We start from the raw sequence: 72089 nt of genomic DNA, 5'->3' as shown, positions 1-72089 counted from the left end.
TCAATTTCTTCTCACTCTGAAAGCAACCACTAAAGCTTGCTTGAAGGGATCTCCTACCACTGGTAACAGCACCAATACATTATCCCTGGGGCAAAAGTTAGAATTTTAGATTTCTTATCTGCTTCTTGCTTCAGTAGGTGCTCTGCCACCTACAAATGTTACCTAGCTAATTCACCCACTGTATTTAATCTTTCTGTCATCTCAGATGCATAATCCAACCGTGAGATGTCTGACTTCGGACCTACCAACCTTTCCTTACTAATTTTAAAGGCCGTTTTACTTTGTGTCCAAATATCAATTTGAATGGAGTAAACTGAGTTGATCATTCAGAGCTGACGTTTCAGGTCTAGACCCTTCATCAGAGAGGGGGATGGGGAGAGGGAACTGGAATAAATAGGGAGAGAGGGGGAGGCGGACCGAAGATGGAGAGTAAAGAAGATAGGTGGAGAGAGTATAGGTGGGGAGGTAGGGAGGGGATAGGTCAGTCCAGGGAAGACGGACAGGTCAAGGAGTTGGGATGAGGTTAGTAGGTAGATGGGGGTGCGGTTTGGGGTGGGAGGAAGGGATGGGTGAGAGGAAGAACCGGTTAGGGAGGCAGAGACAGGTTGGACTGGTTTTGGGATGCAGTGGGTGGGGGGGAAGAGCTGGGCTGGTTGTGTGCTGCAGTGGGGGGAGGGGACAAACTGGGCTGGTTTAGGGATGCAGAGATAATGGGAACTGCAGATGCTGGAGATTCCAAGATAATAAAATGTGAGGCTGGATGAACACAGCAGGCCAAGCAGCATCTCAGGAGCACAAAAGCTGACGTTTCGGGCCTAGACCCTTCATCAGAGAGGGTCTAGGCCCGAAACGTCAGCTTTTGTGCTCCTGAGATGCTGCTTGGCCTGCTGTGTTCATCCAGCCTCACATTTTATTATCTTGGTTTAGGGATGCAGTTGGGGAAGGGGAGATTTTGAAACTGGTGAAGTCCACATTGATACCATTAGGCTGCAGGGTTCCCAGGCGGAATATGAGTTGCTGTTCCTGCAACCTTCGGGTGGCATCATTGTAGCACTGCAGGAGGCCCATGATGGACATGTCATCTAAAGAATGGGAGGGGGAGTGGAAATGGTTTGAGACTGGGAGGTGCAGTTGTTTGTTGTGAACTGAGCGGAGGTGTTCTGCAAAGCGGTCCCCAAGCCTCCGCTTGGTTTCCCCAATGTAGAGGAAGCCACAGCGGGTACAGTGGATGCAGTATACCACATTGGCAGATGTGCATGTGAACCTCTGCTTAATGTGGAAAGTCATCTTGGGGCCTGGGATAGGGGTGAGGGAGGAGGTGTGGGGGCAAGTGTAGCACTTCCTGCGGTTGCAGGGGAAAGTGCCGGGTATGGTGGGGTTGGAGGGAAGTGTGGACCGGACAAGGGAGTCCCGGAGGGAGTGGTCTCTCTGGAACGCAGACTAGGGTGGGGATGGAAAAAAGTCTTTGGTGGTTGGGTCAGATTGCAGATGGCAGAAGTGTCGGAGTATGATGCGTTGCATGCACTATCTCTGATCATAATGGTTAGCAAATGCTGGTTCCCACTTTTAGTTTTATGGAGGGGATTTACATGATCAATTATAACCTGCATGAAAGGTTCTTCCAATGCAGGAAATGGCATCAAAGACACTGTTTTTTCACTGCTTGTGCCTTTCCTACCATCTGACATGTATGAGACGTACGGCAAAATTCAACCACATCTTTATGTAATTCAGGCCAATACAAATACTTCTGCATTTCAGCCCGAGTCTTCTTTGCTCCTAGATGACTCCTATTGGTAATTTGTGTGCCACCTGCAATACTTTCTGTCTTTATCCTACCATTAACACGATTTGTGAACTTCCACCCATTTCTCCTCTGCACTGACTTGTCAAAGCTTCCATTTCAGCCTTAAGATTTTATCCTTAAGGTAATTACATTCTGGAATACATTCTGATTCCTTTTCTGAGTAGGCTTCATGATATAAATTCTTTATCATCTCAACTTCTTGTTGAAACACCATTAATCTTTCAGAACAAAACGCCTCTACTTGATCCTCTACTAGCTTTGGTTTCTCCTTTACTATCTCATTAGAGTGTCAGCTGACTGGACCTCAACTCCTTCATCTTTATCTTTTGTTTTCCCTTCTGGTTTCAACTTATGGCTGCGGGATTTTGTCAACACACAATCCGGAAATCTTTTTTTTCTTTTAACTCCTCAGTTCCCTGATTTTCTTTTGGCTTTTCCACTATAATGGACATCATTCCCATCTGTGATTCAGCTATAAGAGATAATGGGAACTGCAGATGCTGGAGAATCCAAGATACCAAAGTGTGGAGCTGAATGAACGCAGCAGGCCAAGTAGTATCTCAGGAGCACAAAAGCTGATGTTTCAGGCCTAGACCCTTCATCAGAAAAGGGGGATGGGGAGAGGGTTCTGAAATAAATAGGAAGAGAGGGAGAGGAGGATCGAAGGTGGATGGAAGAGAAGATAGATGTAGAGGAGAGTCTAGGTGGGGAGGTAGGGAGCGGATAGGTCAGTCCGGGGAGGACAGACAGGTCAAGGGGGCGGGATGAGGTTAGTAGGTAGGAAATAGAGGTGTGGCTTGACCGATATGTTAGAGGAGGAACAGATTAGGGAGGCAGGGATGGGCTGAGCTGATTTTGGGATGCAGTGGGGGGAGGAGGGATTTTGAAGCTGGTGAAGTCCACATTGATACCATTGGGCTGCAGGGTTCCCAAGCGGAATATGAGTTGCTGTTCCTGCAACCTTCGGGTGGCATCATTGTGGCACTGCAGGAGGCCCAGGATGGACATGTCATCTCAGGAATGAGTGGGTGAGTTGAAATGGTTCACGACTGGGAGGTGCAGTTGTTTGTTGCAAACCGAGCGGAGGTGTTCTGCAAAGTGGCCCCCAAGCCTCTGCTCGGTTTCCCCAATGTCGAGGGAGCCACAACGGGTACAGCTTCCTCTACATTGTGGAAACCAAGCAGAGGCTTGGGGGCCGCTTTTCTATCTTTAATGTTCTCACCCATCTATTGAAGTTGATCTGTTCATTTCTTTAAAACTCAAAGTAAGTCTGACCAAGTTCCTTTCTTGCATTTCTGAACTGAAGTCTATATGCTTCTGGTACCATTTTGTATGCACTCAAAACAGCCTGTTTTACTTCTTCATATTGTCTCGATACCTGCTCTGACAGTGCTGCAAACACCTCACTAGCCCTGACTGCCAACTAGGTCTGAATTAACATTATCCACACAGTATCTGGCCAGTTCATCAGTTTAGTCAATTTCTCAAAGGAAATGAAAAGGCTTCTACATCTTTTTCATCGAATTTTGGTCATGTTTGGGCATATTTGATAACATCCTACCAGGCTGCTGGCTATGATGAAATTTCTCTTCGTCAGCACCAGGGACCTGAGTTCGATTCCACCCTTGGGCAACTGGCTGCGTGGAATTTGCACATTGCTCCTGTGACTGCGAGGGTTTCTGCCAGATGCTCCGGTTTCTTCCCACAGTTCAAAGATGTGCAGATTAGGTAGATTGGCCATGCTAAATTGCCCACAGTGTACAGTGATGTGTTAAGTTAGGTGGATTAGCCATGTGAAATGCAGGGTTACAGGGAGAATTCAGGGGGATGGGTCTGGGTGGGATGCTCTTCAGAGGGACGGTATGGACTTGTTGGGCTGAATGGCCTGTTTCTACACTATAGGGATTCTATGATACTATGATCACTTCTACCTTGTACTTTTACTTCTGTTGTTTGGAGTCTTTTGCCTTTAAGTTCTAACTTCATCTTTTCCAATTCAAACATTCTTTCCTTTGCTTTTGCCATGGCTGTCCACTCAATTCCTTTTTCTTCTGCCAGAGTGGCTTTTTCCTTTTCTTTTTGTTAGCTGGGAACCTTCGTTCCCTTTCTTTGTCCTCTATCTGCAATTTTCTCATTTGCAATTTCATTTCTTCTAACTCCACTGCACTTGTTTATTTCACTGATATATCGAAATGCTTGACTAACTCAGTTACAATTACAATCTTCTTATTATCCTTAGTTAACCACAATTTTAGCCTGACTGCTAATTCTAAAAGTATCATTTTTTTCTGTCTTTCTAAACTTGCTTGGCAAATTTGGGAAGCATCTTCGACCGCCAGAACCTCTTTCACAATGTTAAGAGACATTTCCCCACTTTTGATGTAACCAACAACAAGCAACCGAAATTACACAGATTTTCCACTTCTCACTTAAGTTTTATTCAAAGGTCTAGGACACTAGTCCCCAAGTCTGTTTAAATCTGCTGGGACCTTTCATACCCTAAATCTGTTCAAACCTGTCCAAATCTGGGATAAGCCCCCAATCTGTTATGAAGCAAAGGCTGACTCCGCTCTGAGAACTAAAGCTGAAACACCCAAAGAGGCATAGCTTGCTTTATAATCTGTGAAAGGTGTGTGAGAAGTGGTGTAACCTGTTTTCAGCAACTTCAAATGATTAAATAAAATAAATCCCTGACACACATTTTAAAATCAATAAGTAACAATTTATTTATCTAACTCTAACAGTGAACAAACTGACTTAAACTATTAACTGAATAAATCCCTTCTACGTCTGCTGTATTAGAATTCTCATGTTTGTGAAAACTTCCATGATATCTTCTCTTAGCCTTCTTATCTCCAAGAAAATCAGATTCAACCTCTCAAATTATCCTCACAACTGAAGTTTCTCATCCAAGGAATTATACTCGTAAAATTCTTCTGAATTCTCTCCTGTACCATCACATCTTTCCTTTGGCATGCGGCACCCAGAACTGTACACAGTTCTCTAGCTGAGGTTTAACCAGTGTCCTGCATAAGTTCAGCATTACTTCCTTGGCCTTGTACTATATGTTCCAATAATTAAAGCCAAGTAGTCTAGTAACTGCTCTCTCTGCCTGTGATATATTTATCGAGTCATTGAGTCATACAGCAGGGAAACAAACCCTTTGGTCCAGCTAGTCCATGCCGACCATGTTCCCAAAGTAAACTAGCCCTCTCACCTGTGTTTGACCCATATCCCTCCTAACCTTTCTTATTCATGTACTTGTCCAAATGTCTTTTAAACACTCTAATTGTACCTGCATCCAACACTTCTTTGGTTCATTCCACACACGAACCGCTCTCTGTGTAAAAACATTGCCCCTCATAGTCTGTTCTTACTCTCACCTATCCCTGCTCCCACCTCAAGCCGCATCTCCATTTCCTACCTACTAATCTCATCCCATCTCCTTTCCTGCTCCTAAGATGCTGCTTGGCCTGCTGTGTTCATTCAGCTCCACACCTTGTTATCTCAGCCCCTCATGTCCTTCTTAAATCTTTCTCCTCTCACCTTATAAATATGTCTCCTAGTTTCAAGCCTGTCCAGTTTAGGGAAAAGACCTTTGCTCTTCACCTCATCTGTGCACCTCATGATTTTATAAACTTTTGTAAGATCGCCCCTCAACCTCCTATGCTTCAGTGAAAAAAATCCCAACTTATCCAACCTATTTTTATAACTCAAACCCTCCATTCCCAGCAACATCCTGGTAAACCTTTTCCAATCCCTCTGTAGTTTAATAATTTCCTTCCGATAGCAGATGATCAGACTGCATACCAACGTCCTGTGCAACGTCAACATGATATCCCAATTCCTATACACAAGCTCTGGCATTGCAATAAGAAGTGTACCCTTTACTTTATGTTGTCTGTCCATTTTTTTCTGACCAAAATGCATCATCTCTCACTTTTCCTTATTGAACATTATCTGCCTCCTACATGACAATTTCACCAACTTGTGACTCCTTTATGCAAAAAGAGGGGGAGACAGAATGCAGAAAACCAGAGGTCTGTCATGGGGAGAATGTCTGTCTGAAGCTACTCTTAAAAAAGTTATGGCAGGGTGTTTACATAAGTTTAAAGTAATCAGGCAAAGTCAACATTGTTCTGTGATAGAAAATCATGGTTAATAAACATATTAGAATTTTTTGACAAAGCAACTTGCTTTGTACGAAGGAGAGCCAGAGGTTGTACTGTTCTTTGATCTCTGGAAAGCATTTCACAAGGTGCCCCATCAATATTTATTGCAGAAAATTAAAACTTCTGTGTAGAAGGTATCACATTGGCATGGCTAGATTGACTGGTTAACAAGAGGCAGAGAGTAGTCATAAATCAGCCCTTGTCTGTTTGGCAGAATGAGTGTTGCTGGCACCTCAACTGTGCACATTTAATCTGCTTTTCATAGGTACTGTTCACTTCACACCTCCACTCCACACTCGCCACCAACCCCACCACTCACAGCACCTTTCACTGCAACCACAGGAGGTGCTACTGCTGCCCTAACACCTCCCTGTCTCACCTCCAATCAAGGCCCTAGACAATCTTTTCATATCTGACAGGGATTAACCTGTACATTCTCCAGCCTGGTCAACTACATCCATTGCTCCCTATATGGTCTCCTCTATACCAGTGAAACCAAGTGCAGACTTGTTGACTGATCCGTAGAACATCTGAGCTCTGTACACTATGATCAACAATACCTTCTGTTTTCCAACCTGCTTAACTTCCCCTCCCAGTCCCTGGGTGACATGTCCATCCTGTGCCTCCTCCACTGTCACAATTACACCACATGCCAAACTGGAGGCACAACGCCTCACACCTCATATTCCACCTTGGGAGCCTACAGCCCGATGGCCTCAACATAGAATTTACCAGTTTCAAAATCTCCCCATCCCGGTCTCAGCCCAAATCCAACCCTCCCTCTCAACCCGGCCTCCTTGATCTGATTCTACTTGTCCATCTTCTTTCCCACCTATCCGCATCACCCTGCCCACTGATCAATCTCCATTAACCCCTGGCTGCATCTACCTATCACCATCCCTTCTACCTTACACCTACTTCCCCCAATTATTTCCAAGCTCCTTTCCCTCTCCGCAGTCCTGATGAAGGGTATAAACCTGAAATACTGACTTTCCTGCTCCTCTGATGCTGCCTGACCTGCTACGTTCCTCCAGCTCCACACTATATTGAATCTGACACCAGCATCTGCAGTTCTTGCTACCTCCAATTTTTTATCAATGACTCGGATGAAGGAATGGAAGATATGGTTGCCAAATTTGCTTTATGGTTCAAAAATAGTGAGGAAAATAAATTGGGAAGAGGACATATGGAGACTACAAAAAGATTTTGAGTGAGTGAGCAATGATCTGGAAAATTGTCAGAAGTCACATACAGTCCAACAGGTTTATTTAAAATCAAAAGCTTTCAGAGCACAGCTTCTTCATCGGGTGAAGTGAAAATTGAGTACAATGTGTTGAAAATGTGAAGTTGTCCATTTCAGCAGGATAAATTAAAAAGAAGTATTCTGGGTTGAACTTTTACTTTTTTTCCCTCCCTGTATTTTTGAATAAATAAATTGCAAGATCGTGAAATGGGCATATAAGTGGCAGATAAGTTCAATGAGAAGGAAGAAAATGGACAGATAATACAAAATAAGGGTACAGTTCTTAAGGGGCTGCCAGAGAGCAGTGCTACCCTGGTTCACTTGTGCACAGATCATTGAAAGTGTCAATACAGGTGGAGAAATCAGTTAAAAAAGGTCAGTTACTCCAAATGTAATTTCACCAGTGCTTTGTATAATTAAAGCATAATCTTCTGATTTTTCTATTCCATTACACTCACAATAATCGATAACATTCTCTTAGCTTTCTTATTTACTTTCTCTATCTGCATATTAACATTTTGTGATTCATACACGATGACATCCAGATCCTTCCACATCTCAGGCAACTAGGGTCGGGCAATACATGCTGGCCACTAGTAAATTTTTAAAAGGCAGGGATTACAGGATTACAAACCACATAGAGGAAAATGTCTTTTAGTTTAGAAAGGCATCATGCGCCAGTGCAGTCTCAGTGAGCCAAAAGGTCTGCCTCTGTACTGTACTGTTCTGAACTACAGCACTCATTGCATCTTTCCAACCCAAAAAAGACCCACTTATTCCTTTTCCCTGCTTCCTGTTAGGCATCCAATCTTTTGTTCGTGCCTATGCACTACTTCCAACATCATCAGTTTTTATTTTTTCAATTATCTTTGAAGAGGAACTTCATCATATACCTTCTGGAACCTAAACACAATGTCTTGTATATTTCTGGCTTTGCCTCCTACTCTATGTATCCTCTATTAGTTTTTTTTCTAAGTCTTTGTCAGGAACATAAGAGCAGGAGTAGCCTGTAACACCATTTAGTGCGATCATGACTAAATGAACCTATTTCCTATTACTCACTCCATCCCCATAACCCATAGCCACGAGTAGTCAGAAATATATTAATCTTTATTTTAAACATGTTCAAAAACTGAGCTTACACAACACCCTGAAATAGAGAATTTCAAAGGTTTACACTGCTCTGAGTGAAGCTATTTCTTTTCATCTCGTATTGAAGTCTTACTCCCTTTATTTTAAATAGTGGATCCTGGATCTAAGCGCCCCACAAGAGGGAACCTCATAGGTGCATATACCCCATTTATTCCTTTAAGTATCTTTGCAAGTTTCAAGAGATCAATTCTTATTCTTCAAAAATCTAAAAAATACAGGCTAAGTTTGCCCAATGTCTTTTTACAACCCAGTCCTGTTTTTCCGGGAACATGTATGGTGAATCTTTGTTACATTTTCTCTACTGCAATCATATTTTACCTGAAATATGATACCACTCAAGGATAACAAGGGAACTTGTGCTTGGAGGTAGAGGATGTGGGTGAAATCCTAAATGAAGACTTTGTGTTGCTATTCACCCAGGAGAAGGATATGGAGGATAGTGAGATTAGTGAAACTGCTATACACCTTTTTCATAACAAACATTTCCACAACATTCTTTCCACAGATTTCAAAATATTATATTTTGTCCTTGTGTCCAAATTACTGATGAATGTTGTGAACAGCTCAGGCCCAAATATCATCAATTGCCGCCTTTACACCATAAAGTTGCTGGAAAGGAATGCATTCCAAGGGTCTCTTTTTAGTGCTTCTGCTCATCGAGCCTGCTCTGCCATTCAACGAGATGAATTGAAAATCCTCAACTCCACTTTTCTGCTTTTTTACCTATAATCCTTGACTGTTTTGCACAGAAACATGGAAAATTGGAACAGGAGCAGGTCAGTGTGGATTTGTTGGGCTGAAGGGTCTGTTTCTACACTGTAGGGATTCTATATTAAAAAAAAGTCTGCCTGAGTGAGTAGGCTGCACAGCGTGTGCGCGGGGTTAGTGGTGTTGCAGATTGGGATGGATGCTGTGAGTGAGGGAAGATGTTGCATGCACAGTGTGAATGGTAGAACATGAGCTTTTGTGGGAGATGGGTATAATAGCAGAGACAGAGTGAGTGTGAAGCATCAGAAAGAAGTGGCAGCATGGAGAAGTACATCAGCCTTCTTCCTCAAGATGGCTGAACTGAGGGGCAACCCTGGACCGGGCAGGCATGGCCTGGTGTCACTGCTGATCCTGGGGAAAGACGAAGACCAAACTGTGTACCACCTTGTCTAGCAGGAGTTTCAGGTCCATGTTCACAAAGCAGGCCTCTGATGTCCCCCCGTCTGCCTTGGGAAAATGTCAGGAACTGGGCAGGGCAGCACTAGACTGACAGTGCTTGTCTGGGTACACAACTGTCTTTTATCTTCAGTGAATGGCAAGTTGCTCCAGGAATGACACTTGGTCAGCTGAGGTGGAAGTTGGACATGATATTTCGTGACACTTCCTATATACCCCCAATTTGAATGACTTCCTGCTTCAGTGTTGCCACGGTCAGTTAGTTCATCCCCTTGCAGACCTCAATCTTATCCAAACAAGGTCAAAAAACCTCACATTTGTTGGACAATTGCAAAATTTGAGTCACCTGCACTCATGGCCCCTGAGTTTGTCTTATTTGTCTCACTCATAGTCGCTCTCTCCTGACCCCGAACAGTGGTCAGATCAGAAGATCCTATCCTAAAAGATGTGACTGCCCTAGTACAAAGAATTCAGGAAACTTACCCCCTTTCTGAAACATTGCAGTGTTGGTAGTTCAGTCACCACCTCGTAAAACTTGAGCCTATTCTATTCAAACTTCACTTACTTCAGACATATTTTCTTTGGATTACTTTGGCATCCAGAAGCCCCATGTGCTTCAGTTGTGACATATCACCCATCCTACCATTCTAAATGTGCTCTCATTAATGACTTAATTAATTTATCCAGTTACATATTTACTTATATTTTCATATATCTTAGTAACTAGCAGTTGCTATGCAATGTTGACTCTTAGGAATTGAATGAGCTTTCCTCATTTACCAGATGCTCATGAATAATTAGCTTCTTCCTCTGTAGCAGAGTAAAAACCAATTTCTAGAGGCTGAGAAAGCTTGAAAAATCAGAACAATTGCGTACATTCTTCCCTTCCTTTCCCAATACCCTGAAGTACCCAACTGTAAAGTTCTTGTAATTCACATCCAAGTGCTAAGTCAAACTAAGTTGACTGGTTTATATACTCCTAAAACAACAGGCCTATATAACCACATTACAGAGGAATTAGCTCTTCTAATTGAGTCCTTGTTAAAAAGACAATTAAGGCTGGGAACTTTAGAATTCCAACTGCAGATTTCAACTACAAATTATGCACAAAATTAAGTTTCTACAAAAATATTAGACTTCCATACCTTTCTACAGAAGCATTCAGTCCTAGATGGAACAAAAACTGAAAGGAACTGAGAGTTCTTAGGAAGGGTCACTGGGCCCAAAATGTTAACTCTGATTTTTCTTCATAGATGCTACCCGACCTGCTGAGCTTTTCCAGCTACTTCTGTTTTTGTTCCTGATTTACAACATCTACAGTTCTTTCAGTCCTAGATGGAATGATTTTCCTGGCTGTATTTATAAACTCTGTTAACAAAAGGCCTAGCTGAGCCACTTAAAGAGGAGCTGGTTTGAGCAGCTTCTTTGGTTAATTAAATGAAACTTCTCTTCCAATGGAGTCTTTGTTAAAACCTTGCTGTCAGTTAAATGATAACTGCAAACTACAAAGGAAATTCTTTCTTCCCCACTAAGTGCAAGCATTCATTCCTCTCATTCCTTCCCCTCCCTTCCACAATCACCTTCCATTCCCTATTCATCCTCCATTATTTGAACCAACTCCAGCATCATTTCATAATTGAATATATCTTCCTCTCCCTCATCAAAAGTCTGGTCCACTCCCCCAGCACACCTTTCCCTTCCTTTGACACATTTCCATTCAACAGCGGGAGGTACAACACCTGTCCTTTTAATTCCTCCCTTCAAACAAACCAAGGTCCCAAACAACTGTTGGATGATCAGATAGTTGGGCATGTACATATGGAATTTAGAAGAATGAGAGGAAACACAGAAATAGCTAGAGAAACTCAGCAGGTCTGGCACCATCTGTAGAGTGAAAACAGGTTTAACATTTTGAGTCCAGTGAACCTTCTTCAGAATGAAATCTTACAGGGCTTGACAGGATAGATGTGAGCAGGTTGTTTCCCTTTGTGGGAGAGTCTTGGCTCAAGGGACAAAATCTAAAAATAAGGGGTAGCACATGTCAGACAGGTTAGAAGGAATAACTTCTGTCAGATGGTAGTGAATCTGTAGAATTCTCTACTGCAGAAGGCGTTTGAGGCAGGATCATTAAATATATTCAAGGTCGAGATAGGCAGACAGATTTTTAATCAGAAAGGGAATCAAGGGTTGTGGGGAAAATGTAGGAATCTGGACATGAACATGATCATTATTTGGTACAGCTGACTTGATGGAGTGAATGGCCTACTTCTGTTCCTATGTCTTGCAAGTTTATGGTCCTAACTCTTCCATATGGTACAATGGTTTACTCGTATGGTTTTCAATTTAGTGTACTGTATTTGCTACTGACAATGTGTTCTGCTCCACTCTGAGGAGACTAAATGCAATTTGGGTGACCACTTAGTGAAATGTTTCTGTTCATTTCAAAAGAATGATCTCTCACTTCTAGAAGCCTATCATGTTAACTACCTTTTTGTCAAGTTGACCTCTATGGTCTACATCTCCTGATCTTTTCCAATGAACCTAATCATAAGTTAGAGGAACAGCATAAGAACATAAGACATAGGAACAGGAGTAAAGCATTGGGCTCATCAAGCCCGCTCCCCCATTCAATGCCATCATGGCTGACCTCTGGTTTCCATGTCACGTTCCACTCTTCTTCCCAGTTTCCTTTATTTCTGGAGAGAGCAAAAATCAATCTCCCATGGGTTTAAATATATTCAATGATAGAGCATCCATAGCCCTGAGGGGCAGAGAATTTGAAAGATTTACAAACCTTTGGACAAAAAAAAATTCCCCCTCTGTTAGTCCTAAATGATTGCTCACCTGTCTTGGAAATGTGCGCCCACGTTCTTGGTTCCTCAGCCAGGGATTACAACCTAGTGTATCCACTAAAGTCCCTTTATAATTTTATAGGTTTCAACTATATCACCTGTCAGCCTTCCAAACACATGGAGAACATAGACTCAATTCATTCAGGGATCAATCTAGTTGTACCAGCTCCAAGTTAAATGTATCCTTTCTTAAATATTTATCCAAATTTCTCATAGTGTTATGACTGCTATTCCTCCATATCCTGGTACAATTGTAGCAAGGCTTCTTTAATCTTGTGCTAAAACTCCATTGCAATAAAGGCTAATTGTTTTATGCTCCTCTATGCTTTGTATGTTTTTTTCCACAATTACCCAAATCTTTTCAAACATTAACATTTATAAGATTCCTAAATTTTAAAAAAGTCTGCATATCCATTTTTATGACTGAAATTATTAATCTCACGCCAACCCAAATTATACTCTTATCTTCCATCTTGTTGCTCACTCACCTAACCCATCTGTATTCTTTTATAACTTGTTGCTTCTTCCTCACAGCTTGCATTCGCATCTAGAATCACATAATCAGCAAACGTATATAAATTATTCCTGTCTCTTTGCCTAAGTCATTAATATGCTGTAAATAGCTGAGGCCCCAGCACTGATCATTCTTTGGTCCTACTAGTCACATCTTGCTAACATAAAAATGCCCCTTTTTGCTTCATGCCCATTAACCAACCTTCTATTTATGCTTGGCTATTTCCCAACTCCGAGATCCCATATCTTGTATTTTTATCTTTTGTGCGACACCTTATCAAATGCCTTTTGGAAATCAAAGAATCCAATGCTGACTCATTTGTACTGAAATATTTAAAGATTTTCATGATAACAGATTCCAGCATTTTAATGAAATTAACGGAAGGCTAACTATCCTATAGTATACTGTTTTCACTTTCCCTGTTGTCTTCAATAGTCCTGATATATTTCTGAACTTCCAAACTGCTGGGACCATTCCAGGAGCTAGGGAATTTTTGGAAATCAAGATCAGTGTATTCATTATCACTGCAGCTATCACTTTTAGAACCCAGGATGTTGGTCATTAGGTCCTAGGACTTTGTCAGAATTTAGTCCTATAAGCATCTCCATTATATTTTCTCTTCTGATACTAATTACGCTAATCTCTTTTTAGGTCATAGCTTACCCTCTATTACTAGTATGCAACCTTTGTCTTCTAGTAGTGGTCTAAATACTTGAGGACAGTGGACAAAATCCTCTCCCAAAAGTGGCGAAATTGCCCAGGAAAATGAATCCCAGGCTCAATCAATCAGTAAAAAGTAAATCAACCAGCAGCACATACAGGAGGGAAAGAGCCTGTGATTGGAGGAGTAGCAAGAATGTACTATAACAAATTAACATGGTCAAGGTAAGGAGAAGCGGGTCTGCAGGGCAGGGCTGGGAAATGCAGGCAGGAGGATAATGCTGCAGGATGAGGCTGGTGAGGAAGCAGTGTTTGTTTATGGAGGCCTGCAGAAGTGACCTTTTACCAGGTGATACAAGTGTGTTAAATGCTGTTCTGAGGAAGGGTCACCAGACCAGAGAAGTTAACTCTGATTTTTTTTCTTCACAGATGCTACCAGACCTGCTGAGCTTTTCCAGCAACCTCTGCTTTTGATACAAAAAATGTGCAGTTAGAAAGATCAGAGAGGAGAAGCGTTTGGCTGCAAACAGGTGGAGCAGAAGCCAGGTACTGAAAAGGGTAGGGAATGGGGAATCGCGTGACTACAAAGGAAGGAGTGAGGAGACTGCCTAGTCAAGACTGTAAACAGTAGAATACTGAATTGGGAGACAGGAAACCTTAAAGTGACAGGTAATGAACCCCTTGTAAATTAATGTACATCTTTTATTACGTATCTATCAGATTATCAAAAAATTGCAATCCTATGGTTCTTGTCTTGTGATGTTGTGAAAATCTAAGCTTTTGTGTTGTGGCTTTAAGCAGAAGATATTGACAAATTCTTCTAATTATGTTTCTGTGAGTCCATACTCCAAATGTCAATGCAAACTCAAAAGTATTGACTGCGTTTTACCTAAAGAAGGAGTTAGTGAGGATGAAAAGGTAGCCCCTGAAAATGAAAAAGTAGTCCTGAAATCAAAAACGTAGCTCTAGAAAAGCCTCAGGAAAAGTCCTTGTTAAAAAAATTCTATCTTCTAGTGTGAAGACAGACACAAAGTATTTGTTCAACGTCTGCCATTTCCTCATTCCTCAAGATAATTTCTCCCATCTCTGCCTCTGCGGGATGAATATTTATTTTAGTTACTCTCTTCTGTCCACTAGTAAAAGCTCCTATAATGTGCTTTAATATTCCTTACAAGTTTACTTTTGTATTCTATTTCTTCCCTTTGCTGGTTTCTAAAAGACTCCCAATTTGCAATGTTGCGACCAATCTTTACAATCTCACGAGCCTCTTCTTTAAGTAGCCTCTTCTTTAAGTGAAATACTAATCTTTACCTCCTTAGTAAACACAGATGTATCTTGGTTGCCTAGTATTTTTCTCAATTACACTCACTTTTGTCAAACGTTTTGAAATGTTACTTTTTAAATATTTAACACTGCTTACTTACCACCTTATCTTTCAATTTATTTATGCACTAAACTTTACCCATATCTCCGTCATAGACAGAGTCAATGTAATTGTCTCATTTAAGATTATTATCTGGGACTCAGCTATGCTGCTTTCAAATTTAATTCACTTGTATTATGATCACTCAATCGCAGAGTATCTTTTAAAGATTAGAAATTATACATTCCTCATTACACAAGATTTAATTATACATTCCTTGTTACACAAGATCTAAAATAGCTTCGCCTTTGGTTGATTTCAAAATTTATGGTTCCGAAACATTGACATGAAAACCTTCTACAAAGCATTTCCAAGCCGTCTTTACCAATTTGATCGGTTCAGTCTTTATGAACATTAAAATCAGCCACAATTATTACATTGACTTTGGTATATGCACCAATAAATTCTTGTTGAATGCTTGTTCCAATGGAATAACTATTCTAGAGGGCAGCACAGTGGCTCAGTAGTTAGCACTGTTGCCTCATAGCACCAGGAACCTGGGGTCAATTCCACGCTTGGTGGAAGTGCCTTTGTGAAGTTTGTACATTCTCCTTGTGTCTGTGTGGGTGTGCTCTGATTTCCTCTCACAGTCCAAAGATGTACCGGTTAGGTGAATTGCCCATAGTGTTCAGGGCTTTGCAGGCTTTATGGATTAGCCATGGCAAGTGCACAGTTGGAGGGAGTTGGTTGGATTCCCTTCACAGGGTCAGTGTGGATTCACTAGGCCAAATGGCCTGTTTCTCTACTGTGGGGATTCTATTGTTAGGAGGACTATAAACTACTTAGAGCAACACTTTCTGACTCTTGTTTCTTTTTCAAAGGTATCTGAGCCAAAAATACTTTCTCACTAATGTCCTTATCATTCTTCACTGTAAGCACTATCCCTTCTCTTTTTTACATTCTGCAAAATGCTGAGTGCTCTGGAATATTTAGTTCCAATCCTTGGTCACCTTGTAACCATGTATCTATTATAGTGTTTAGACATAAACTATTCATTTCTATTTGTGTGACTACTTTGTTTACCTTCTTGTGGATGTTTCATACATTCAATTAAAAAATGTCTTCAACTTTATTTTTAACTACTATTTTCTGCCTGGACACTCCCTGCTGATGCAGTAATAATATTAGATTCTGTCCTGGTCTGTGCCACTTAGCATTTTCTTACAATATCAATAGTCAATCCCGTTGCCTTAATGTTTTTCTTTGGATTTCTAATTTGCCCTTTTCCCAAACCCGCCTTACCTCCTTCTACCTCCCAGCATCACCTGTCCTCTAGTCTCCTGCCATCCAACTTAACACAAACCCTCTATACTTTGATAAAACCAAAAGAACTGTGGATGTTGTAAATCATGACAAAAACAAAGTTGCTGGAAACGCTCAGCTGGTCTGGCAGCATCTGTGAAGAAAAAAAATCAGAGGAGTTTATGTTTCAGGTCCGATGGCCCTTCCTCAGACCCGTTCTGAGGAAGGGTCACCGGACCCGAAATATTAACTCTGATATTTTCTTCACAGATGCTGCCAGACCTGCTGAGCTTTTCCAGCAATTCTGTTTTTGTTCCTTGACTTTGTTCATTATTCATCCTTCTCCCTTCACTTGCTTAAATCTTATATTTCTAACGTTTCCCAATTCTGTAGCTAGTAACTCTGCCCGTGGCTTCCCAAAACCTGGCCACATCCACAGGACACAATTTAGGAGGATGATGGCATACTCTCCATTTGCTTAGTGAATGTAGCTCCAACAACACTCAAGAAATTCAACACCCTCAGGAACAAACATCTCACTTGATTGGCACTCCATCCACTACTTTACACATTCACAATCGCCGTTACTAAAGTACCTTGGCAGCAGATGTATGCCATTTACAAGACGTGTCTCTGCAACTCACCAAATTCTTTCAACAGCACCTTCCATATCAGTGGTCTCAAAAGACAGGGGAAGCAGATACAGGTGAGTACCGTCATTTACAATGCCCCTCCAAGTCCTTCTGACTTAGAACTATATTGATGTTTCTTCACTGTCATTGGGTCAAAATCCTGGAACTCTCTTCCTAACAGCTGGTACTTACCATTCCCAAGGTTGCAGTGGTACAATAAGGCAGCACACCACACTTTTTAAAATGCAATTAGGGATGGGCAATAAATACTGGCCTTTGCAGCGATTTCAAAAGAATGATAGAAATAATGATTTATTTTAAAGTCAGCCATGACTTAGTTGGAAGAACTCAAGTCTTGCTCCAGAAAGTCATGTACAGAAAATTGCCCTGGCATATACTAATCCCTCAACCAACACGTTATTAACAGAATCTTAAAACTGATTATTTGGTTGCTATCACATTAGAGTTTATGCAACCTCATTAAGTACAAATTTGTTGTCATATATCCTACATTATAGCAGTGGTTATGTTTCAAAAGTATCTAATTGACTCTAATGTCCTTAGGAACATCCGAACGTCACAGAAGTGCAGGTTCTTCCTTCCTCACAGTGTTGAAGATTTGCTACATCTTTATTTTCCTTTCCATTCGTTTGACAGAGCCTGTACGGAAAGGCTACAACATCTTCCATCCGTTCATTCTGGTGGACCTGCTGCGAGATTTCAATATTTTTAATCTCGAAAAGCCAGTTCCTGATTGACTTCGGATAATTCCCCGTTCTCCTTGCACGTACATTGATTGTCTTCGTTAAATTTTCCCAAACTTGGAAAGTTTATTTGGCAATAGTTGACAGCCTGACAAAAACAATCCCCCCTTCCTGGAGACACTCCACTGCACTACCCGCACCCCCTCACAAAAAAATTTATTAACAGTTGGGTTGGCCCCCCTCTTGAACGTGGTTGCAAACTCTCTAGCAGTTAACGGTCGTTGTGATGCAGAAACCTTTCTTCCCATCCTATTAAAGAAAGAAGCAATGGATTCAATATGTTCAAGATACTTGATAATTTTTTTTCTCTCGTGTGTGCGCGTGTGTCTCTGGTAGCCAGCCTTGTTGCCAAAACGCAAAAGGAAAAGAAAAGCCCTACACATTCAAACATGGGAGGTGTAGGATGGTGGTGAAGGTGGAAGATCATGGACAAGCATTAAAAAGTTTTTAAATATTTGCAGCATTGACAACGCTTGACTCCAGGCTGGCGCATGGCGCCTTGTGCTCCAGCAGCCGGCTCGAGCGCTCGGCCACCCTACCTTAATAGCAAGGCGACGTTAGTCGTCGAGTTTTTTTCGCCCACCCTTGTCATTACTGGCCCCGCCCCCTCATCTCCACCAATCGGTACACGGAACCCCCATACGAGGCCCAATAGCCACCTTGGAAGGACACGATTGGTCGCCGGCCATCAAGCTAGGTTGATTTCCGAGGTTATATAAAGGAGTCGGTGAACCGGCGGGGGGGGGGTGAAAAGAGCTTCAAGAGTTGTTGAGGCCGAGTTGTCTCCGCGGCGTTTGGCCACTGAGGGAGGTATTGAGCATAACATTTCTTTTTAAAAAAAAGGAGTGAGAGAGAAGTGGGAGTGTTTAGGGAGTGACCGGCGACGTGAATAACTCAAGTGGAGAAAGAGAAGAATTTGTTTTTCCCCAAAAAAAGAGGCAAGCCACAAAATTGAAAACAACAGCAACAAAACAAAAAAAAACACACCAAAGAAGGGACGGAATCAACTAATTTATTTATTCTTCAATAAGAAAATAGGGGCCTGGAAAATGGCCGGCGACAGCGGCACATATGAGGTGGTGACCAGCCGGTATTTAAAGGACAGGGATGAGCCGTGTTTCCCCGGCTCGGAGAGAGGCAGCGGCGGCGGTGGGGAGCTGGGCAAAGGCGACGACGATGAGGAGGAGGAGGAGGAAGAAAAAGAGGAAAAAGAACATTCTGGAAGGAAGGTCGCCGGCGCCTACTCGGGCGATCCGACCTGGGCGGCCTCCGGTTACGAGCTGATCGACGGCACCTTGTACCGCAAGAGGCTGGAGAGAGGGGCGACCAGCTACACCGAGGTGCTGGTGGCCCCCGCCGAGGAGCAGCGGCGGGCTGTCATCGCCGCCTTCCACCAGCAGCCGGCCCCCGGGCACCGCCACTGCACCATGGAGGAGACCTACAAAAATGTTTCCGAGAACTACTGGTGGGAAGGTGGGTTCCTCGCCTTGACTCCTGCCTTTACTTCCCGCCGACCACTTTCTCTCTCTCTCTCTCTCTCTCTCTCACCAACGCCCTCCTCTCCCCCCCCCGCTTTCTTTTAAACTCTTGGTGGTTGTGGTGAGGGGGGTGGGTTGAGAGGGAGAGTAGATAGTGTAATGGAGAAAATGCCTGCGCTTAATTTGCAACCCATCATCAATTCGTGCGTCTGTGGTGGAATGCAAAGTCAAAATCTTCAGTTTCCTTTTTTTGTGCAACTTTGCTTTTCAGGAGGATCTACCTACCTCTCTGACTCCTGCACCCTCTGCTCACCAGGGCTTATGTTTATGTCATGTGACAGTTTTGCTCGATTCAATGGTTTTGATGAAGTTTGTTCGGTGTTTGAAGTCTTTCTGGGAGTTGTGGCAACACCCAGGTTTCTTTTACACTCACTCCGAATTTTTTTCCAGCTGGGGATGCGTTCAAGATCCCAAGTCTAGATGTAGCACGGTTTCTAAATGTGTTTTCATAAACTTTAAAATGGCCAGTTGCTGGACTTGTTTAAATCCGCACGGTTAAACCGCTGTCTTCCCCTTTGTTTTTCCAGCTTTCTTAAAAGTTTATTTTTAGTCAGGCGGTTTGGGGCCAGATTGCTCAGTTCGCCTGCAGCGATCATTGATTTGTTGAACTGACTGTTAGAAATGCACAAGTGTGATTTGGCCTGTCGCTGCTTCCCTGCGCCACCTTGTTTCTGTAAAGCCGGACACATCTCCTGAAGGCCGGAGAGCTCAATGGAATGGTTGGGGTTAATGGCGCAATATGCTGAATTACAAGAAAGATGTCAGTAGTAACTAACAATTAAAAATAAATTCCGATTTTGAGTAATGGAAGAAATTTGGGTTAATTGACATTCTTGAGTACATATAGAGAGCTTCCAGTGGTACAAAGGATGTAATGAAGGTTGGTTTCCGTGGACAACCTGGGTTCGTGATGTCATGTTTGTTTGGTAATCTGAGCCACGTCCTGTCCAAATCTTATTTGCTTTGCTCTCTTTCGCCATGCCGGTTGAATCCAGCTTTTTTCAAGCTTTCGGTTCAACTGCATTTCTGTTGTAGAGCTATTAGTGTCAAGTGGCTATAAAGTTATCTGAAATTTCAGTTCCTTTTTTAATGCAACTCGTTCATTGTTTAGGAAATTGTGCAAGTACCCTATAAGTCCATAGTTGTAGTACCTACTTCAGTATTTTCCATTGCTAGCGGGCTGTCCTACTTAGGTAGCTCATTAAGGGCCTCTAGTGGCAGAAAATCATGATTGCAGTATTTATGGTAAAAGCTGGTTCTTGTCAAATTTCTCAATTTGTTGAGAATGGAGTTACTGACCCATTGTGCCTTGAACAAATTTCGAGGCTTTTTTGCCTGACCAGTGTGTCATCTGACTTATGCTGTGGAATGGTAAGCAGCAGTTGAGTTGAACCTACAATTGTGAGATCTATATTAGAGAGCCATACAGCGCGGAAACAGACCCTTTGGTCCTTACCAGTCCATGCTGACCATAATCCCAAACTAAACTAGTCCCATCTGCCTGTCCCATATCTCTCCAAACCTCCTTCAAAACTATAGTTTCTATGGAGAAATAGATCCTAAGGTTGCTCCCCAAACTTTGGCATTTAGTTTTTGAACTTAATTTCAAAGCTGTATTAATGACAATTCTTTGGTTATTAATTTTAAACTTGATGTCTTTGATTTAAGTTATGGATGTGGTAAAATGAATAATTTACAAAAACAATTACATGCAGCCATTTTTACATGACATTTGGAATATTTTAATTGGTGACAGTAAAATATCTTACATTTGGAGAATATGGCAAAATATGCAAGAAAAAGAAATTAATACCATTTTGGAGGGTGAGCTGATAAATAAGCGGCCACTAGTATTCGATATGGGCAAGTGGTGAAATCCATATGCAGCGATACAGGGCACAACATGGGAATTCGAGGTATTGGTTGATAACACTGGCTATAAATCTAATTAGATGTTAGAATTACAATCATACAAGTAAAGCACAACGTGGAGGAGATATGCACCTGGACAAGATGCTGGTTTGACATCTGGAAAAATGTTGTAAAGGCCTTCTACTGACGGCCAGGGATACTTCGATATTGAAGACAGCACAAAGATGACAACCGCCGTGCAAACTAGCGTAATACAGGTTTTTCTGATGATAAAGAGGGGTGGAGATTTTTTTGTCTATTTATGACTATTAAGCATGTTTACTAATTATTTTTGGAGTTCCGTGAATCCCTAAAGTAAAGGAGAATGGATAAACTTGGGAAAGTTTAGACTTAGAAATTTTATGCAGAAGGATGTGGAGAGGAGGAATAGACTACTTTTTTGGGGGAGGTGGAGAGAAAGATAGTGTAGCACCAAGAATTAGGAACTTGTGGATTGACCACTAGCTCAGAAAATATCGTGCCCCTTTCCTGAATTTCTTATGAAAGTAAAGAACAAGCATCTTTGTGACCAAAGCTGCTTTGTGAATTTTTAATCTGAGTCACCATTGGGAATTTATCACACTTTATCATGTGAAGGTGAAAAAGAGGAGCCTCCTCACACTAGTCAATTTCACAGCTGCCAATGAATGCAAAAGAGGAATACAATTAAGTATTTCTCATATAAAAAGAAGGAACTGTGTAGAAGTCAGCTGAAGGCTGAGGAAGGTAATAATTTCTGAACACCTAAGGCATGTATGGCAAACCTATCAAGTCCTTCAGAATTCAACTATAATATGGAGATTACAAATTGTAGGAGAACAACATTAAGAGCTTGAGTTCATAAAGGAATGCTTAAAATGACCATTGTAAATACTATTAAGAAGTGGTGCCAAGTCTGGAATTCTGCATTTGAATCCTGGCAAAGTGGAATTATGGTCCCGGGTTGCATTGAAGGACCTAGATAACAAAGTGTGGAGCTGGATGAACACAGGCCAAGCAGCATCTTAGGAGCACAAAGAGCCCGAAACATCAATTTATGTGCTCCTAAGATGCTTGTCCTGCTGTGTTCGTCCAGCTCCACACTTTGTTATCTTGGATTCTCCAGCATTTGCAGTTCCCATTATCTCTCACCACAATTGAAGGACCTAGTATTGGTTTGGTGCCGCAGATCCCAGTGGCAGTTGGTTTTTCCTTTGGAATGTAAATTTTTTTTTAAAGACACATAAATGCATTCCTTTAAAAATGAGTGATGAATTTTGAGATTTACACTTGTTTTAGATGGGATGGAGGAAGTTATCTCCCTGAACGTGGCCTTTTCCACATGCAGCAAGACTTGTACAGCATTTAGGCTTGGGCTGATATGTGACAAGTAATGTGTGGTATAAGTGCCAAGCAATGATCGTTTGCACAGGGGCTTTATTATAGCTGAGTCCCCAACCATCAACATCTTGGAAGGTGTTTTCATTGATTAGAAACTTAACTGAAGCAGCTATGTAACTACAAGAACAGATTAGAGGCATGAACTTCAGCCCCCGCCACCGTAAAGTCTGACCAAAGTCTACAGGATTCAAGTTAGGATTGCAATGAAATATTCTCCACTTGGCTCAATAAATGTATACTTTTTAAAAATTCACTCGAGCCGTGGGCAATGCTGGCTGAGCCAGCATTTATTGCCCATCCCACCTTGTCCCTGAGAAGTTGGTGGAAAGCTGCCTTCTTGAACCTCTGCCATCTGTATGTTGTAGGTAGATCACAATGCTGCTACAGAGGGAATTCTAGCATATTGTCCCAGTGACAGTGAAGGAATGGTGATACATTTCTAAGTCAGGATGGTGAATGGCTTGGAGATGAATTTGCAGATGGTGGGTTTCCCGTGTATCTGCTGCCCTTGTCCTTCTAGACGGTAGGCGTTATGACTTTGGAAGGTGCAGTACAAAATCTTTGGCGAATTTCTGTAGTGCATCTTGTAGGTGATACTGGAACTGTTTTCCAATTAATTTATTCAGATGTTATTACACACCTCTGGAACAGCTAAGTCATGTACTTGGAGCTCCTGGTAGAGATACTACCACTGAACCACAGGAACCCGTTGTGGATGGTATCAACTGTTGGTACTGAGCATTGACAATGTTGCTCCAACAACACTCAGGAACTGGGCATTAGATATGATAAAGCAGCTTGTTTGACCATCACCTTACCCACCATCTTAAACATGTGCTTCATGAGCCTCTGATGCACTGTGTACCATCTGCAGGGTACGCTTCAGCAACTTGACAGGGTTTTTTCTGTTTTGGTTTTTGCAGCACCTTCCAAACTTGACTTCTGCAACCTGGAAGTGCAAGGGCGATAGACATGTGGACTTGCCACCACGTGCAAACTCCCCTCCAAGCCCATCATCTGACTTGGAACTGCATTGCTGTTCCTTTCATATCACTGGATCAAAAACGTGACACTCCCCTCTCAACATCACTGTGGATGTACCTATACTTTGTGGATTGGAACAGTTCGAGAGGTTCACTCATCTGGAACAACTTGAGGGCAGTTATTAGATGTACAGTAAATGTTGGCCTTGCTAGTGATGCTGTGATCTCATGAGAATATCTGGGGACTATCTTTCATGTATCTGAAGCTGGGTCACGGTTTGAGAAATTTCGTAAGTTCATGCAAGTTTCATTTCAAAGTCAATTCAATTTTAGGGAGTATTAAAGGATGCTTTAGAAATTTACAGCATCGTAACTTGCTGTGAATTTTGTCAGTTGAACGGCCATTCACACTTGAGAAATCAGCTGAGGTACTGTTTCGTTTTGAGCAGATACTTTGGCAAAAGTCTATTTTGTGGAATTATATTTTTGCCTTGCCTCTGGAATCCGTTGTTTATGAAATAGGTAATCTTCCTTAAAGCACAGGAAATCAGATGTGCAGCAACTGTTGAAGAATTAAGACCGACCAATGTGACATGTTCACTGCTACTTTCCGAGAGCCGTAGGTTTGGTGTTTTTTTCCTGGGTTCCTTCAATATTTATTTTGTGCATACAAGAATATTAGAATTCTAGTGAGATGACAAATCAAAACAATCGGTTCATAACTTTTGAGTCGTTATGTGGTTTGGATGAAAAGATCCTGGACAGATTCTACAGTGATGGAAGAATGTAATCAGAGGTTGATGCAAAGTCTTGTGTTAGTCGTGTGGTTATTTTCTCTATAATACCATCAAAAGCTACATGTAGTTTTATATGGATGTTTGACAACGAGACCATAGAAGTGGTTTAAGAGCAAATGTAACTAATGCAACTAGTGTAAATTGATCAGTTTATATATTTTCTAATGCAACTCCATCTATTTCAGGGATGTTTCCGGACATCAGAGACTATGTCCAGGGATGCAATCAATGTAAAGATGGAAAAGATAATCTTCTGGTAAGTGTTGGGAAAATAAGCTGATAGTATTAGATTTATGAGAATTATGGGTGAAGGAGTAGAAAAGCTATAAGTGTGGTCATGTTAATTTGTTTTGCTTAGCTGAATATAAATTTTGTCCTGAATAGGTTCTTGGGCTCTTTAGCCCATTATGACTGGTGTTCAAACTCCATTTGCAGCCATGGATTTTTAATCGCATTTCCTGCTGTTTTCCTTTTCTTTCATCCTGTATCCAATTCTGTTTCAAATAATCATTTTAAAGGCAGTATTGGATAGATTCTACTCAAACAAAAGGGTGAAAGGGTATCACAGATGTGTGGGAATATGTGATTTAGGTTTAAAATCTGATATTTTCAAAAATTACTGCTAATGGTGAAGTAATCCAGTCCTAATGACTAACAGTAACATCCATTTATGTAGCAGCAGAGGACCAGGAGTAAGCATTCTACCCTTCAAGTCAGCTTTGCCATTCTAGATCATAACTGATTATATAGTGTTTTTTAATACAATAAAATATTTTGAAATGCTTCACAGGAGTATTGTCAAACAAAATTTGACAGTCGCACTGGTAGATATTAGGATATGTGGCCAAGGCTTGGTCATCCGGCTGAGTTTTAAGGAGAAGGAGAGAGCAATGGAGAAATGGAGAGGTTTAGGGATGAAATTCCACAGCTCAGTGTTGAGACAGTTTAATATCAAGAATGGTAACCAGGCCAGAACTGGAGGAATGCAGATATTTCAAAAGATTGCAGGGCTGTAGAAGGTTGAAGAAAGAATGTTTCAAAAGGGAAAAATGCACATGGGCTTAGGTGGTGGAACACAGCCATAATTGCCGAACCAATAAAATTTGGGGTACTTGAGGCCAGAATTTGAATAGCATAGAGATCTTTAAGGGTAGAAGGGCGTGAAGGTTATGGCAATAGGAGGGGGCAAAGCCATACATTTGAAATCAAGGATGAGAATTTTAAAATTACTAATGTTTTTGAACCGGATATAACTAAGTCAGCAAGCACGGGCATGATGAATGAAACAAACTTTGTCAGTCTACCAGAGAAATTAATTTGATGTATTAAGGACTCCAGTATTGAAAACAGTTGCGTTTTTAGTGTTTATATTGAGGCCAAAGTAGAATCAATTCAGAGAAGTCTAAGCCTCAGGTTAATAAGATCCCAGAAGCATGTTGATTTTTACTGACATTCTTATAAGCATTGCTTTGAGGAGTTTAATAAACAAATCGGTCACATTAAAATGCTGATCGTTAACTCTTCTACAGGTTTGTTTTGAGTTTTTTTGTGCTTTCAAGTTATAATATTGATGCAAGCAGTGTTTTTTTTCTTCTTTTGGTATATGCAGTATTTATATTGTTTCTAGCCTAATACAAATGAAAAGGGATCTATTGGCTGGATGGCTGATATGCAAAGCAGAGCAATGCCATCTGCATGCATTCAGTTCCCATACAGGTTGTAATTTACCATGAAGATCCTAACTTTTTAACTTCTCTCCTTGCCCGAGGTGTAGAAATTCTTGTGTTAAACTACCACCGGTTGTGTTTCTGTAATAAGAGAGCGCCTATGGCTTGGTAGCATTATGGCAACTTTACCTTTACAGGTTAAAATTCAAAACAATATCAAACATTTATCTAAAATTGTACCCATTGTAAATCATGTATACTTGCAGTCTGTAATTTGTGAGTTGATTCCATTTTCTGCCTTGAAGTACTGATACACCTTATGACAAAATGGCAGGAGATTAATTTGTGTTTGTGATGTTTAAATTGTGTTTGAGCCTGTCTGGGAAGGCTACTAATGGAGATCAGATTTCCCAGATGGAAGGAGTGAAATAAATGTTGTGAAAAGTTACATTTGTATACTTTTTTGGCAGATTTCAGAAGAAAAGCATATAACTCGTGAATTGCCTACACACTGCACCAAAGTGCTTGAGAGACTGAACAATCAACGCTCTAAAGGCCTTTTTTGTGATGTAACTTTGATAGTGGAGAAAACATCCTATCCAGCTCATCGTGCTGTGTTAGCAGCTGTTAGTGAATACTTCCAGGATCTGTTTTCAGAGAAGGGATCTACTTCTAATAAAATTGTGGATTTGAAAGGTGAAGCATTTTGAAATGATTATTTGTTTTATTTCTAATGTCACCTTAATGTAGTGCACTGACTAGTTCGGAGGACATGGATTCAACTCCATGCTGCAGAGTTGAGCGTGTTATGTAGGCTGACAGTTAAACCCCTTCAATACTGAAGGGGGTGGTGTGCTGTGTCAGAGATGAATTTTTAAAAATAAGACTTCAAACCATATCTCTGACATCATTTGGACGTAAAAGATTATGTTGCATTATTTGACGAAGAGCAGGGAATCCTTTGTTATTCTACCTAGATTTGGCCTTCAATTAACCAGTTATTTATTTCATTACTTGTTGAGATACCTCAACATATGCAATTTGGCTGTTATGATCGCCAAAGAAAAAATGACCACATTTCAAAAGATCAATTTATAGATCATTTTGGAACTTACTGAGGATGTGAAGGATACCAAGTAGAGTCAAATTCTTTCTTGTACTTTTGCAAGTGTTACAGGTGAGTCTTTGACATACTGTGGTGACTGGCCAGAGCATAATTGCTGTTGAGTAGCTCTGGACCATAGATGTCAAGCCAGAGTAGGCCATTTGGCCATCAAGTTTGCTCTGCCATTCAGTGAGATGGCTGATCTGATCATCTTCAAGTCCACTTTCCTGTCTTATCCCCATAAACCATTTATTGCCTTATGACTTAAAAATATCTCTATCAGCTTTGAACATACTTAAGGGCCCAGCCTCTATAGTTCTCTGTGGTAAAGAATTCTACAGATTCCCTATCCTTTGAGAGAAGAAAGTCCTCCTCTATCTTTGTCTTGAAGGGGCAATCCCTTTCTCTGAGATTATGCGATCTGGTTCCAGACATTTCCACAAGGTGAGGCAACCCTTTGGCATCTACCCTTTTCAGCTCCTTAAGAAACTTATTCATGAAAGTTACCTGTCATTTTTCTGAATGCCAATAAATACAGACCCTATCTACTCAACCTCTACTCCTTTTTAAAAAATTACTCTACTAGGGATCAACCTAGTGAACCTTTTCTGGACTGTCTCCAATGTCAGTGTATCTTTAATCTTTAGATTGAACCGAAACAGTTCACCGTACCAGTTGTGGTCTAATAACTGCTTTGTAATATCTTAGCAAATCCTTCCTATTTTTATACCCTATTCCTGTTGAAATAAAGGTTAACAGTTCATTTGCCTTCACTGTTACCTATTGAACTTGTATGCTAGCTTTTTGTGGTTTATGTGTGAGGATCCCCAATCTCTGTGTACTTTTTTACAGTTCTCTCTGTTTAAATAGTATTTAGCTCCTCTATTCTTCCTGCCAAGTATATAATCTCTCACTTGCCTCACATTATAGTCCATCTGCTGCTACTATGCCCACTCGCTTCTCTGCATCCTGTCTTCCTCTCAACTTTCCGTCTGCCTATAATTGTTTCATCCGTAGACTTGGTAAGAGAATATTCACTTTCTGCCCCTAAGCCATTGATATCTGTTATAAATAATTGTGAACCCGACTCTGATCCCTGTGTTGCAAATTGCTATCCTGAAAACCCCACCACTCCCAACCTTATACCAAGTCTACTGTTAGCCATCCCTGCGTTGATACTATTAGAATACCATGACACCATAGACTCCTGTCGTATTAAGTAGTCATGTGGGTGGTGTCTTATCAAATGCACTTTAGAAATGGAAATGTCTTGCATCGTTACATTCCCCATTATCTATCCTGCATCGTGTTGCCTTAAAAAATTCTAATAAATTCGTCAAGCATAATTCCTCCTTAATGAGGCAATGCTGACTCTGCTTTATTATGCGTTTTTAAATGCTGTGCAGTTTCATCTTTTATAATAAACGGTCTTGTTTTTCTAGTGGCAGTTGTTAAAATAACTGCCAAAATAAACAAAACTGTGGATACTGGAGATTTGAAACACAGCAAATTGCTGGAGAAACTAAGTAGGTCTGTCCGCGCCTGTGGAGAGAAATCAGATTTAACATTCAAGTCAGACTTGTTGAACTCCTCCAACAATTTGTTTTTGTGTGTTCAGTTAACTGATCTATTTTATCTTTTTTAAACCCCTCCCTTTTTGAATAAGAGTGTTTACATTGGCAGCATTCCAATTCTCTGGACCTTTCCTGGAACCCAAGTATTCTTGGAAGACTACTGTAGGTGAAGTACCTTAATCCATACGTCTGAAAACTGCAAAGACCTAAAAACCAAAGGTCTTTTGAATAAAAACCAAAAGAACTGCGGATGCTGTAAATCAGAACAAAAACAGAGTTGCTGGAAAAGCTCAGCAGGTCTGGCGACATCTGTGAAGGAGAAAACAGTTAACGTTTTGGGTCCAGTGACCCTTCCTCAGAACAATGCTAACTCTTTTCTCCTTTGCAGATGCTGCCAGACCTGCTGAACTTGTCCAAAAACTTTGTTTTTGAAAGGTCTTTTGAAAGTGGACTCAGGCAGACCGTCCTGAGTTTGGGCAGTTAGGAAATGAGCTTTGGGGGGAAAAGAAGTCTTTGCTTTTAAAGCAAAGGACTGGAATGGATCCAAATTGGCTTGATCGTGTCTGAGATGGTGTCCTAATGGATCTGAAAACCAAAAGCATTATTTTCCGAAAACCAGTTGGCCCCAAGATTTTCCAATATGCAAGTTCATCCAGTATCTCTCTAGCTGCTTCCTTCAATTTTCTGGGCTGCCACTCATCAGGTTGAGGGGACTTACTCAACTGGCAGTAGGATAGCCTGCTTTTAGTTTTATGTTGTATGGGTCAACCAAGGTTGACAGTTAGGCTTTTAAATGTTGAGAATTTTACTGTTTTTGATTGTAAAAGGTTATATACCTTTGCTGAAACAAAAAAAATCTATAGAAACGTAGCAATTCTGGCAACATATTTGAAGAGCAAAACAGATGATATTTCATATTCAATATGACACTTCAGAACTCCTCTGTTCTGAAGAACTGTCATGTAAGACTCAAAATATTAACTATTTGATAGATGTAGCCGAGTTTTTATTTCATTCTTCCAGCATCCTCAGTAATAGCTTTTGAGCATTTAATGCCTCTTCTGTTTGCCAGAAAAGCTCAACCTTTGGCTTATTGACGCTGAAGTTTGACCATCGAAGGACATTAGAGTTAATTCTCTTCCACTAATAATTTGATGAATAATCTTAACAAAAGTTCTTCATGAATTTCCTATTAAGTTGTTAAAATGTGAAATGATGTACAGCAAATAATGATTGAGGTAAACAAGTGATTCACTTTAAGAAAAGTTAGTTAAATATTGGTAGAAGAAAATAGAAATGTATGGTGGTATCAGAGGATGAAGTAATTTAGGAGGCTTGTGTGAAGCATAAACGTTGACATAAACCTGTTGGCCGAATGGACTGCCTTTGTGTTGTAAACCGTGATGCACAAGTAATTCAATTACTGCTTTTACTTTTTAACTTACCGATACTTTTAGTTTTTATGGGTTTGGAAGTGCTGTTTTGAGCACCGTTCACTCATGAATGAACTTGGAGGAAAACATTAAGATCTGTTGGTATTACCAACTTGAGTAAAGTGCAAATTATTGAAAGTACAAGTTTAAACCTCATGTGGCCCAGGGCACCAAGGTATGTACCTTTATGACTTTACCCTATAAGCCAGGCTATTTTTTCAGTGTATTTAGAAGAATGCCACTTATTAAATTTTAAGGCCACCAATTAAGGTTGTAATGTTTGTACAGTTGCAACATCAAGATGATTTTAGTAGTTTGCTCCAGTTCAGAAAGTTTAGATTAAATGATACTGCAGAAAAACATTAGTTTGATAAATTTATTTCATGTCCAATGTCAAGAATTTCTCTGTGACTGAGGTGTCACTGTGCAAATTTCTCATTAGAGCTAATATTCTCAATGCATATTACATGAAATTGCTTCTGTTATATTTTCTAAGGTGAATTGATTGCCTTAAAGGTTCAACAGTTATTGAATCACAGCTGAGTTGGCTGGCTGGTCTGTGATGCAGAATAATGGTAACAGTGTATGTTCAACTTTTGTACCAGCCGAGTTACCACAGAGCGCACTCCTTTGCAGCCCTTTCCCTTGCCTGAGCGTGATGAGCCTCTGGTTGAACCACCATTAGTTGTCTCTCTCTAGTGAGTCTAATTGGACTATGGCAACTTTACCTTTATCAGAGTAACTTGTGATAAATGTTTAAATGCTCATTATTTAAAATCATGATTTTAAAAGTTAGTGAAAGTCTCTTGTGAAAGCATAGAAGTTGCCTCAGATGTAAATCCAAACTTGAGGAAATAGAAACCATATAGTGCAATACAATCATCAAATGGAATAAGTTTGATTCCACTGAATGTGAACTGGAAGGAAGCATAGACGAGACCAAAAATATGCTAGAAATGTACTTCAGTAATGAAGTTCGGGAGAATCGGTCCAAATTTTCAATAGAATTACATTTCTAGTCTTAAGGAATCCTTTGTGATGGTGATCCTGAAACTGTTTTCAGATAGCACTGGATGAAGTCAAATTTGTTATTTGCTATCAGGGGGGAAGAAAAAAATTTAGGTTCTTCAATTCAAAGTGAAATACCTTATTTCCTTTTTTAACTTTTTGTTAATAACACTTGAAAACGGAAGAAGTGTTGCTTGTAGAACCATCATTTATTGAGCAAAGTGCCAAAGTATTTACTCTTTTAAGGAGATAAATGCAATTTATAATTTTGTTTTGCCTTCTAGGCTTCAGTAGCAAGAGTTTCCTTCCGCTGTTGGAATTTTCGTACACATCTTCGTTGTCACTGAAACCGGATTATTTTGCTGAGACATCTGCTTTAGCAAGACACCTGCGGATTTGGGAAGTGGTTGAGATGTGTTCAGCGTTGCATAAATTCCATGGAACAGGGAACAACAAAGCACATGAGGAAAGCAACGAAGAGAAAAAGGAATTTTCTTCATTTGAAGCTTTTATTGATCAGTCTTTAACTGGAGCTAGACAGCATGTTTCAGATATTTGTTCAAAGTTAAGTCAGTTAGAAGATGGCACAACACATCAAAAAGTGGACAGAAATGTATTCGGTGCAAGAGCACATTCAGCAATGATTCAAGGAGAAACAAAAGTCTCAGATTTTACTGTTAAATTTCAAGAAATGCAATCAGGACTTCTCAAAGACAAAGTGACTCCAATCCATTGTGAAACCTCTGCCAATAACCTTGAAGCAGAAACATTGGAGAGTTCAAATCGACGATTTAAATTATTTGACTTTTATGATAAAACTCCATCTAAAATCCTCTCAAAAGTTAAATCTCTCTCCCCACAAAGATGTCCATCTGCAAATAAAGCATTGAGTAGTGTCCCTAATTCGCTAGATTTTAGATTAGCTGGCATGTCAAGAAATGCTAGGCAAAGAAAATGCAACTTTGAGAAAGCTCCCATAAAATCCAAACCATGTACAAGAATGTCAAAGCATTTGAATCGTAACATTGTCAGCACTCAGGACAACTCTGGTTGTAAAGGAATGAATGCACTTCTCCGATCACCTGTTAGACAAATGACCACTGAAGAAGAACTTTATTCTCCTAACACAACAGAGAAATACAAATTGCTTAGTGTTTTAGGGTTACGGAGGAAAACTTCTGTTGCAGATGGTGAAGAACAGGCTGGTTGGAAACAAAAGAGAAGACTTAGACAGCCTAAAGTAAAAAATTATTCATTGCTTACTGGGACAAAGAGAAGAAAAATAGACATTGCAAAAACTCAATTGCAAGATGACTGTATTAAAGCAAAAGCACTTGCCAATTGTTTTGTTGTCATTGAAAAGATTCTGCCATCAGTACAGAAACAAAAAGTCGACAATCAAAAATTAAACAAAACAATGCTTGCACTAAACAAATCAAAATCTTTAAGTCGTAAAAATAGTGTCTCTCAGGGTCACGCCAAAAAGGAAATGGCTTGCATTCCAACTAAGACACAAGTAAATAATCCTAAAGCTAAACCTAAAAGCCGAAGCAGTTGTCTTGACAAGAAAATCCAGCATGTGAATAAATTTAGTGAAGGCAATAGCCAGAGGAATATACCTTTAACAAAGAAATCACAACACTGCAAATTAGATTCCAGTATTTTGCCAAATGTATTGAGGAATAGGAAGACGTTCTGCAGAGAAGACAGGAAACAACAAACAGCGTTATCAAAACCTCAGTCAAATGACAGCAAGGATACGGAAGGCAGTTCATTGACTAGAAAAAGTAGAAGATGTGCCAATTATATGTCTGTAAAAAGTTCTCCCTTGCAAGGAAGCACAACATCTAAGGTCTCACCCTGCCTGACAGATGGTGTACCTAGTGCCAGACGGAAGACGAGGCATTCATATAATTCATCTTTGAATTATAGCACTTGTAACTTAACAGACTTGGGTAGCAAAATACCAAGTTGCCTGCAAAATGCTACTCTCAGAAGATGTGCATCTATCAGAATGCTACCAAATTGTTCTAGATCATTAGATCAGACTCCAAAACTAATGGAGTCATTTTCTGATGACACTTCTATGACCATGTCATCCAAAACTGAGACACAAGTTCTGGATGAGAATTCTTCAAATCAACTGTCTGAGAAAGCAGTGGTAGGTAATGTTCAAAAGTTTAAAGGGAAATATGAAGGGAATAAAGTAGTTCCAAATGTTCACCAAATCACTTGTGGAGTGAGAAATGAGCAGAAGAGGATGACTCAACTAGATAGGAAGCCAGTAGGAAATGACCAGCCTGTGCCAGCACAATTGAGGTCTAAGCAGGAGACAAAGAAACAAGAACAGTTAAAAACTGTTTTCAAGGACCCAGGAAAGCAGGCTAGAACTGCTCCATGTGAAAAAATGCAATCTGGAAGGAAAGTTAAAAACACAAGGTGCCGATCTTTAGGTGCTGAAAACCAAAATTCAGGTACTGTATTGCACAACATTCAAACTGATGGAAATATTCCAGTACTTGGTAAAAGAAAACACATACCAACACAAAAACTGATTGAAGCTGGATTTTCTTTTGGATTTTTTATGTCTCAACGTGAGAAAAGAACTGACATACTCCAGCTACCCAATCCAACCAAAAGTAAACAATTTGAATTGTCTCCTAGTTGTACTCTGAAGGGTAGCTGTGCACCTAAAGCAAAGGTGGATGTGAAAGATTCTAAGCAACCCATCAAACAAACACTGACTAACACAAGGCAGAACTGTTGCATGACTAAACGTGGCATTGGAGGAAACTCATGCTCAAAAATTTCAGAAAGGACAAAAAGTGTAGCAGCACAAAATAATAAAATGAAACTAGTTGGCTTGTATGCAAAGAAGCTAATAAATTTGAATATTAAGAATACACTCTTGGATAAAAGGGCAAAGCATCCTAACATGATAATGAAAGATGAACAACTGTCTACCTCGCAGAAGGCAATAAAGTTGCAAAGAGTAGCCAGAGCTAGTTCGAAGCTCATAGGTTCCAAGGACCCACCAAAGGTATGCTTCTTTTGTTTGAGAATTAATGTCAGTATTTTTGATGAGGACTAAGATGACAAGATAAACCATGGAAATGGAAATGAAGATTAAGTCTAATCATTTTGCACCCAAATTGACTGGGATTGTAGTTTACTTATAAGTAGAGGCAGTATGTTCAAAAGTCAAAGAAGTTTTTTGCTAATTCTTCATAACATAATTAGGCCTCAGCTGGAATGTGTTTAATTCTGGATGCCATGCTTTTAGGAAGGCTCTTAAGGCCTCACAAATGGTTCAGACGTGATTTACTAGAATGATATCAGAATTAAAGGACAGTCTGTACTATCTACAAGATGCACTGCAGAAATTCACCAAAGACCCTTAGACAAGCGCTTTCTTAAACCCTCAACCACTTCCATCTAGAAGAACAAATGGCAGGTACACATGAGCATCACCATACGCAACTTCCCCTCCAAGTCACTCACCATCTTGACTTGGCAAATATATTGCTGTTCCTTCGCTGTCGCTAGGTCTGAAATCCTGGAATTCCCTTACTAAAGGGATTGTGAGTCAACCTACAGCATGTGGACTGCAGCAGTTCAAGAAGACAGCTCACCAAGAACCTTGTCAAGTGCAGCCTGGGACAGGCAATAAACACTCTGGCCAGTGACGCCCATGTCCCATGAGCAGTTAAATAAAAAAGCAACTTTTGTCTAGTACCTTTAATGTTAAACATTTCATGATGCTTCACAGGTGCATTATGAAGAAAAAATTGACACCAAACAGTATAATATTAATGTGGATGAGGTAATTTTCATAGAATGCCTTCAAGGAGAGTAGAGGTAGGGAAGGTTTTGGGAGGGAATTCTAGAACTTAAAGCTGAAAGTATAGCCACTGGGGATAGATTAATCAGATCCAGATCCAGATTCAATCAGCAATCAGCCTGTGAGATATGTGGACTGAAAAGAGATTACAAAGAAAGGAACAGTGACCTCTTTTAGCAAGACATCTGGATGTAACCATATAGCATGGATTCATGAAGGGTAGGTCATGTTTAACTAACTTGGTGGAATCCTTTGAGGATATTACTTGGTGGACAGTGGGGAACCTGTGGAAGTGGTGTATCTGGATTTCCAGAAGGCATTTGACAAGGAGCCACATCAAGGGCTGCTACATAAGATAAGGTTGCACAGTATTACAGGTAATTTATTGGCATGGATAGAGGATTGGTTGACTAGTAGAAAGCAAGAGTTGGGGTAAATGGGTGTTTTTCTGATTGGCAATCAGTGGCTAGTGGTGTGCCTCAGGGATCAATGTTGGGACCTCAATTGTTTACAATTTACATAGATGATTTGGAGTTGGGGAGTAAGTGTGTGTCAAAATTTGCAGATGTCACTAAGGTGAGTGGTAGAGCAAAGTGTAGAAGACACAGTCTACAGAGGGATATAGATAGTCGAAGTGAGTGGGCAAAGGTCTGGCAGATGGAATACAATGTTGATAAGTGCGAGGTCATCCATTTTGGTAGGGATAACAGCAAAATCGACTGTTTTAAATTGTAAAAAATTGCAGCACACTGCTGTGCAGAGGAACTTGGGTGTCCTTGTGGATGAATTGCTGAAGGTGGGATTGCAGGTGCAGCAGGTAATTAAAAAGCCAAGTGGAATGTTGTCTGCCATTGCTCGAGGGATGGAGTTTAAAAACGGAGGCTATGCTGCAGCTGTATAGGGTCCTGGTGAGACCACACCTGGAGTACTGTGTGCAGTTTCGCCCTCCTTACTTGAGAAGAGATGTACCCGGACTGGAGAGGGTGCAGAGGAGATTCACTCGGTTGATTCCAGAGTTGAGGGGTTTGGGTTATAAGGAGAGACGGAGTAGACTGGGATTATACTCATTGGAATTCAGAAGAATGAGGGGAGATCCTGTAGAAACATATAAGATTACGAAGGGAATAGATAAAGTAGAGGCAGGGAGGTTGTTTCTGCTCGCAGGTGAAACTAGGACCAGAGGGCATTGCCTCAAAATAAAGATAAGCAGATGTAGGACTGAGATCAGGAGGAACTTACTCACACAAAGGATTGTGAATCTGTGGAATTCCCTGCCCAGTGAAGTGGTCGAAGCTACCTCACTTTTTAGGGCAAGGCTATATAAATTTTGAACAGTAAAGGAATTAAGAGTTATGGTGAGTGGGTGGGCAAGTGGACCTGAGTCTCAAAGATCAGCTATAATCTTGTTAAATGACGGGGCAGGCTCAAGGGGCCAGATGGCCGCCTCCTGCTCCCACTTCTTATGGTTTTATGACGCCATGTCGGGATCTGAAAAAGATGAGAGTTTTAAAATTGATGCGTTAGTTAACCAGGAGCCAGTGTAGGCCAGTGAACAGAAGGGTGATGGGCCCTTGCATTAGCTGCAAAGATGCAGGCAGCTGAGATCCCAGTGACCAAGTCTCTGAAGGGTAGAACGTGGGGTATCAGTGTAGGAGTGTTCCTCGACAGAGTAGCTGATGCAGGGTTAATGTTATGATGCTATGGAAATTGGCAGTCTAGGTGAAGATGAGCACCTTAATGATTTTAGCTGTTACATGCTGAAATTCCCAGTGTGCCCTCACTAATATACTTTTGAACTACCTAGTTAGTGGAAGAACATGAAATTGGTGGTATTGTTCAATTTTTCAGACCTTAAGGCCGATTGGAGGAAGGTGGATGTATAAAATGACCACTTGACCTGATGAGCAGACTATAATTGATCCCTCTTAAACAGAAGCCCAACTGTACACTCGAATAGCAGCATAAAGCTGGTACTGAGGTGTATTATGGAAACGTGTTTTGTAAGCAAATACATGCAACTGGCAAAATATTTTGTCATGCCATTATTTATTAAAATGCTGCCAGTAAAAGCCAGAGAACTACATACTGGTAAAGCTAATATCAGCGGTTGGTATGTTGTTGGAGGGGATGCTGAGAGACAGAATCTACATGCATTTTGAAAGGCAAGGAATGATTAGGGACAGTCAGCATGACTCTGTGCATGGGGATATGTGTCTCAAAAATTTAGAGTTTCTTGGTGAGGTGACCAAGAAGATAGATGATGGCAGAGCAGTAGATGTTGTCTACATGGATGTTAGCAAGGCCTTCGAGAAGATAGACTGGTTAGTGAGGTTAGATCCCATGGCACCCAGGGAGAGCTAGCCAGTTGGATACAAAATTAACTTGATGGTAGGTGACAGAAGGTGATGATAGAAGGTTGTTGTTCAGATTGGAGGTCAATGACCAGAAGTGTGCTGGAAGGATCAGTGCTGGGTCCACTGTTGTTGCCAGCTGCATAAATAGTTTGGATGAGAATAAAGGGCGGATGGTTACTAAGCTTGTAAATGATAACAAAATAGTGAACAGTGAAGAAGGTTATCTAAGAGTACAGTGGTATTTTGATCACTAGGTGTGAGCTGAAGAATGGCGGGTGGCATTTAATTTAGATAAGTGCAACGTGTTGCATTTTCATATCACAAACCAGGGCAGAAATTATGCAGTTAATGGTCGGGCATTTGGGAGTGTGGCCAAACAGAGGTCTAGGTGCAGGTAGTTCCTTGAGAGGGGGATCACATGTATGGGGTGGTGAAAAAAGCATTTGGCACTCTTGCTTTCATAGGTCAGAACATTTAAGTATAGAAATTGGGACATCATTTTACAGCTGTACAAGACATTGGTAAGGCCACATTTGGAATACTGAGTACAGTTGTGGTCAACCTGCTATAGGAAATATGTTATTAAACTTGTATGGGTACAAAAGTGATTTACAAGTTTTGAGTTGTAAGGTGATGTTGGATAGATTGGGACTTCTTTCTGTATAGTGTGGGAGGCTGAGGAGTGATCTTAGAGGTTTATAAAATCATGAGGTTCGTTAATAAGGTTAATAGCCAAGGCCTTTTTCCCCATGGGGAGTCCAAAATTAGGGGGCATAGGTTCGAAGTGAGAGGGGAAAGCTTTAAGCGGGACCCGAGGGGGGGTTCATGTGTGGAATGAGCTGATAGAGAAAATGGTGGAACAGGTACAGTTGTAATATTTAAAAAGACATTTGGACAGCTGCATGGATAGGAACGGTTTAGAGGGATATAGGCCAAACGCAGGCAAACGGGAATTCTTCAGTTTAGGAATCCTGGTCAGCATGGACAATTTGGACCAAGAGGTTTGTTTCTCTGCTGCATGACTGTGACTCTACAATTTATTTATGTCTTTAGTTTCATCGTGAGGTGCTACACATAATGAAATGCTGAATCTTGTAACACAGCACATTGAATGGGTATGCACTTTAAGATAATGAGGAAAATAAGCCCATACAATCACGTATAATGCCACGGCTTTATATATCTTCTTTAGAATTTGCGGGGAGCTGCACAAATACTGAAGAAAATACAACCAAAAATTAGTGCATCATTAAAACTAACAGCAAGAAGAAAATCAGTAACTGGAGGAAAAGTTAAAAAGACCAAAGTTTCACAATCCCATACCTGCCATGAATGTAGCACAACATTTATAAACTGTGACTCGTTGTTTGTGCACAGAATGAAACACATTAAGGGGAAGAACTGGCAGTGTCTGGTAAGTACAGAAACTGTTGTCTGCATTTGCATAAATGTAATTAGTAAAAATCTTTGCTTTATAAGGGTGGAGCACATGGGAGTATTTGCATTGCAGGAGTTCCTCCTGTATGCAAGAAAGGAAGCCTCAGGAAAATTTTTGATTGTATTAACACTTCCATTATATATCCTCCTTTGCTCGGCTACTCTGAAGTCATTAATTGGATTATCTTGATGTTTTTCTGTTGCAGGACTTTAACCAACTGTATCAAACCCTGACTCCTTTTTTTTTGGGACGTTGGTGTCACTGGCTAAGTCACCGTTGCATTATTTATTACTCATCGCTAGTTTCCCATAGTCACTTAAAGGTCCCCACATTACCGTTGTGTTTAGAGTCATATGTAGACCAGACCAGGTAAGGACAGCAGGTTTCTGTCCCTAAATGACATTAGTAGGACAGATAGGTTTTTAATGACGTGAACATTAGTTAAGTGGTCACCATTCATTTTTCATTCTAGATTTTATTCAGCCATGATTCAAACACCTGTCCTCAGAACATGAGCATAAATTTATGGATTACTAGATCAGTGATGTTACCAATATGCCACTATCTCCCCGTTTTATAAAGTGATGTGGTTTCCACAGAAATCTGCATTATAGCCGGGGCAAAGGGTAGAACGTTATAAGGGACTGAGCAACGTGGGCAGTAGTGAAATTTGTGGCTGACTCCGGTGAGAAGTCCAGAAAGAGCATCTTGCGCTATCTTTGCTTTCAAGAGCCAGGGAGTTTCTTGCTGGTCACTCAAAAGTTAACAAGGGAGAGTATGGCTTGATAAATGCTTTGTTTATGGTCCAACTCACCTCATTTAATAGTCAGCTTCCTATCTTAAGAAATGCACCAAACAAGCAAGATATCAAGAAACCTCAACGTGGAAATCAGAATGGGTATCTGGTGACTTAACCTTGCTGCTTGTTCCAAAGTGCATCACCGTTGGACACTGAGTGTGTTCTGTAGGCATTAGCCGTGCATCAATCTAATACACAGACATTGACATCCAACAGATACTGAGCCTCTTGGAGCCCCCATGGCACACCTCTGATCCATTTATAGGATGCTATTGTACTTCACTGATGTTTATGGGCTGCTGTAGCAACTGTCTTTGTAAACCTTGCAGGCAAGGTTACTGTGCTGTCAAGGAAACGCACCCACTTCTTGGACTGTACCATGCTGCATCACTATTTGATTTCATTTTATGTTGCAGCATTCATTCACTCTGGTCTTAACTCGATGCTCATAGCATCCCTGTGTTGTCTTTGTGTATTTTGCCCCTCAACCAGAGATTCTAAACTGATGTTACTTCTGAAACAAAAATAGAAAATGCTGGAAAAACTGGAAAGGTGTGGCAGCATCTGGAGAGAAGAAAACAAGGTTAACATTGAATCCAGCATCATTTCATCAGAAGTGCATTGGTTTCAAGAAATCCAGTTTATTGACACCAACTGCTGCCTCTCCACCATGGATGTGCAATGCCCCTATGCATCCATCTCCCATCAGGAAGGTCTAAATGCTTATTTGAAAAAAAGGCCTTAAACCTTTGAGTTCACAACCTTTCTCTGCCTGGTTGAGCTCTTCATCACTTTGAACAACAACTCCTTTGATCCCTGTCACTTCCTTCAGGTCAAAAATGTGGCTGAGAGTACCCACGAGTCCTAGTTTCGTCTGTCTCTTGTGGAGCGTGTGGAACATTCTTTGTTATAATCTGACTTGGGTCCCGACTAACAGTTCTTTCTCCAGTACATCAATGGTATCCCTCTCGTCTGAAGTTGGAGAAAAAAAATTATCAATTCTGCTTTCAATTTTTATCTTTCTCTCACCTCTGGTCTCCCTGTGACTCTGCCCTTCCCTTCCTTGACATGTCTGTTTCCATTTATGGGGATTGGCATCGTTTGGCATTCTGACATCGTTTACAAAACCCATCAATTTCCACCGTTCCCTTGACTGTATATCCTCACACCTTGCTTCCTGTAAAGACTCCATTCCAGTCTCCAAGTTTCTCCATCACTTTTTTCTGATGATGTCACCTTCAACGAGGGTCCTCAGATATGTCTACCTTTTTCCTCAACCTCGAATTCCCTGCTACTGTTGTTGACAGAACTGAGTGGCCGATCCACTTCCTGCATTTGTGCCCTCATCCCTTCCAAAACGATGATAGGGTCCCTAGTTCTCGCTTTCCACCCTGGTAGCCTCCACATCCAAAGGATGATAAGCTACCATTTCTGCCACCTCTACTCTGATGCCACCACCGGAATCTCATTCACGTTGCCTCCCTTGTCAGCATTCTGCAGGGACTGTTCCATCCAGGACACCCTGATCCACTCCCCCACTTCAGCACCACCTAACACCACTTGTTGCCACATTCCCATGCAGTTGCAAAAGGTGTAGTACATGCCCTTTTACCACCTCCCTCCTTACTATCCCAGGCCCAGAAACACCTTCCAGATTAAGCAATGATTTACATGCACTCTCAGCCTAGTCTAATATGTTCACTGTTCACAATGTGGTTCCCTCTATAATGGGGAGACAAAACCTAGTCTGGGTGATCGCTTTGCAGAATACCTTTGCTTGGTGCAGAAAAATGACCCCCAGCTTCCAGCTGCCTGCCATTTGAATGCTTCATTCTGTTCCTTTGCCAATTTTCTGTTTTGGGCCAGCTGCAGTGTTCCACTAAAGGTCAGTGCAAGCTGGAGGCATTTACCTTGTCTTCAGCTTTGGTAACTTATACACCTCAGGACTCAACATTGAGCTAAACAGTTCCAGGACATAAACACCTTGCTGTATGTTCGTTACCCACCCCCACACCTCAGAGTCATGTTCTATTTTGTTTATTCATTCATAGGAGTTGGCGTTGTTGGCTGCCCAGTAGCTGTTGCTTGTCCCCAGTTGCTCTTGAGAAGGTGGCGGTAAGCTGCCTTCTTGAACAAGGTCAGAAGTCTCACAACACCAGATTAAATAAACCTGTTGGACTATAAAATCAAGCTTTTGGAGTGCTGCTCCTTCAGATGAAGACTCTTGTGGTTTTAAGTAAACCTGTTAATCTGTAACTTGGTGTCGTGTGACTTCTGACTATCTATCCCCAGTCCAACCCTGGTGTCTGTACTTGAACTGTTGTAGTCCACATACTGTAGATTGACCTACAATACTCTTAGATGGGTTGCTCTTAGCATAGTCTGCAGTTTCAACTTTAACACTTCACGTTAGCTTGCATTTAGCACTCATTTCTCTTCTGGCTTATTATCAGCAATCAGTTTGTCTGCTGCTTCTTTCTCTTTTTTTCTCTATCCCCAGACTCTGTCTTCATTTGTGCAACTTGCTCCCATCATCTGTGTAAATACAAAAAAAAACCCAGTTCTGACAATGGGTCACTGGGCTTGAAACATTACCTTTTTCTCTCTCTCCAGATGCTGCCAACTTTACTAAATTTATCGAATACTTTGTTTTTGCTTTGGAATGCCGGCATCACAGTTCTTTGTTTTATACATTTGTCTTGCTTTGCCTTTTAGCACAGGCACATAGGCAGTAAGCTTGTCATGTTTGCCAGCAGACATGTCCAGGCACAGTAAGTGGAGGACAGTCTTTGATACTAGTCCAGGAGCTTGGGCATGGTCAGTTAGCCACTTGGAACACTCGCAGTCAAGATCTGCTGCACGTAAGTGGTGAGGAGCCAAATGTCATGCAGCTAATCACTCATCTTGCATCTGCCTGCTCTATTTTAGACTGTTTACTTCCTGCAATGAGAGAGAGATATTATAGAGGATGAAGCAGCTATTACTTTTGATGCAGCTGGAAAGTGCCTTGGCAAGTGACTAAGCAGTGCAGAGAGCATACACAATTAATGTTATCATGGTTAAGGTAATTGGAATGAGTGAGAGAAGATGTTGCAGTATGAATGATCGAACATGAACTTTGGGAGGTTGGTACAGTAGCAGGTGAGGTGAGGGTGATTGCCCTTAGCATCAGAATCACATTTGACCAAGTGTGGTATTGAAGAGTTCTACCAAATCCAGAGTCAAATAGATTTGGGGTAAACACTCTGCTGATTGGAGTGATATCTGACACAAAAGAAAATGGTTGTGGCGGTCAAAGGGTAGTCATCTAAGCTTCAGGACATCCCTGCAAAAGTTCTTCAGGGTAGTGTCCTCGGCCCAACCATCTTCAGCTGCTTCAATCACTGAGCTTCCCTATGTCATAAGGTCCAGAATGGAGATGTTCCGCACCATTAGCAATTCCTCAGTTCAGTTTCATTACCACCATCGAATTCCACACTAACAACATCTTGGATGATCGTTCACTGGAAGCTGAACTAGACTAGCCATATAAATACTATGGAATAAGAGCAGGTCAGAGGCTGTCTTGCAGCAAGTAACTCACTCCCTGACTCCCCAAAGCCCCTCCACCATCTAGGAGCAACCCCATTTACAAGCCATAAGTGAGCAATGTGATGGAATATTCCCCACTTACCAGGATGAGTGCAACTCCAACAGTATTTGAGCTTAACACTGTTCATAACAAAGCAGCCCATTTAATTGACACCGCACTCACAAGTATTCAGTCCTTCCACAAGACTAATTGCAGGAATTCACCTGCTAAGATGTGACCTCCCAAACCCATAGCTACTATCATCCATATGTATGGAAACACTGCCACCTGCAAATATCCTCTAAACCGCTCAGCATCCAGACTCAAAAATATATCATTTCCTAATGGCATTGTGGATTTACATATGCCAAATGGATTGCAGTTGTTCAAAATGACAGCTCACCACCATCTTCTCAAGAGTAGCAAGGGATAGGCAATAAATGCTGGCATAGCTAACATTGCCCACGTTGCATGAATAGATTTAAAAGAAAGTATTGATGAGAAGATGGCAACATTTATGCTAGTGGATGATGAAAGGTGTTGACCACCTTCCTACAATGCTGACATTCTTCCAGATGGTTAAGACTGCTCTAACCTGAGTGGCAGCAGCAGATCAAGCTGGCATGGCCTGGTGTTGTGGCCGCCACTGATGGTTTGCATCAACCCATTTTCCCAATCTGCAATGCTGGGCACCTTCCTACTATGTCAGACAAATGTGAGGCACTGTGCAGGGCAGCTAAACACTGGTTCTTGACTGGCTGCATAATGGCCATTTAAAGATGACTCAGGCACAAAGAATGCTGGCCTTTTCACAGATACATGCTGAGGATGATGAAATGTGAGGCTGGATGAACACAGCAGGCCCAGCAGCATCTCAGGAGCACAAAAGCTGACATTTCGGGCCCAGACCCTTCATCAGATAGGGGGATGGGGTGAGGGGGAGGCGGACCGAAGATGGAGAGAAAAGAAGACAGGTGGAGAGGAGAGTATAGGTGGGGAGGTAGGGAGGGGATAGGTCAGTCCAGGGAAGACGGACAGGTCAAGGAGGTGGGATGAGGTTAGTAGGTCGGAGATGGAGGTGTGGCTTGGGGTGGGAGGAAGGGATGGGTGAGAGGAAGAACAGGTTAGGGAGGCTGTTTTTGGGATGCAGTGGGTGGAGGGGAAGAGCTGTTCTGGTTGTGTGGTGCAGTGGGGGGAGGGGACGAACTGGGCTGGTTTTGGGATGCGGTGGGGGAAGGTGAGATTTTGAAGCTGGTGAAGTCCACATTGATACCATTGGACTGCAGGGTTCCCAAGCAGAATATGAGTTGCTGTTCCTGCAACCTTCGGGTGGCATCATTGTGGCACTGCAGGAGGCCCATGATGGACATGTCATCTAAAGAATGGGAGGGGGAGTGGAAATGGTTTGCAACTGGGAGGTGCAGTTGTTTATTGCGAACCGAGCGGAGGTGTTCTGCAAAGCGGTTCCCAAGCCTCCGCTTGGTTTCCCCAATGTAGAGGAGGCCACACCGGGTACAGTGGATGCAGTATACCACATTGGCAGATGTGCAGGTGAACCTCTGCTTAATGTGGAAAGTCATCTTGGGGCGTGGGATAGGGGTGAGGGAGGAGGCGTGGGGGCAAGTGTAGCATTTCCTGAGGTTGCAGGGGTAGGTGCCGGGTGTGGTGGGGTTGGAGGGCAGTGTGGAGTGAACAAGGGAGTCACGGAGAGAGTGGTCTCTCCGGAAAGCAGACACGGATGGGGATGGAAAAATGTCTTTGGTGGTGGGGTCGGATTGTAGGTGGCGGAAGTGTCGGAGGATGATGCGTTGTATCCGGAGGTTGGTGGGGTGGTGTGTGAGAACGAGGGGGATCCTCTTTGGGTGGTTGTGGTGGGGGCGGGGTGTGAGGGATGTGTTGCGGGAGACGTGGTCAAGGGCGTTCTTGACCACTGTGGGGGGAAAGTTGCGGTTCTTGAAGAACTTGGACACCTGGGATGTGCGGGAGTGGAATGCCTCATCGTGGGAGCAGATGCGGTGGAATTGGCAATAGGGGATGGAATTTTTGCAGGAGGGTGGGTGGGAGGAGGTGTATTCTAGGTAGCTGTGGGAATCGGTGAGCTTGCAGTGGACATCAGTTACAAGCTAGTTGCCTGAGATGGAGACCGAGAGGTCCAGGAAGGTGAGGGATGTGCTGGAGATGGCCCAGGTGAACTGAAGGTTGGGGTGGAAGGTGTTGGTGAAGTGGATGAACTGTTGGAGTTCCTCTGGAGAGCAAGAGGCGGCGCCAATACAGCCATCAATGTAATGGAGGAAGAGGTGGGGTTTGGGGCCTGTGTAGGTGCGGTAGAGGGACTGTTCCACGTAACCTACAAAGAGGCAGGCATAGCTGGGGCCCATGCGGGTGCCCGTGGCCACCCCCTTAGTCTGTAGGAAGTGGGAGGAATCGAAAGAGAAGTTGTTGAGGGTGAGGACGAGTTCAGCTAGGCGGATGAGGGTGTCGGTGGAGGGGGACTGGTCGGGCCTGCGGGACAGGAAGAAGCGGAGGGCCTTGAGGCCATCTGCATGTGGAATACAGGTGTATAGGGACTGGACGTCCATGGTGAAGATGAGGTGTTGGGGGCCAGGGCCCATGGTGAAAATGAGGTGTCGGGGGCCAGGAACGACATGCTGAGGAACAAGTTATTCAGGGAACAGCATGTGGTAAGATAGAATTGGGCTGGAGGGATGGGATAGGTAGTTCATGAGCTGTACTTGATAAAATATGGTGAGAAATCTAGTTGTGCCTGAATCCGCCCCCAAAAAAAAACTTGACGGACCTCACACTTATCTGAAATGCATTAAAATTTAGCCATAATTTATTGCAACAGTTCACTATGGTATAACACAAATACTCTTCCATTTAAAGCAGCCAAGGGAGAAGGGAAACTTGACCTGTGGGACTCAATTTCAATGTTGTTCCCAGTATAATTTAAAAATAGTTCAGAAGTTTATTCAAAAATTGGAGGTTTTGGAAATAAGAACAGGACAATGATGTAAGTGAATGCAGACAACTTTTTAAAGAATGCAATTGTGCTAATGTAATGATTACTTAATAGATGGGATGGCTTTGTAATTTTAAGCTGATATTTAGAGTATTAGAACAAATAAAACAATGGTCAAAATAGAATTAATACAAATGCTCTTTTTATAAAAAGTTGTAGACCATTTTTTTAACATGCAGTTGTATCTTCATTTGTTTGTTTCTTTAAAGTTTAGTTTGCCTTTAATTCTTACATCATACAAGTGTCACTAATTTTTCTAATCAGATGAATACCCAGTTCATTCAAATTGATATAGTTCTATCACACTGCTTTCCATGCGCTGAATCAAATTGTATTTCATTGTTGTTTGTTATATCAGATACCTATGTAATAGACTTGACCTTTGTCATTTACTGTGCACCAGTGGGCCTGATTGTCTTAAGTCACATCTGAGCATAAGTCTTGTTTTTTTTCTATTTCTCCAACAAATTTCTGAAAGGGTAACCTATGGAAAATGTTTGTTTTTAGTTGTGTGATAAATCGTTCTTTCGCCAGAAGAACGTCCAAGTTCATCTTCGCTGTCACAATGAGAAGCTGTACAGATGTAGACAATGTATGACAGAATCAAAGAAATCAAAGTCATTTCATGCCAAGTAAGTGCTCTTGCTAATACTGCTCGCTATTTCCCTGGCTATAGTTGCAGAATGTGATGAAATCACAATGACCTTCGTCCACAAAAGGGTAGTACCATTGTGTAAATGTATAATATGGAATTACAAGGCTTTCTACCTCATGTTTTTCTGACATGCTCAGTATTTTCTATTATCTGCCTGTAATAAAGACAGCCCCCAGAACACTACCTCTTTGTTTGAACAAAAAAAATTAGATTTATAGAATGCTTGCAGCACAAAAACCTGTTTGACTCTTGTACACGTGCCAGATCCAAATGAGCCAGGCCATCCTCCCTGCCCTTTCCTTGTAGCCCAGCAAACTTAATGCTTATCAAATTACCTTTTTAAAAGTACAGTGGACTTCTGCCTCCACCATCCTATCCGGGAGTACTTTCCAAATTCTAACTACTACATGAAACAGTTCTTCCTCATGCTACTATTGGTTCACCATCTCATGATTTTCAATCCCCTAATACTTGATTTTTCGGAGCAGTTTGTCAATTTCTACTACTACCAGACCCAGAGTAGTTCATTTAAGAGTAACAGAAGAGCTTGCAGCATGCGATATACAAAGGGTAAGTAATGCACAACCAGTAACTGAGATTTGAGCACAGTTGTAAACGACAGACAATTAAACAACCAATGGGAGGGGAAGAACTTGAAAATATACCGGCCCTTGGTTGAGGTGAAGCTTAGCATGTAATTGCAAAAACTAAGGTTAATTTGTTACCAACTTCAGACAGAAGAGGAGAGCAGGTGATCCATCTTGATCTCCTCCTGAAGTCTTCAGAATCAAAGATGCTAGTTTCCAGCCACGTCCGCTTATTCCACATGGTCGTTAGATACTGTACAAGGTATGGGCCCTGATAAAACCCTGGTAATAGTGCTCTAGAACTAGATGCAACACGAGCCATTTTGTTCCAGCATAGCTATACACAAGCTTCTAACTGGCAATGAGGACAAATGCCCAAGTAGGTCCTGTCCAAAAAGTAGGACGAATCCAACCCAGCCAATTACTTCTCAACCAGCCTTCTGTTAATCATGAGCAGTGATGAAACAATCAGAAGTAACACAACACCAGGTTATAGTGCAATAGGTTTTTTGAAAACACAAATGTCTTCACCTGATGAAGGAGTAACACTCTGAAAGCTTGCGATTTCAAATAAACTTGTTAGACTACACCATGGTGTCATGTGACTTCTGACTTTGTCCAACACCAGCACCTTCACACCTTGATGAAGGAGGTCAGTGACAGTGATGTCAAGCAGCACTTCCACAATAATGTGCTCACTGATGCTCAGTTTGGGTTTTGCCAGGCCACTTAATTCTTTGTAAGCTTGATCCAAACATCAGTAAAAGGACTGACTTTCAGAGGCGAGTTGTAAGCGACTGTTGTTGATATTGTGCAGCGCAAGCAAAACTTAAATCATTGGAAATAAATAGAATAGTCCCTGCTAGCTGGAGTCAAACCTAGCACAAAGGAAAATGGTGATAATGGGAACTGCAGATGCTGGAGAATCCAAGATAATAAAGTGTGAAGCTGGATGAAAACAGCAGGCCAAGCAGCATCTCAGGAGCACAAAAGCTGACGTTTCGGGCCTAGACCCTTCATCAGAGAGGGGGCTGGGGTGAGGGTTCTGGAATAAATAGGGAGAGAGGGGGAGGCGGACCAAAGATGGAGAGAAAAGAAGATAGGTGGAGAGGAGAGTATATGTGGGGAGGTAGGGAGGGGATAGGTCAGTCCAGGGAAGACGGACAGGTCAAGGAGGTGGGATGAGGTTAGTAGGTAGGAAATAGAGGTGCGGCTTGGGGTGGGAGGAAAGGATGGATTAGAAGAAGAACAGGTTAGGGAGGCAGAGACAGGCTGGGCTGGTTTTGGGATGCAGTGGGGGGAGGGGAAGAGCTGGGCTGGTTATGTGGTGCAGTGGGGGGAGGGGACGAACTGGGCTGGTTTTGGGATGCAGTGGGGGAAGGGGAGATTTTGAAGCTTGTGAAGTCCACATTGATACCATTGGGCTGCAGGGTTCCCAAGCGGAATATGAGTTGCTGTTCCTGTAACCTTCGGGTGGCATCATTGTAGCACTGCAGGAGGCCCATGTCATCTAAGGAATGGGAGGGCGAGTTGAAATGGTTCGCGACTAGGAGGTGCACTTGTTTATTGCGAACCGAGCGGAGATGTTCTGCAAAGCAGTCGCCAAGCCTCCGCTTGGTTTCCCCAATGTAGAGGAAGCCACACCGGGTACAATGGATACAGTATACCACATTGGCAGATGTGCAGGTGAACCTCTGCTTAATATGGAAAGTCATCTTGGGGCGTGGGATAGGGGTGAGGGAGGAGGTGTGGGGGCAAGCGTAGCATTTCCTGTGGTTGCAGGGGAAGGTGCCGGGTGTGGTGGGGATGGAGGGCAGTGTGGAGCAAACAAGGGAGTCACGGACAGAGTGGTCTCTCCGGAAAGCAGACAAGGGTGGGGATGGAAAAATATCTTGGGTGGTGGGGTCGGTTTGTCGATGGCAGAAGTGTCGGAGGATGATGCGTTGTATCCGGAGGTTGGTGGAGTGGTGTGTGAGAACGAGGGGGATCCTCTTTGGGTCGTTGTGGCGGGGGCAGGGTTGAGGGATGTGTTGCGGGATATGTGGGAGACGCGGTCAAGAGCGTTTTCGACCACTGTGGGGGGAAAGTTGCGGTCCTTGAAGAACTTGGACATTTGGGATGTGCGGGAGTGGAATGCCTCATCGAGGGAGCAGATGCGGTGGAGGCGGAGGAATTGGCAATAGGGGATGGAATTTTTGCAGGAGGGTGGATGGGAGGAGGTGTCTTCTAGGTAGCTGTGGGAGTCGGTGAGCTTGCAGTGGACATCAGTTACAAGCTGGTTGCTTGAGCTGGAGACTGAGAAGTCCAGGAAGGTGAGGGATGTGCTGGAGATGGCCCAGGTGAACTGAAGGTTGGGGTGGAAGGTGTTGGTGAAGTGGGTGAACTGTTCGAGCTCCTCTGGGGAGCAAGAGGCAGCGCTAATACAGTCATCAATGTAATGGAGGAAGAGGTGGGGTTTGGGGCCTGTGTAGGTGCGGAAGAGGGACTGTTCCACGTAACCTACAAAGAGGCAGGCATAGCTGGGGCCCATGCGGGTGCCCATGGCCACCCCCTTAGTCTGTAGGAAGTGGGAGGAGTCAAAAGAGAAGTTGTTGAGGGTGAGGACGAGTTCGGCTAGGTGGATGAGGGTGTCGGTGGAGGGGGACTGGTCGGGCCTGCAGGACAGGAAGAAGCGTTGGGCCTGCAGCCCAATGGTATCAATGTGGACTTCACAAGCTTCAAAATCTCCACTGCATCCCAAAACCAGTCCAGTCTGTCTCTGCCTCCCTAACCTGTTCTTCCTCTCACCCATCCCTTCCTCCCACCCCAAGCCGCACCTCTATTTCCTACCTACTAACCTCATCCCACCTCCTTGACCTGTCCGTCTTCCCTGGACTGACCTATCCCCTCCCTACCTCCCGACATATACTCTCCTCTCCACCTATCTTCTTTTCTCTCCATCTTCGGTCCGCCTCCCCCTCTCTCCCTATTTATTCCAGAACCCTCACCCCATCCCCCTCTCTGATGAAGGATCTAGGCCCGAAATGTCAGCTTTTGTGCTCCTGAGATGCTGCTTGTCCTGCTGTGTTCATCCAGCTTCACACTTTATTATCTTACAAAGAAAAATTGTAATGGTTGTTGAAGAACAAAGTCTTCAGTTAGTTATGGCCATTTCGTGTGCCCAGTTATCTTCAGTTGCTTCATCAGTAACATTCCATCCATCATTAGGTCAGAAGAGAGGGTGTGCACTGATTGTACAATTTTCAGCTCCATTTGTGACTTTTCAATACTGAAGCAAGACCCAGGCAACAACTCAAACTTAGGGTGATGAGGGGAAGTAACATTTATGCTGTAAGAAGTACCAAGCACTGGCTCTCTCCAAATTACAGAATCTAAACTTCATCTCTTCTCAATCAGCGACATCACCATTGCTGAACTTACCCACTGTCAATGTCTTTAGGCTTACCTTTGCTCAGAAACTGAACTTGAGCAACCATCTAAGTACCGAGACAAAAATAGTTCAGAGGCTGGAAATTCAGCAATAGATAATTCTGTATCCCTCTTCTCAAAACTAGCCTTCCTTCTGTAAGGCAGACACCATGAGTGTGACAGTGTACTTCTTTTGTTTAGACTGCATGTTTGCAGCTGCCACAGCACTGAAGAAACTTGACATCATCTACAAGAAAACAGCCTGTTTGATTAACACCCCATTGACCTCACAATAACAGCAGTGTGTACCATCTTCATTGTGCACTACAGTAACTCACGAAGGCTTTTTTGATGGCATTGATGGATCAGAGCATCAGAAAGAAGTGAATGCCATTACCCGCAAGTTGCTATCTCAGCTATACAATATTCTGACTTGGACCTTCACTGTTGCTGGGCCAAAATCTTAACTCCTGAAACTGCCTTCCTATTCACCACCTTGTATTCATTCATTGGGATATGTTGACTGGGCCACCTTTTATAGACCGTTCCTAGTTGCCTTTGAGAAGATGGTGGTGGGCTCCCACCTTGAACTTGTCAAATACAGTCCATTTCATATCAGTACAACCTTAGTAAAAGGAGGTTGTTTCAGAATTTTTACGAAGTATTTCTGAAAGAATGTTGATATGTTTCAAAGTCAGGTTGATGAGTGGTTAATCAGTGATGATGATGTAAACTTACAGGTAGTGATGTTCCCATTTATGTGCTGCCATTCTCCTTCTGGATAGTGATGGTTTAGACCCTTGGTAAATTTCTGCAGTGCATCTTGTGGATGATACACACTGCTGCCACTGGGTTCAGTGGTGGAGGGAGTGAATGCTTGTGCATTTGGTGTCAATTAAGTGGACTGGTCTGTCCTAGCTGGTGTCGAGCTTCTTGTGTTGGAGCTATACTGTCAGAAGTATTCCATCACACGCCTGATTATGCTTTGGAAAAGGTCATAGAGTCATTCAGAGATACAGCATAGAAACAGGCCCCTCAGTCCAAATCGTCCGTGCTGACTAGATATCCTAAAATAAGTCCAGTCCCATTTGCCAGCATTTGGCCCATATCCCTCTAAACCCTTCCTATTCATTTACCCATCCAGTTGCCTTTTGGATGTTATAATTGTACCAGCATCCACCATTTCCTGTGGCACTTCATTCCATACACGTACCACCTTCTGCGTGAAAATGTTGCCCTTAGTTCCCTTTTAAATCTTTGCCCCTCACCCTAAACCTATGCCCTCTAGTTTTGGACTCCCCTACCATGGAGTAAAGACCTTGCTTATTTACCCTGTCTATGCCCCTCATGATTTTATAAAACTCTATAAGGTCACCCCTCAGTCTCCAAAACTCTAGGGAAAATAGCCCCAGTCTATTCAGCCTCTCCTTATAATTCTAACCCAGGCAACATCCTTGTAAATCCTTTCTGAATCCTTTCAGGTTTTACAATATCCTCTAGTAGGGAGACCAAAATTGCATGCAGTATTCCGATAGTGGCCTAGCCAATGTCCTGTACAGCTGCAACATGATGCCCCAACTCCTATATTCACTGCACTGACCCATAAAGGCAAGCATTCCGGACCCCACCTTCACTATCCTGTCTACCTCTGACTCCACTTTCAGGGAGGTATGAATGCTGTGGTGAATAGGTTTTGGGGATTCAGGAGGTAAGATACTCAGCACGATTCCGACCTCTTACCTTTGCTATAACTACAGTATTTATATGATTAGCCCAGTTCCATATCTAGCCTATGGTAACTCCAGCGATGTTGACAGCAGGGAATTCAGTGAGGGTAATACTATGGGTCAGTGGTGAGATACTCCATAGTTGGAGATGGCCATTGTCTGGTATTTATGTGCCATGAATATTACTTGCCATTTGCCAGCCAAATCCTGGGTACTGTCCAGGTCTTGCTGCATTTAGACTGACACTGTGTAAATATTTGAGGAGCTGCAAATGATGCTGAACAATTCGCAGTCTCCAGCAAACATGCCCACTTCTGTCCTAATGATAGAGGGAGAAGATCATTCATGAATCAGTTGAAAATGGCTGGGCCTTGTGCACTACCATGAGAAAGTCCTACAAAGATGCATTGGAGTTGAGAAGACTGATTTCTAACAACTACAACTATTCTCCTTTGTGCAAGCTAAGTAGTTTTGCTAGGGTCCCTCGATGTCACATTCTGTCAAATGCAACCTTCATTTCAAGGGTAATCACTTTCACCTCACAGTTGGAATTCAGTTTTTGTCTCCATGTTTGAACCAATGCTGTAACAAGGTAAGAAGCTCTGATGCTGCCGGAACCCATACAGTGTCAATGAGCATGTTACTGCGAAGCTGTATTGATGGACCTCTTTTTATCACTTCAGTGATAATTGAGAGCAGACTGATGAGGTGGAGATTAACTGAATTTAATTTGCTCTGCTTGTCCAGAGGACGTATCTGGGCACTTTCCACATTAGTCAAGTCGTTGCCGGTACTCTAACTGTACTGGAAAAGTTTGGCAAAATGCATTTCTAGAATGTTCTCTTATTGTTCTTAATATCATATAGAGTGAATCAAATTGGCTGAAGATGAGTGTTTGTGATACTGGGATCCTCCAGATAAGCTTGAGATCCAGTTGGCACTTGCAGCTGAAGATTGTCACTGATGTGATCTGTGATGGTCACTCCTATCATTGCTGTCGTGGACAGATGCATCTGTGGCCTGTAGACTGGGGAGGATGGGGCTCAAGTGTTTTTCCACCTTCTTGGTTCCTCCTTCATCTGCCATAAAACTCAGTCTAGCAACAGTGTCCTTTTGGATCTGCTCAGTTAGTAGTGATGCTATTGTGTCACTTGTGGTAATGGATCTTGAGGTCCCTCAACTATCCTGACATTCTGTGCTTTTCCCACCCTCCATTGTTCCTCCAAAGTTGGTCAGCTCAGAGGAGAACATGTCCTGAGCAACAGAATGGTGATATTTGATAATCAGCAAGAAGATTCTTTGCCCACATTTATCTTTTATGCTATGAAACTATGTAGTCTGGAGACGATCTTGATGACTGCTTGGATACACCCTGCTGTGATCAATGTGCTGTCACCCCTGCTCATCTGTCCTGCTAGTTGTACTGGACACACCAAGAGATAGTAATGTCTGTAAGGTAAGATTCCATTAGTGTGACTTGTCAGTCTGTGCTAAGTTGTTTATAAGACATGTTTTGGCACTGGTCCCTCACAGGTTTGTAAAAAAGACTTTGCAGTGTCAACAGGGCGGAGATTGCCATTGTCATTTCCAGTACCAGGTTGCTGAGAGGTAGTCCATCGGGTTTGATAATTTGAATGATTTCAATCAAAGATGTCCCAAGTTTTCTTTTCATTTAATGTCCATTCTTCCTTCCAAAATATATAATTTAACCGTATGCTGCATTAAGCTTCATCTGCCACTTGTTCATCTGTTCTACTAATTGGCATATGTCCACTTGAAATCTGTCACAATCCTTTTGTCACGTGCCAAATTTTGAATTTGTGCTAACATCCGTGATTCTACAGTACGTTGATTGTATACTTAGAAAAGCAGTGCTTCTATTACTAACCCCTAAGATGCTCTTCCTAACTCCGGATTGAAAGATAACCTTTTATTACCATCCTCTGTTTCCAGCCACTGGTTGTATTCATGCTGCCAATTTTCCATTTATTCCATGGGCTTAGACTTTGCTGGCATCTCTTAGATGTCACTTTATCAGACGTCATTAGAAGTCCATATCTTCTGTAACTGTTACATTACATCTCTCTCCCCTTGCTGTTACTTCATCCAATAAAACTCAATCGAGTTAGTTAAATATGTTTACATGTGCGTGGGAACTAGGTTATGTTAAGATTTCCATGGGGGAGCCAAAAACTGAAACAACCAAACTCACTGAATGACCCTAACTGAACGAATAGCAAACATTTCATTTTCTGTTGATGGAATTTTAACATGAATCAGAACAAATGTGTGAATTAACAGGGAAATTATACTTTGAATAAGAGCTAAATTTTGCTTTAAATGGTCAATATGACAAAGATATACATTTTTTTTCATTCACTGGGTGTGGCTGTTACTTGCTAGGCCATTGTTTATTGTCTATGAGATGAAGATGTGCTGCCACTTTAAAGAACTCCAGTCCAGGCAGGATTCATACACCCATTCTGCTGTTCCAAAATTTTAACCTGGTAGCATTGAAGGAATGGTTATACTGAAGATGGTAGGTGCTCTGAAGGAACTTGCAGGTGTTCCCATATATCTGCTGTCCTTATCCTTCTATGTGATAGAAGTCTTGGGTTTAGAAGATACTTTGGAGAAAGTTGTGAGTTTTTGTAGTACGTCTTACAGATGGCATACTGTCACTGTTATGTTTCTGATGGAGGAAGTGAATGTTTAAGGTGTGCAGTAGGGGGTGCCAATCAAGCAGAATGGTGTTGACCACCTTGAATGTGGTTGAAGCTGCAATCATCCAGGCAAGTGGAGAATATTCCATCGTATTCCTGTCTTGACTTGTAGATGGTGGACAGTTGGAGGTCTGGAGAGGAGTTATATCTTATCTAACCCAACTGTATTCTCATCACTCCTCACAGAAATGTAGACCTTGTGTAGCTACACAATTCCATAATATACTGTTCTTTATTCACAGACAGTAGGTCAGTGATTCTTACCTTTTGAGTTTCCATGTTTATGACTATGGTCAGCAAGGCACATTCTCAGATTCTTCTCTGTCTGGTCACAACAATCTTGTCCATGTGGTTTTCTGGAGTTGCTTTTCAACCTATTCCTTTTCAAATAATTCCTGGTTTTCCCCCTTTGGAGAATATATCCAGCTCACACTATAGATCCAAGAGCTGCGTTTCCCTTTTCTGCCCAGCTGGAATGCTGACAGCTTCCTGAGAGTGACTTTCTAACAATTGACTTTTCACAATCCAATTCCTCTGTTCGTACCCTTCTTTGGCTACAGCTTCCCATAGTGTTTTCCACCACATGGCTTATTTCTCAATTTTCTTCCTGTTCATTTTCCTTCTAGTTTCCAGAATAAATGGATAAAAAGTGTTTCTTATTCAGGAAAATTATACTTCATTCTTCTGCAATGGATGCAAACTTTTAAGTTATTCTTGAAACTTTAACTAGTAAAGAAATTGTACATTTTTTTCTTACCCATGCTTCCAAGTCCAAATGTGTTGCAGCATGGTGTTGAGTACAGTAATGGGTACATCAGAGCCGCACATTTTGTTGTTTCCAAGAAAAAAAGTATTAATGCTCAGGTTTATCAAACATGTCAGACTGGATTTTCTGATGGCTATGCAGCCGTTGCAATCATTATCCTAGTGTAAATGTGAGCTGCACGTGGTGACTGCATAATCCTCATCTTAGATTCCAAATAAATTTCCTGGGATGTTGAAGATTCTGCTGGGCAAGCCCCCTGCACTTGGCATCCCTCAAAAAAAATTAAATCTGTGAAGTTAGAGGGTTCTGATGAAACTAAGTACATAGTCTATCTCCTAAATAACTAATCACCTGATCCCATAAACCTCCAAACTACACGTTACTCAGACCCCTGACACTCAACTTCTCTTATTAAGAACATAAGAACTAGGAGCAGAAATAGGCCAACTGGCCCCTTGAGCGTACCCCGCCATTTAATAAGATCAGGGCTGATCTTTTTAGATTCAGCTCCCATTTCTCCGCCCACACTCCCTCCATCCCAACATAGTGTTTCCACCAGTTCTGTCCTATTGCCTCAAATACCTAGACAATCATGAGTCGTTACAAATTCTTTCTCTGTTTGTCTTTTCTGTTGCCAAACACAATCTTCTCCTCACTTCAACCACGGTTGCATCCACACCCCGTCTCTGGGATGGAAATCAAAATTTTGCATAGGTACAACTGTATTCTGTGCTGAGTTTGAAAACTAGAAATTTGTTGAAATATGAACATTATTTAGTGGTGTTCAGTGGTTTCAACCATGTACTTGCTGATGTAACTATTGCTACAATGAGCCAAAAGTACAAAACACTAATGTTTTGTAGAGAATTGGAGATAATTATTGCAAAATATTTTGGGAAACTGAGTGTTTGGTCTATGTTTAAAAGAATGTGGTTACCTAATCAATAAAATGAGAGGTTGGATGAACACAGCAGGCCCAGCAGCATCTCAGGAGTACAAAAGCTGACTTTTCGGGCCTAGACCAAAGGGTCTAGGCCCGAAACGTCAACTTTTGTGCTCCTGAGATGCTGCTGGGCCTGCTGTGTTCATCCAGCCTCTTGTTTTATTGTCTTGGATTCTTCAGCATCTGCAGTTCCCATTATCACTGGTTACCTAATCAGTTGTCTGCACAGCTTCTACTTAGTGTTTGGGGTTGGTTAGCTTAGTTGTCTGGTGATGCAGATTGATCCCAACAGCATGGATTCAACTCCTGCACTGACTGAAGTTACCTGGCAACACAAGACTGATGTTCCTCTACAGTGAAAGTTTAAAAAGTGTGAGGATGATTCAAAGGTTTACTTCATCCTGATACCGAGAAACTAATTGCAGAACTGTAATTAAGCCGAGATGAAGAATTGTATTTTCATGTTGAATGAACTGTTCCATTTACCTTGTGATTGGAAAAGTGCAAATGAAACTTTGTATTTCCAAGCATCACTGGTAGATGGTGCTGTTATTTCAAAAATTCATTGTGGCCTAATTTCCTCCAAACTAAATGATTTAAGCACTGTGGAAATTTGAAATCTTGCTTTCCAAGGATGTTTTAAAATGTTTCATGAAAGGAATTTGTTACAGTTAAAATTGATTCTTATTTAAGAGTAAGGAAGAAAATAATTTCAATACATGAAAACGATGGGCTAATTTTTCTCAGTCTTTAATAATTTATAATATAAATAAGTAGTGAAAACTTTGCTGTGTTTATTAGAAGTTGAATAAACATAGAGATTGTATAAAATTAATTTCCAGATGTAAGTTGAACAAACAAAATCGTCACTGTGCTTGCATTGTTTAAATTGAAATTAAGTGTGTGGATAGTTTATTATGAACGACAATATACTAAGTGTAAATTTGTTTTCCATTTCTTCCAGGCGGTGAGAATTATTGGACCACTGTATGAAGGTGACATAGCGAAAGTTAAGAGCTAGAGACTGATTCATTGGGATGTATTTAAATGAGTTCATTCCACAGTTTGAAAAAACAGGAATTATGAGAAGATGGGCTGAATTTCATACGTACTCTGGTGCTTACATTTCCATGAGTATACAAGATATCTATTGAATCTCTTAGCAACTTAATCATTTCTCAATGAGGAAAACTTTGTTAAGCTAAATACACCCTCTCCCTAGAAAAATTCAAGCCATTTTAAAATTATATACCTTACTCTTAAATGTGCTATTTCTGATTTTTGTCCCAAAACGGAGGTCTCATTTGATTGACCAAATAACTTGACTGCAAGCACTGCAACAAAGTTGCAGGGTAAAAATAATCTGGGATGAGTAAAACTGTGCCTTTGAAATGAATTGTATACAATATAAAAATACAATATAAATATACAATATAAAAATATGGTGGTTACTAAAGCCCCTCAGTGGGTATAAAACAAAAGCATAAATGATATCTATGCACTGGAGCTTGGAAACTAGTAACTTGATAGTTAGAAATTTTATTTGGTGTTGATCTGTGGTTACAGTTATGTACTTGCTGATGTGACCATTACTGCTATTATGAAGCAATTGTGCAAAACACTGTAATGTTTTGTAGATAACTGGAGATGATTACGGTTGTAAATATTACAGAAAAATGTATGTTCAGTCTATATTTAAAAGAACGTGGTTACCCAATCAACTGTCCACACTTAGTTCCTAACTAGTGAACAATCTTATTTCATTCATGCTATAAATTTATATTTATGAATCTAAATGTATAACTGTAGTTTTCACTACTTGAATATTTTTAAGACATGTTCTTTGATGTATATGTGAAACTGTTGCATGTTTTATCTCAAATAGAAGTGTACCAGCTATTTTTAAAGCAACAAACTTTTTGAATTTTTGCAAAAAGGTGCTTACTGTTTTAAGCCTTGAAGAGAAATTTTAAACAGAAAAAGCCAGTTCATGTTTTGGGAAGTTTTTTCATCCAATCAAACCAGTCTAGTGATATCTGATTTAAGTATTTTGAAAGTATATTACCAGCACTCTGCATCTATGCACATGAGTGTGCACTCTCACCCAGTTTCTCATCCACTCAGGTTTTGTTCAGCTGGATGGGTTTTAGAGACAAACAGTGTGAAGATGCAAGACTAAATTTTTGTTGTACTTATTAAATTTTCAATTTCTTGCAATTTTTAATATTTTAATTGAGTTTAATAATCATTGCTTGTCTGAAAAGACTGGAACAATCGTCATCTCAGTGTCTTCTTAACTAACATGTTGAAATGAGTTAGGAAACTTGAGCCATTTTTACTGTGGAATTAGGGTCATTTCTAAATTAAATCTTTGTACCGTGTAATTGAAAACTAGATGCTGAAAATGCTCAGCATATCAGGCCACATCTTTTGAGAAAAATTGACATTTCAGCCCTTGAACGCTGGTGATTTGTCACATTGCCCTTTAAGCGCCAACTCTTTCTACAGGTCCTAGCTGCCTTGCTGAGAATTTTCAAGTAATTTTGTTTTATTTTATATTTTCAACTTCTGCAGTATTTTGAATTTGTACTAAAGTCTTTTCAACATGGTCTCACGATCTAGTTTCCAATCAGTTGTATTCTTTTGAACCATTCACTGTGTGAATTAGTCTAGTTTCAAATTAGACCCCCTCTAAAGTTTCTCTGTTTTCTTTATATGTGCAACATGTAGTCTTATGAAGGTGGAAATGACCATGAATCTATTATTTGAAATTGTATTAACAATTTGCTTAAAAATTGCCACTGTTGAAGTCATCTCAAAATTATACTACACATCCTAGAATTTGTTTACAATGAAAGAAGTCTTACTTTGGCAAGCTATTAGTCACTGCATAGACTGCTTAAGAGGCTACAGTCATTTTTAAGTTTTGAAATCTAATCTGCCAATTACTTTAATTGAGCAAAAGAAAATTTACTAGCACAAGTTACTATATTCGAAACTTTGTTAAATGATAATTTAGGCTAAATTTTATTTGAAGGGAAAGATATCGGAGTACACAAAGGACAATTGCTGAACAATTTGATGTGATTTTGAACATGATAAATATTCCTTCAGTTTATCATGTTTCTTTTCTCCTTTAGTCTCAGGTTCAGAATATTCTATTACAGGGCTCTATATACTTAAAAAAAACACTGCTTAAACTTAAGCCACAGTTTATATTAAAAATGTCCTTCATGTCACTGGTGTGTTCATTGTGCGCACTGGTTTTCACAGGTCTTTCCAGGAGTAATGAGTTAATTTTTCTCGTATGTAGTGATGTGCAACTATGTGGTGACTTGTTCCCTTATGAAAAAAGTGTCTCTTGAACTGTTAAATATTTGCTGTTGGAGATTGAATTTGGTTCCCATTCCAAATATTTTACACTTTCTAGGAATGTACATTTTGTATCAACATTAGCATCTAAAATTTTGTACATAAAAAATTTTAAGGCGTTTTACAGCGTTGAGGATTTTAGGATATAGATTTGAAAACCCCAGTGAAAGATGAGTGAGATGGTTTTTTAATTTTACTATTTTGTAATTTAACTTCTGGCAGGTAGAATCAGACTAGATTTTTAAGTAATGAAACCTTTTAATCTAATAAGGTGCTTGTTACTATGTATGTTTCACAGATTCATGTATGTGATTTTCGCCATTTCTAATAAAGGTATATATAGCACTATATGTGCCTGTTGCACGCACTGTTCAAATGCTGTATGCTGCTTTTCATTAAAACATATAGGAATTTACTTTTCCTTCCACAACATCTGATTATACTTAAGCAATTATATAACAGCTGTAAAAAGATAAAAAAAGGGATGTTAATTTTATAATTTGCTTTACATTTGCCAAATAGAATAAAGCACATTGTAAATACTACAATAATGTGAAGGTAACCACAAAAATAAAGAAAGATTTAATAACTACATATGATTTCTGTGGCTACAGTTTTAGTGAAGTGGAAGTTGCCATATGTTAACAATGTACTTAACCTATTTGTAAACTTAGTTTCCAGATAGAAGATGATCTTTGTTTAGTTGTTTACTTTGCTCTTTTTATGTTGCACACAGAGCCAATAAATATTTTCCTGAGGTAATCTGTTGCTGGTTCTAGTTCAGATGGTAAATTAAGTCTCAGCCACTACGGTCGTCTTTTTATAACTTGTGTTCATTTCTCAAACTCAAATGACTGCCATCCAGATTAATACTATAAATTAGGTTACTGTACTGAAAAATCCAGTACTACTGGATCCTTTGCCATTGCAATAAGCATAAAAAAGCAGCAGGTAGGTCATTATTGGTCTTACAATAGAAATTGCCCACTGGATAAGTAGCTAGGCAAGGCTTTTGTTTCTGGCACCACAGCCATCTCATCTACATACGACTTTCTGAACACTTCATTTTTGTAATTTAGTACATGAGTTTTAATTAGTTACCGCAAAAATTATAAGGTGGGTATGTATGAACCATGAATATGTTTAATACCCATTCTCAACAGGTTTTCCAATTCCCTTGTACGCAAATGTTAAACAATGAGTTGAATGCCAACAGCACTATTAAAATATGAATAATGAATTTTCCATGTGATAAGTTTGTTGTTTTATTGTTAATTCAGAACATAGCTGGTTTGTAACTCCTAAAAGAGGTTTTGAATAGCTTAGTTTCATTATGGTATGAGTAATATATCATGAGTATTGCGTGCAAGTTATTTGTGGATCCTTATAACTAAGACATTTGTATTATGTTTGCAATGTATGCTGAACATCATTTCCATTTTATCAGTGTTTATTTCTTGATAAACTTGCAACATGTGACAATAATACAATGTGAAAAACACAATAAGCAGTAAGTAAATAAAGTAGAGATGCAGGGCCAGGCGATGTGTCACCTATATGATGTGGGAGCTGGTGAATCCCATTCTAGTTTGTAGTGATCATGTCTGTAGCAGGTATTGGTTGCTTGAACTCAGGCTCAGAGTTCACGAGCTGGAGTCTGAGCTTTGATCACTGTGATACATAAGGGAGGGGGAGATGCTGTGTTTGTTCCAGATCCAGGAGGGTGTGACTTTGAGCAATGCATGTAGAGGGCTTCAGGAGGTAGTGCCAAAGGAGCCTTGACCTGTGAGTTTGTCTAACAGGTTTGAGATTCTTGATCCCTGTATGGATGAGAGTGGGGTGTAGGAAGGATGAGCAAACTGACCATAGCACTATGTTACAGGGAGCCATTCAAGAGGGGGGCCTAAAAAGAAATGTAGTTGTAATCAGGGAGAGTTTAGTTGAGAGAATAGACACTGTTGGCTCTGGCCAGAATTGAGAGTCACAAAGGCTGTGTTGCCTGCTGGTGCCTGGGTTCAGGATATCTCATTTAGACTGCAGAGGAACATGGAGTGGGAGAGGAAGTTCTAGTTGTTGTGATCCATATTAGTGCCAAAAATATAGGTAGAAAGCGGTTCTGCTGAGAAATATGAGCAGCTAGGGGCTAAATTTAAAAACCAGAACCAGAAAAGTGGTAACCTCTGGATTAGTAGCTAAACTACTAGCTAACTCGCACAGGGTCAACGAGAGTAATGAGGTAAATATGTAGCTGAAAGATTTGGTGTCAAAGAAATGGTTTCAACTTCATTGGTCATTGGCACCAGTGCTGGGGAGGAGGGAGCAGTTCTAATGTGACAGGCTCCACCTGAATCAAGCTCTGTCTAGAGTCCTGGTGAATTGCATAACCAGTACTGTGGAGAGAGCTTTAAACTAAATGGTTTTGGAGTTGAGGGTCCAGTTGCATTGAAAATTTACAGGAAAAAAAAACTTGAGGCAGAGGGCTCAGCTGAAGTAATAGGTCGGACTACTTAGATGCGCACAGTATAGGAAACAAGGTAAACCAGCTTGTAGTGTAGATTGAAATTGGGAGGTACGATGTTGTGGGTATCATAGACATGGCTGTAGGGGAATCAGGGCTGGGAACTAAGCATAGGTTTGAGGTGAGAGGGGAAAGATTTAAAAAGGACCGAAGGGGCAACAACATTCTCACGCAGAAGGTGGTGCATGTATGGAATGAGCTGCCAGAGTACGTGGTGGAGGCTGGTACAATTATAACATTGAAAAGGCATCTGGATGGGTATTTGAATAGGAAAGGTTTAGATATGGACCAAATGCTAGCAAATGGGGCTAGATCAGATTGGGATGTTTGGTTGGTGCGGACACATTGGACCAAAGCATGTTTCTGCGCTGCATGATTCTATGATACGCCTCCTATCAAATGGACAGGCACAGGGGTTGCCTTGTTAATAAGAAATGAAATCAAATGAAATTGCTAGCAAAAGTGATATGGAGTTGGAAGGTGTAGAACCTGTGTGGGTGGAACTGAAGAACTAACAAGGAGAACGACCCTGGAATTATGTTCAGGCCTCCTACCATGATACTCAATGTGGGGCAGAAAATGAATCAGGAGAAAGAAAAGGCATATAAAGAAGGCACTGTTACAATCATCATGGCACACTTCAATATGCAGGTGGAACAGGAAAAATCAGATTGGTAGCGAATGCAAAGGAAAGGAATCTGGAATGTCTACGAGATTGTTTTTGGAGCAGCTTGTGGTAGAGCCCACTAGGGAACAGGCAGTTCTTCATTTGGTAATCTATAATGTGGTAGACTTGATTAGCAACTTAAGGTGAAGGAATCCCTTGGGGGCAGTGACCATAATATGATAGAATTCACCCTGCAGTTTGAGGGGGGAGGATCTGGAATCAGATTCGTAACAGTCTTACAATTGAGTAAAATGACTACAAAGACATGACATTGGGGCTGGACAGAGTTGATTGGAAGAGAAATTTAGCAGGGAAGACAGTGGAACAGCAATGCAGGGGTTTCTGGATCTAATTCGGGAGGTATGGCAGAAATTCATCGCGTAGAAGAAACATACTAAGGGGAGGACAAGGCAACCGTAGGTGACAAAGGAAGTCAGGGAGACCATTGAAGCAAAAGGAAAAACATACAATCTGGTGAGGATAAGTGAGAAGCCTTTAAAAACCAGCAGAGGATAACTAAAAAAAGTGATAAGGGGGAGATGAAATATGAGAGTAATCCAGCTAGTAATAGAAAAGAACATTTCAAGAGCTCTTTTTAATATGTAAGAGGCAAGAGTAGATATTGAACTACTGGAAAATGAAATTGGAGAAATAGTAATGGGGAGCAAAGACATGGTAGAGGAATTGAATGAGTACTTTGCATCAGTCTTCACAGTGGAAGATACCAGTAGCATATCTGAACTTGGAGAGTCAGGGCCAGAGGTAAGTGCCATGGCCATCACTAAGGAGATGGTTTGGGGGAAACTGAAAAATCTGAAGGTGGATAGACCAGGAGGTCTGCACCCCAGCATTCTAAAAGACAGTTGAAGAGAAAGTGTAAATATTTGTGGTGATCTTTCAGAATCACGAGTCAGGGAGGGTCCTAGAGGACTGGAAGATGGCCAATGTAATTCCTCTGTTAGAGGAAGGGAGGCAGAAAACAGGAAATCAGAGGCTGGTTGGTAAAAATTTCAAGTCCATTAGTAATGATGAGATTGCTAAGTACTTGGAAGTGCATAGTCAAATAGCACTGAGGCAACATGGCTTCATCAAGGAGAGGTCATGCCTAACAAATCTGTTAGAATTCTTTGAGGATGTAATGAACAAGTTAGATAAAGGAGACCGAGTGGATATGCAGATTACCTTTGACAAAAGTGCACACAGGTGGCTGCTAAATAAACCAAAAACTGATGAAGTTGGGGCAAGGTACTTTGTAAAAAAAAAATTCATTTACAGGATATGGGTGACTCTGCCTAGGTCAGCATTTATTTCCCTAGAGGCAGTTAAGAGTCAATCGCATTGCTGTGGGTCTAGAGTCGCATGTAGGCCTGACCAGATAAAGATGGCAGATTTCCCTCCCTGAAAGATATTAGTGAACTAGAGGGGTTTTCCTGACTATCAATACCAGTTTCATGGTCATCATTAGACTCTCAATTCCAGATTTTGAATTTAATCCAAATTCTATTTCTGCAGAGTGGGATTCAAACCCTGGCACCAAGCTTCTAATCAGTGACTCTGGATTAATAATCCAGGAATAATATCACTAAGCCTTAGTTCTTTGAGGAAGTCACGAGACAGGTTGACGAGGGTCGAGCAGTGGATGTGGTGTACATGGACTTCAGCAAGGCATTTGATAAAGTTCCCCACAGCAGCCTCATTCATAAAGTCAGGAGGTATGGGATACAGGGTGATTTGGCTGTCTGGATTCAGAATTGGTTGGCTGACAGGAGGCAGAGAGTGGTTGTAGATGGTAAGTATTCTGCCTGGAGGTCAATGCTGAGTGGTCTCCTACAGGGCTCTGTTCTTGGGCCTCTGCTCTTTGTAGTTTTTATAAATGACTTGGATGAGGAGGTTGAGGGGCGGGTTAGCATGTTTGCTGATGACACAAAGGTTGGAGGTGCCGTTGATCGTATCGCAGGCTTCAGCGAGACATTGACAGAATGCAGAGCTGGGCTGAGAAATGGCAGATGGAGTTCAACCTGAATGAATGCAAAGTGATGCATTTTGGAAGGTCGAACTTAAATGCTGAATATAGGATTAAAGGCAGGATTCTCGGCAGTGTGGAGGAACAGCGGGATCTTGGTGTTCAAGTGCACAGCTCCCTCAAAGTTGCCACCCAGGTGGATAAGGTTGTTAAGAAAGCATATGGTGTTTTGGCTTTCATTAACAGAGGGATCAAGTTTAAGAGCTGCGAGATTATGCTGCAGCTCTACAAAACCCTGGTGAGACCACACTTGGAATATTGTGTCCAGTTCTGGTCACCCTATTATAGGAAAGTTGTGGAGGCTTTGGAGAGGGTGCAAAGGAGGTTTACCAGGATGCTGCCTGGACTGGAGAGCTTGTCTTACATGGACAGGTTGACTGAGCTCGGACTTTTCCTCTCTGGAGAGAAGGAGGAAGAGAGGTGACCTGATTGAGGTGTACAAGGTAATGAGAGGCATGGATAGAGTCGATAGCCAGAGACTTTTCCCCCAGGGCAGGATTGACTGCCACGAGGGGGTCATATTTTTAAGGAGGAAGGTATAGAGGAGACATCAGAGGGAGGTTCTTCACCCAGAGAGTTGTGAGCACATGGAATAGTTTGCCAGTGGTAGTCGTGGAAGTGGAGTCATTAGTGACATTTAAGCGACTGCAGGACATGCGCATGGACAGCAGTGAATTGAGGGCAATGTAGGTTGGGTTACTTTATTTTTGGATTAGGATTATTCCACGGCACAACATCATGGGCTGAAGGGCTTGTACTGTGCTGTACTTTTCTATGTTCGATGTATGAGCTATTGCTGAGTGGCATGGATATAGAGGATTGGCTCACTGGCAGGAGGTAGAAAGAAGGGATAAAGAGGTCATTTTCAGGATGGTAGCCAGTAATTAACAACACTTAGCATCAGTCACAATGAATTGAAAACAAATCATGTTAACAGAACATTCTATGAAAGAAAAAGTCTCCATTCAAACAGTAGATTCAAGTCCACATAAAATAAAATGTCAAACATGAACACGTCACAAGGTCACGCAACCAAGCGCACAGTCCACAGAGCTATTGGTCAGCTTCCTACACATGGCAGGGATAGACAAAGACATGATACATGTACAAAAGCATAGTCCAGATGTGAAGACAGAATTGGGCATATGCTGAGGCACAGTTGACCAATGAAGGGCCAGTACACTCATAAAATGCACTCACAAAGACACAGTACATAACAAAGGCCTGGTCCCCACACAAACGGTTGGTCGAGGGCATATACACTAAAGCAGTGGCACAAAGGCCAAATCATTCATTCACTTCACCAATACAACAGAATCACTGGCTGTAACTAGCCACCTCAAAAAATCTATTCTTAAAAACAGCAGCAGCCCTGGGTGTGGCCAGTCTGTTTAGAGTCGGTCACCAACTGAGGAGATTCTAATCTCTTGGTTGTATTTCTTTTTCTAAAAAAAAATCTCCTGGTTATATTGGTCAACCAAGATTTTTCTGATTGGCCCAAGTTAACAACCCTAATCATGAAACACATTGCCAAAAAGGTCCACATGGTCCCAATGACTACATCCCACTCTCCACCCCCAAGTCCACAGATGGGACCTGGTTTTTCTCTTGTAGCTTCTCTTTAGACATTTTCAGCCCAGGCACAAATCCTCTGATTCAGACTCAGACGCAGGTGGTGTGTACCAGACTGTGGTCTGTCTCTTGCATCTGGAACAACTCAGGAGAGTTTCTTCCTCTTCTTCCTGCAGCAATGGTATCGAGGCTTCATCCATTTCAGACTCTGATGTTTTCTTGACACTAGGCAGTGGGAGCACCTGCAGTTTCTGCGAGGCTTGCTGGCTGTTCGGAGGGGCCAATTATGTTTTGCCCCTACCCCATTTGTGAGGTAATAGCTTTCAGGTGATCCACGTGTTTGTTCAGGACTGTATCACCTACCCAAACTTTGTAAGTCACGGACCCTGACCTTGCATCAACTTTGCCTTGTACCCATACAGGGCCATTTCCATGGTTCTGGCGCCAAACTTCATCCCCTGAATTAAATTGTATCTCTCACTTAGAGGAGGCATGTGGCTGACATTGGCATTTTTGCTGCAATTTCACTCTTGTGCAAGCTTAAAGGTTGGAATCCCAACAGCATATTGTTAAAGACAGATTCTGCAGACACAGATATAGTTGTGCTGGTATTGGCCTCCATGGCAACTAGGTGACCATTTAACTAAATCTTAATTTTATTTGGCTCTGATTTGGGCATCGCTGAGCATTTTAATTGTTCCAATCCACATGGGGAATTTTCCAGGACTTACACCCTCCTGAGTACCTGCCTCCTAGTTTTTCTACTCAGGTCAGGCCTTGTAGGACTCTTGCTGTCTTGAGTGTGCATTCTAGCAGCAACTACAATGGCTCACCAGTGCAGATCCTGAAGAACTGTTTAGCCACTTGGCTGGGGCTCAGCTTTGTTGTGGAGTTCTGCTGTGGACTGGCCTAGGGTCCCCCTGCTCTGAATATGCCCAGCATGAAGTTCTATGATTGCCTGCACTCAAGTGGTGTTCCCTAAGCTCAGTTGGTCATGTGAGGGTGTCCACTTCCATCAGGATGCCCTGTAATTCCCATGTTCCACTTGCCACATTTTCTAATGACAAAGCCAGCTGCAAAGCGTGTTTGACGCCTGGTTGAATTTCAGCTAGTCGGCATTTCCGCATGATTAAGTCATTAATCCCACATACAAAATGGTCTCTCAGCATTTCATTCAGTTTCAACCCAAAATCACATGCCTCTGCCACTTGTCATAACCTCATCAACAATCCTGATAAGGATTCCTCTGGTTTTGTAACAGCTGAAAAGACGCCAATAGCATCTCAGGATTAGAGGAGGTTTGGGGTCGTAATAGTCCTTAACCAATTCTGTAAACATTTGGATGGGTTTAGTGTCTGGTGCCTCTGAGAAAGTTAAGCCCCTTATAACTAAAAATGCTACGGGTCCACATGCAGTCAGATGGATACTCATTGTTTTTTGTCCGCCCCAGTGACATTTTCCCTGGGAAAATATCACATTCTTTCCACATACTGGTCGCAATCTTTGACAGCAGGGTCAAATGAGTCAAGCTTCCCAAGCAGAGGCATGATGCCAGAAAAGCTTGCCCCAACTCCAAGATGACATTTGCGCGTGAATGTTCTTTAGGAACATTCTGTTTTTTCCCATCGCTACCGAAATAATGGCACAGAGGTTGGGTCCTGTGAACAAGTCTCCCTTTATTTAATAGTGCACAGTACACTAGCTGAGGACAGTCAGTTCACAGTCAATCCTCAACTGAGGAGATTTAAATCTCCTGGTTTTTTTTTAACCCAGCATAACATCAGTCTTCAACTGAGCAGATTCCAATCTCCTGATTATATTGGTCAGCCAAAGCTTACTTGACCTGATTAATAATACCAATCAAGAAACTCATAGTCAAAAAGGCCCAGCTGGTCCCAATTACTATATCTAGACTATTTTCTACATGAGGAAAGGTTTTGGACATTTGAAGCACAAAGGAACTTGGAAGTCCTAGCTCAGGACTCTCTTAAGGGTATCGTGCAGGTTCAATTGGCAGTTAGGACGCCATATGCAATGTTAGGATTCATTTCAAAACAGCTAGAGTGCAAGAGCAGAAATGTACTGTTGAGGTTATATAAGGCTCTGTCAGACTGCATTTGGAATATTGTAAGCAGTTTTGGACCATGTACATAAGGGAGGATGTGCTGGAATTTGAAGACTTTTGTGAGTTGAGTTATCCTTATTTATTTGAATTTATCCTCATATCAAATACTGCTGGTGTCACTCCATCTCATAATGTATCCACCTCACTGTTCTGAAATGTAAAAGTCTTGTATAGTTAAAGTCTATATCACACCATTCGCATCTTCAATTTGCAGAACTAAAATCCCTCCTGGTACTTCTTAGCTATATAGCATATCCAACTTCTGTTCTCCAGTTTACAATCAAAAAGAAAAAAAACGGTGCTTTCTTACATGGTATTTATATGTCTGGTCCATTTCAGTGTTTTAATTGTAGAAATCTAAAAATAAACCACAAAGGAAAAGAAGATGTGGAAAAGGGAAGTCAGAAGAACAGAAATTAAGGCTGAAGAATGTTATAGGGTTCCACCAGGTCATGATAGGAATTAAATGTGAGGATAATAATTTTAAATTAGTTATTAAGGCTTTGGAAGTAAATTTAGATCAATGAGACAATAGGTTAAAATGAACTTGATGCAAGATTGGATATGGGCAGCAGACCTTTGGGCAAGCTACAAGTTTACAGAGGATGGAAAATGAGAGGCAGAGCAGAAGAGTATTGGTATAGCTGAAGCTGGAAATGACATAGTCATGGATAAGAATTTTAGCAGCAATTGTGTTCAGCCGGGGAAAAATCCGGGTGAATTCCCATTCTACTTTGTAGGAGAGAATTTTCGTATTGGACAATCACATCAGGAATGAATTTGCCATTGTGTAAACAAATTAATAATGTCCAATTATATACCAGGTCCATTTTACCAAAATAATAAAAATTATATCATCTATTTTGTGAATATCAAGTCAATTTGTAAAACAAATTACTTGCATTCTGATTTATAATAAGCATGCACTTTGATTTTCACTTCAAATTAAATTGATAGCGGTTACTTCCATTTATTTGTACTCATTAACCCATTAATATTTAAAAGGTATCTTCCAAATAATTACTATTCATTTCAAGTTAGGTTGAAATAATATTTCAACTGAAAAGGCATATCCGCTACAAATTGATAACCTATATTTCCAAATTTCTGTAGGAAATACTTGGCTTCAAATTTATCTTTCAACATTAAATTGAGAAACAAGCTGTTCAAACTTTATCTGGCTCAGGTACTGAAAAGCAAAAGAGCAATTAATAGAAAAGAGCAGTCATACCGAATTGTAATAGTAAAGATTTAAATAGGAGGCACTGTTTTAGAGCAGAGTCAGTGAATTTCTACAGCCTGGACACAAAACTAACATGGATTATCGAAGAGAAATTATTTCAGTACTTGAAGTTAAAGCAGGAATGTTAGCCAACGTACAGAGAAAAGTCTATGTTATGTTGTAAATAATGCTATGGCGATATACATTAGAATAATGTTATTTATTTTATTATATTAGAAGTGCTATGTTGATGCAATTTGTTGTTGGAATCTTTAATAATCATCTAAATAGGCAGGCACAGCCTTAAGTATACTTCTCAATTACAGGTCAGGACCTCTGACAATACTGCACTCCCTCAGCACTAGCCTAGTGCTTAAAGCCTTTTGAGTAACACTTAAACTAATAGATTTCTGACTGAAAGGTGTGCGTGCCATAGAAGTATGTTATTAACACTTAACAATTAAGTACAGCACTTGGGAAGGAACAGACATGGTCACCAAGGCCAAAGTAGTTATCTAAGTTCCATATGAACGAAAGAAAGCCTGCATCACATTCACAAGTTGCCTCAAACCCTGACGAGTGTTGAAAGCTATAAACTAAACCTTATGTTATTTCAAAGGAAGTTGGGAGGAGCTACATTTTGACACTATTGTCCGTCAAGATGTTGGGACTGTAGTCCACATCAACAATGTTGTGCTTACCGCTTGGGTGGATTCCAGAAAATCTCCCTGGGGAACACCACCATTACTCTCTTGAAGTGTAAAGCACATATTGGTTTCTTAATCACCTGATCTCAGTCCATGCTAGTTTGTCCTCAGGGGTTATCTGAACGATCTGGCACATATGTGCCGACATCCAAAGTGCCCTGGAGGAACATAAGGTCAGTATCAAACCTGAAGTCTGGAGAATCCCCTGACATGCAATTTTAAGAGTTGTAAGCAGCTGTTGCAATGTGATAAGTAGAGATCAAGCATTCTAAACAGCTGGCAACTCCAGTTTAACTTGTTAGTGTCCACTCAATCTACGTATTTAAAAACAAAACTGAAAATCTTTAATTCCAACTGAAGTCTATGACTTTGCAACATAGGTATAAAAGTAAACATATTACACTTTTTAAAATCTTTTACTTTATTTTCTTTCATTACTATATTGTGAAGGACTACTGGCATAAAAGATATACTTTATTGGGAAATCATTAAAAGCTAGAATTTGATTTACACCAACCATTCATAACAAGATTACTTGAACAAATTCACGCCTCTTCAAGTTGCTAGTAAACGGCTTCCTAAAGTGATACAAATCACTTTTGAAGCATCTTGTAGACTCTCTTTGAGAATCACACTGGCAGAAACAACTACTACAAATAACTTAGATTCATAAATGCCTTTAATGTGATACAACAGCCCAAGGTGATTCAAAGGAATATAGTAAAACACAACAGGTTAAAGAGCTATTTATGGACATATCAGAACAAAAGCTCGATCAAAGAGAGGATTTAAGGAATAATTTAAAGGGGAGAAGTGAGGTAGTGATATAGAGATGTTTAAGGATGGAATTCCATAGCTGATGGGCTTGGCAATAGAAGGCATTACCGCTAACATTAGAGCAATTAAAATCAGGAACACTCAAGAGGCCAGAATTAGACAATGTTTATACGGATAAAGATTAGAAAAGATAGAGGAACGAAGCCATGAACAGATTCAAAATGAAGAATAACGATTTTAAAGCCAATATA

At 41.3% G+C, this 72089-nt stretch overlaps 1 protein-coding gene across 1 annotated transcript; it reads left to right on the top strand.

The window, feature by feature from the left end:
* Positions 1-18381: 18381 nt before the first annotated feature.
* si:dkey-229b18.3 (uncharacterized) lies at positions 18382-61266 on the top strand. Its single transcript, XM_059650169.1, has 7 exons — positions 18382-19098; positions 24420-24490; positions 26372-26597; positions 31306-34061; positions 38409-38630; positions 46554-46678; positions 57820-61266. The coding sequence occupies exons 1-7, from the start codon at positions 18675-18677 to the stop codon at positions 57824-57826; spliced, it is 3831 nt and encodes a 1276-aa protein (XP_059506152.1). The 5' UTR covers positions 18382-18674; the 3' UTR covers positions 57827-61266.
* Positions 61267-72089: the final 10823 nt, after the last annotated feature.

Source organism: Stegostoma tigrinum, chromosome 12, assembly GCF_030684315.1.
Source record: "Stegostoma tigrinum isolate sSteTig4 chromosome 12, sSteTig4.hap1, whole genome shotgun sequence".
Taxonomy (NCBI): Eukaryota; Metazoa; Chordata; class Chondrichthyes; order Orectolobiformes; family Stegostomatidae; genus Stegostoma; species Stegostoma tigrinum.
This window is presented reverse-complemented; position numbering and strand designations above follow the sequence as displayed.

What these genes read in the sequence shown, in the direction of transcription:
- si:dkey-229b18.3 (XM_059650169.1), top strand. Translation starts at nt 18,675, where the DNA reads ATGGCCGGCGACAGCGGCACATATGAGGTGGTGACCAGCCGGTATTTA. An exon ending in CGAGAACTACTGGTGGGAAG is followed by an intron (nt 19,099 to 24,419) that starts GTGGGTTCCTCG and finishes CATCTATTTCAG; the next exon opens with GGATGTTTCCGGACATCAGA. An exon ending in ATGGAAAAGATAATCTTCTG is followed by an intron (nt 24,491 to 26,371) that starts GTAAGTGTTGGG and finishes CTTTTTTGGCAG; the next exon opens with ATTTCAGAAGAAAAGCATAT.